The following is a 72089-nucleotide window of genomic DNA, read 5'->3' on the forward strand; positions in this document are numbered from 1 at the left end:
GGAAGTGAGAGGTTGTGAGTTTTGAATGCTTACATCTTCTAAATTTTAATTTTGTCATTGTTTTGGAGCACACTAACATATAGATAACAATAATTCATAATAAAAGCCAAGAAACTTCAATTTTGATTTCATGGGGACTTTAAAAGCAACATTTGTAGTTGTTATGTTGTTCTACATTTATATTCTAAAAAGTGTAGGCCTAGAGTTATCATAAAATCTGAGCTGATAATGATTTTACATTAATTTAGGCTATAGCATGTTTGATTTAATGGGTATTTGTTCAGACTGAAATGTAGACATAAAATGATGACACTTTGTGTTTTTAATGAGGTTAAAAAAACAGAGATAGAACAATGCCCCTTAGAATCAACACAGGGAGCAAATAATGTTAAAAGTTCATGTCTTGCACTGTTGTAGGCTACAAGTCAGGCGGGTGTATTTTGCGCCATAAGCGTGGCGTTTTAAGACAGGTTGTCAAGTAAAAAAAAAAAAAGAAAAAGATCAACTTTTGAAAACGCGTCAAATCTGAAACGCTCCGTCTGGCTGTTGAACGCAAGAACGCGTCCTGTGTGAATGCCTTAACACCTGCGGGGGGAAATACCTTGTAGAGAGCAGCAGCTTACACTCAGACTAAATATAGATTCATCGCGAGGGAACCCGGTCACCGCGCCTCGCCACGCACGCACGGCGTGTTTATCTGCATGTTGTGTTTAGCTGGAAAGTTTGATTTTATCGATGGCATCTCGGCATCTCACCCATTTTTTAAATACTCTATATGTTTGCTAAAGGGAAAAACACACGGTTTCATTAGAGGAACCTCTCAACTACACACGCGTAAAGCGCATTTTTAACTCCTTGTTCCTGGCGGTGCGCATATCCAACAAGTGCATGCTCGAAGCTCAACTGCTGTGTCTTAAGAGCTGAAGCGATTGAAGAGCAAACAGATGGAGATGCCTGCCTAACGACCTGGAGCTCGAATCGATCCACGCAACCTCGCCAACACGCACATACTTTGTCGCAGTGATAAAAATGCGCGTTTGTTTGATGCGCGTCGAGTGAGCTGGTGGATTATGTGGATCTGTTAGTTTCCCCGCCGATGGAACGCCGTAATTCGTTGTTTTGTTCATTTTTACAACAATCTAGAGACCGGGCGGTTCGCTTATATTTTGATTGTCCGAACCCCAAAATCCTTAGCCTACATCTAGTCCACACGTTGACCTGCGAAGACTTGTAAATCCCCACATCTGGTTTCATGGAGAGGGCTGCGCAATTGCGCACGCTGTAAGAGAACTATCGGCGCTTTCCATGGAATCCACTCCACCCGTGATCTCCACTGAGGTTTCGGTCCGATCTGATGTGGGGTAAAAAGTTGCCGCCTGGACAGTAAATCACATATATGAGGATCAATACACACGTGCTGGTCAACAAAAAGCGCAAACATGCCTATGCATCCGGTGACTTCCACTTTGATGTACCGGGGGATCTGCACCATTCCAGATATCCTGTCGTACCGGGCACCGGTCAACCTGCCCGAGGATGAGGTGGAAGGTGAGTGAGAGGGTCCTGATGGTTTTTAAGCCCCTATTCTGTTGTATTCTACATAAAATGACTAAACGCTTACTAATTTTTGCATTGCTTTAGTCTATTTCAGCCTGTTTCCTAGACATAAACTCGGTGTTTTGCGCACCTGTTTGTTGTTTTTTCTTTTTTCTTTCTGTATCTGAGTGACCCAGTTTCGATTTAAATATATTGTTAGAGAACAGTGAAGTGAAATGCTCTATCCTGTCATTTTTCTGTTTTGTTAGAACAAGTTTGTAAGGATTCAGGGCAGTTCATTTAAAACGCGTGAAAATCCGGTTACCTGTGCATGTGTTTCTCTATGAAGTGGATAAATCTGATTGTATGATGTATTGAAAGTAGGTCTATCACATGCCAACCTGAGTTATATGATGCGGCTGAGACATTTCTTTGGCTTTTTGAAGCAAGAGAATAAATAAGAAGTAAATCAAAATATGAAGTCTTTGACGCGCCATTCTAATCCATAAAGCAAATACTAGCTCTGTTTTTAGATTCTGAAACATTATATGCATATGCAATTCACCAGAGTATTTCCATGATCTTAGTCATCAGTGTCAGAGAGTTTACCCTGATGATTATTCAACTGAATATTAGTATAAAAACAACTAGTGGTCACATTATCCACTTGCTTTATACAACTGGCTTTTCTGATTCAGATATTTTGTGATTTATGGAGAGTAGCTGTCATAATCCAGAAAAAAACACCTGTTATTGGTATGCAGCAATTAATATCTCTCTTCAATGTGGACCTCTCATTTGGAGTAATGACTCAGAGTCTTCAATACCATGTTATTCTACTAGCATAAAACCAACACTTTCATTTTTTAGCATCTGAAACATATCGCATTGTACCATATGCAAATTAATAGGCATGTTGATTTTTTTCTTCATAAACTACATTTTACCCCATGAGTTTCCCAATAATAGTCTTGTAATATCCCTCCACTGCACAATTTGGATGTCTCTTAAATAACACACTTGATTTCAGCACATTAACAGTGGCACCAAGACATGAAATATGAGTGTCAGATAGAGAGACATCCAAAATTTGCAGTGCTGCGGACCTACAGGATCAGGATTGAAAACAATTGGTTTACCTTGATAAGTATCCAATTAAATAAAAGCATTAAAATGTCATTTGAACTAGACACATAATAAACACAAATAAATGGCTTTATTGTAAAGTCACCATGCAAATGCTTTAGGTAGGCTACGTGTGAAATACAAATCATAGACAGCTCAGTGTAATCATATTGCATCATAATCCCATGCTTTTTAAATGTATTGTGTATATACTGTACAGTTTTAAATCAAATTTAAAATCAATTTATTTCTTAATTGCAAAAATATAAAAGTTTGTAATTTGAGGGTCTGTAATTGTGAATGACAGTGCAATCAAATACATTCATTCAGATTTTCTAGTTTCGTTTTTCTATTAAAGTCTGTTTCTGCTATTAAACATTGTATATTGACGTCTGACTGTTGTGATTGTCGGCTCAGTTCAAAGTGTCTTTCCAGGTCAATCTTTTGTGACTAAGGTTTAATTAAGTATGTCAGTACCTCATTGCAATTCCATTCACCGAGGGATGTTTTCTATCATTACATCTAGTTACTAATAACCCAAAATCTCAAGGCTGATTCTCATGCTCTTAACACTTAAAAACCTGATGGTCTGAATAAAAACAAGCTAAAATGATGATTTAGCCAATGTTCAAACTGCAGGCCAATCAGAATTGTTCCCAAATCAGATCTTTTCAGGCTGACTTTCCGCACTTTTAATTGCAAGTTATCAAATAGGATGTGTGTGTCCAGACATAACCAACCTCTCTTTATGTGTTGCTTTGGTAATGACAAAGGTGTACCCACGTATGTGACGAGCTTTCAAAACAGATGCAGGAAAAATGCATCATCTCACTCTCCAAATAAGTGCCCTGCTTATTATTATGCAGAACTTCTTTGGCATCTTTGGACATGCCATTTGAACACTGTGTGAATTCTTCTGGCATTTCCGTTTTGATGTTATCATTGTGTATCATGTTAAGAGTGAGGCAAAAGACAGTTTGAAATCCGATTTGAGCAGCCAGAGCATCCAGACTCGATCTGTAAAGATCTGATTGGAATCACATTTCAAGCCACCTCCAACTGTGGTTTCTTGAGTTCACACTTACATCATATTAAACAGAGTAAAGATTATGCGTATTTGGCGTGCTGTCCGGGGAGGGCTCCGGGCTCGGAATTTTAATTATCTGAACATGCTCCTCATGAACTTTGTTAATAAAACATAATTTGAATCCAAGAAAAAAAAAGAAAAAAGAAAAAAAGAAAGTTCCTGTCCAGACTTTCAAAAACCCATCTGGATAAATTCTGGTTATGCAAAAAATAGTTTCACTGGCAGTCTGACAAAGTGGCCAAAAGTGACAAATGCAAGAAATGAGAGATCACATATGGATGCTTCTTGTAGGACATGATTGTGTGCAAACTGTTCATACACGTGTAAATGTGACAGTCAATCTATTTGCAAATGTGCCTACACGTTCACAAAGGAAAACTGTGCCACATCCCAGATCATACTGTAGTCTGCATAGCATTTCCACAGAGATGGAAAAAAGAAAGTAAAGATGAACATTGGGTTTCATCCCCAGAACAGTTTTGCTTTTCCACAGATTTGCTCATCAAATATAAACAGCTCATGGACCAAACTGCTGGTTGAAGTGCTTCACACTGACGAAGTAGGCCATGTTCTTTCTCACTCTTAGGATATGTAGTTGTTTATTTGTGAATCTTGAGTTTGAGCCAGATTTTTATATTTTTCTTTGAACTCATATGGCACGCTGGGGGCAGAAATTGAGATTGTGAGCTAGATCCGTGCATCTTTATTTAAGTTAGCAAGTTATATTTCGTCATAAAGCCGTCCTTATTCAAAATGAAGAATGAGGATAAGAGCCTCTGATAAAGCTAGAAGAATTCATTATTATTCTCAGTTGAAGAATGCTTAAAGTCTGGTTCATCTAAAAGACATTATCTCCTGACTTTATGCTCTCACACACTGGACATCTTAACCCGCTAATAACATCCCTTAAAGGATTAGTTCTCACACACACACACACACACACACACACACACACACACACACACACACACACACACACACACACACACACACACACACACACACACACACACACACACACACACACACACACAAAATGAAAATGATGACCCGCTCCAAACACGTAGAACTTTTTTTCTTCAGCGGAACAATAAAGGAAGGAGAATTGAGCTTTCAAGCTTTCCAATTCATCCAGATGACTTGTGTGCTATATTCAAAGTTTTCTGCCATACAAAAGCTTTGTATAAAGAACAAACTGATGTGTAATTCATTATTCACTGATAATCCTCCGTTTAAGTGGGCTGTTAACCATTAGGAATCAAGTCAGTGAGTTGAGACAGATTAGTGAAAAAAAATCATTCAGACTGGTTTAATGAACTGGTTCAATTGATTCATTGAAAATATCTGATTCAAAAGAAGGATCGGAACTCATTCACTGATAGTAGCGTGAATTAATCATATTATATGCACAGGAGAACTTCTCACAAAAAAATGTATGCCTAATTAAATATCACATATGGATGTTTCTTGTAGTAAATTATCCAAATCATATCCAAAATGTGAATGTGACAGCCAATCTGTTTGCAAATGTGCCTGTCACTGAAAACCAAACAGACATATTTCAGAGATAAAAACTTGGAATAACTAACTCCATAATTAATACTTAGTTGAAGCACCCTTTGAATTTATAACAGCACTCAGTTTATTTGGATAGGAGTCTATCGGCACATCTTGACTTGGGAATATTTCTCTACTCTTCTTTTTTCCTACATTTTTCCTATATTTAGAATAAAGGTTAGTAAAGTTGAAAGTTAATGGTGAATCTTGCTTTATTCATCAAGGCAGTTGTATGCAAATTTCATGCACACATTTGAGTATGTGCGGTAAGTGAATGACCCATTGTTACTTCTCTCACGAGGATGAATTTCAGTTGGTTCCTCATGCAAAGGAAGCAGAAATCTGCTTTTTATGTTTGCCTTTATTCACAGTGACCCATATGATTCACATGAACTCAATAAACATCCATTACCGGTAAGGCTTTCACTGAATGCACATTCAATAGAAACCAGCAGCCGTGAGAGCGAAATTCAGTTAATGTTCAGAGTCCTCCGTGCGCCGGGAATTACCCAGCTGTTAACCACACCGACGTTAGGCGCCACATGCTATTTCAATGGCAGTGTATGACAACCAGACATCAAGCTTGTTTGGAATTTCATTAAAAGAGGTTGGCTGCGGTGACGGAAGCAAATAAAGCTGTGATTAAATTTGGTGCTGTGGATGGATTTCAGAAAGCAATCTCAGAGCCCATTGTCCCAGCCAGGGATAGAAAGGGTGCCATTTGCTGCCTCTGAGAGCATGCCAGCCCCTCTTGATCAAGACCACACTGACAGCACATGCTGGACTGATGTTTTACACACAGAGTCATGTTCATAGGGTCTAAAAACTGTTAAAGCTCCTTCTTCTCAGTCAAAAATGTATGCAACTAAAGAGGGTGTCTCATGGAAAACAGGACTTTCATTGCACGTCTTATTTACTTTGTTGGAATGCTCTGACATGAAACTCCTTAAGTCCACTCTAAAGGAAACTTTATTTTTAACTTTAAAATGATTTCAGAAATAATCATGGTATTGACGTCACAAACATGAGCAAATTTGCATGTTTGCATATCAAAGCCTCTTTAGTATTCAGCAGCTTGACAGACCCTGTTGACAGATGGTGTGAACTACATCAGTATGGAGAGGCTAACTAATCATGGGTGTGTTCCCCTAATGCCTGCCCAAATAGAACAAGATGAATCGCGATTTGGCAATAATTTGGTTTTTATGTGCGGTGAAAAAAAAAGAGGAGGAAGCAAAAAGTGGTCAACTTGGCATGCCAAATGGAGCTTAGCTTTAAGTTTTAGCGCCATGTTGCGTTGATCAATACGCCATCTCATGTTGCATCTTATTAGCTAGCCGGTAAACGCAGGTCGTATCAGCAAACACTGTGAGATGATCATGCTAAATTTCTAACACTGTCAGAAAATGATCGCAGGCTATCTTTGAGAACTGCCGTCGTTTAACCTCTCTCACTGTAGGACGTAGGACCACAGTTTAGGAGCCACGACCACAGAAATCGCCACGATTAGTCATCTTTCATCTGGGACAGCCCAAAATCATTCAGTGTGCACTTAATTTGATCCCAGACGGATTAATTAAAAGAAGTTATTACTCCACCACCTGTGTGACACCAACATTAACCAACGTGGTTGAACGACAGATTTGCGACAATACGGTTTTGATAAACAGTCGTGACTAGCTAGTTGATTTCTTCAATGTCCCTGTCCCAAATGGCACACTTCATATGCACTTTCGGTCTTGTGGACTTACAATGGCTGCTGCGTGCGCGTGTCCGTTAAGTCCGTGAGACCGAAGGGTGTCCCATTTGCCATTTTAGGCCTCAGAAGGGTGCTCGCAAGCGCCCCCTTTGCGGTCGATATGCGCCCTCGATGCGCACTTTTGCTGAGCCCAGCAGACTTCTTCCCGACAGTCAAAGCGACATTACGTCACGAAAGTGCGGATTCGTAGGAAGACCACGAGTGCTTAGGGTGCCATTTGGGACAGGGCCAATGATGCATCGTGCTATGGTAGTTAAGCGAGTTACGTTGTTGTACGGAAACACACCCCTAAACAGAGATCACTAACTTATAAAATTAATTTGGGAATTTGGGAATTAGATGGGAAAGATTATGAATGAATGAATGAACGAATGAATGAATGAATGAATGAATGAATGAATGAGGCATTTATTAGCAGGAAAAATTCAGGATACATTTTTTTAAATATATATTATAACCAAAATTATTATAACCAAATGGGCATTTAAATTTTTATACATTTTTTTTTACAATAAAGGCATTTATAATGTTACAACATATTTAGATTTGAAGCAAATGTTGTTCTTATGAATTTTACATTTATAGAATACTGGTAAAAATATATCAGTTTCCACAAAAATATTAAGCAGCAAAAAATATAAAATATTAAACTCTTTTCAGCATAATAATAATAAATCTTACCTGAGCAGCAAATCAGCATATTAGAATGATTTCTGAAGGATCATGTGACACTGAAGACTGGAGTAATAATGCTGAAAATTCAGCTTTGCATCACAGGAATACATTTAAATATATTTAGTTCTTTTAAATTGTAAAGCTATTGTAAAATATTTAATCTGACAAATTAAAAAATATTTAAACTCTATGTCTGATATCTTGGAGTCATATATTTATTTATTTTGCAATGTTACTAAATTATATTCCGTGTTTATACATTTTTTGTGTGTCTTTTTTTATGTTTCAAGGCATTGGATATGGTGTTATCTTTGAAGTTTCTACACTTTGGATGCTGAACTTGACACACATGATGTATCTTAGAGAGAATGTGATGTAGGCCAATGTTGGTGTGACATCTACTGATGGATGCAGATCTGTCTGATCCGGCTGACAGCAGTGTAACCAACTGAATAATCTGACAGATGCTATCAATACTGGGGAAAATTCAACCAATTTTCTAGTGATCTACTACCATAATAGTATAGGAGATTGGTTTCTGCTCATAAAAATGGCCCATAATAGTAACTAACACCATTCTCACTAATGAGAACTACTTATCTTTTGATTCATACTTGTACTGATTATTTTACATATAGGAAAACCATGTAAACGTTACAGATGACTGTGCGTTGAAATAGAGCTATTAAATCACAATAGCTTTATAATTTCTTGAATGATTTAGACCATTTTGTGCATATAGAACCTCACTCAAAAAATAAAATGTTCAATAACCCTAACTTAATTAAACTGAGGAAAACTTTTCGACGTAATTAAATAAAGCATTTTATTAGAACAGATTTGTTCTAGTCTTGTTGTATGATCTTACATTTATTTATTTATGCCGACTAGATGCAATCAAAATGACAAGGACGTCTGAATACATTTTAAAATGTTTGGCTTTTTACCAAACAATTGATTTTTTCTTTCTGGCAGTACAAGAAAAAAAGAAATAAGCTTATTTTAATTTAGAAGAGTACTAAATTAAATTATTTTCTTGAAAGAATGATGTTAGGTTACATTAAAAATTAACTCTCAAATCAGTTTCCAACATGTTTGAGTCAGTCTGGATTTACCTGCATCCGGGTATGGTATCTGGTCTCAACGAAAACTTGAATTGATTTTGGTGTAAAAGGGCCTTCCCATTTGCCAAAAATTGAATGCATTGTAATGCATTACAGATAGATAGACTAATTTGCCTTATGTAGGCCTGTGTTTGGGCCTGTGTGTTTGTCTCATAGTTCTTCTGAAATTAATATTATTATTAAGAATATATCATCCTTATATTGCAAATTTTTAATACTAGTGATGCCTGTCATGTAAATTCAGGCCTGTTCTGGCTGCAGAATATCATTTTATAGATTTTTTTACCAGCTGTTTTGCAATCAAAATACACGAATATATTTTATTTTGTGCCATTTGTCTCTCTTAAAAGGGTGGTTGATTATGATTTCACTTTTATAACTTTAAGTAGTGTGTAATGCTAATATGCTAATTAATGACTAGAAGATAACTTACACATCAGCTACATAAATGAATCAACTAACCATTGAGAAACGTCCTGTTGCATTCTACATGTTGTCACTTCTTCTTGAGTCTCTCCATCATTGTCTGACTCCGGTTTGAACATAAAAGGCTAAAAGTTTTTGAAACTTAAAAGGACACAAGCTGTTGTAGCTCCGCCCCCTGTGCTGGGAGCAGCAGCTCATTTGCATTTAAAGGGACAGACACAAAAACGGTGCATTTTTGCTCACTCTCAAAAAGTGACAATTTTAACATGCTATATAAAAATATCTGTGGGGTATTTTGAGCTAAAACGTCACATACACACTCTGGGGACATCAAAGACTTATTTTACATTTTGTGAATAGGGCATTATACCACCCCTTTAAACTGTGAAACCAAGTGGAAAGATCTATTTAAATTACAGATACAAGTTGTCAATTTACAAATTCACATTTTGTTTGTATTACTCAGGTAACTCAGTAATACATCATGGAAAACATGCCACGGATATTAAATAATACTTAAGTGCTACTAATATCCTAATGATTCAGGGAAACCCAGCGTTTTGTATTGGCGTTAGACCACAATGATGAATGTTCTGACTCTGTTAATGAATATATATGAATGTTCTGACTCTGTATAAATGTAATGGCTTTTGTACGAGTAAAACCCCAGTTTGTGTAAATTCAGCACGCAGTGCAGAAGGTACAAATCCGTTTCCTGTCACAGTACAAGTAAAGAAAGATCAAATGGCTGTTTGGCAGGTAGACTCAGGGGCGTCGTAAAGGGGGGGTAAAGGGTACCGAGTACCCAGGGCCCGAGGCAGGGGGGGGGGCCCTTAGAAGTCAGTTTTCTATACATACATATATATGCACTAACATTTGTATAGCATTTATGTACAAATAAAAAAGTTCCTGTGCAAAACTAAACTTGTAGTTAGGCACTGGTTTGGTATAAAAAAAGTCATTTTCATGCTGTGCAGGGCCCCACCACCCCTCTCGAATCAATGTAAATGGTACGACCCGCAGTTCAGGTGCTTCTGCTGCGGACCTGCGGTCGGTGAATCAGTTGATGAGACAGGAGCTGGAGTGAGCCGTGATAGGAACTAGGAAGACAGGGGAAGAGTCATGTCTTTCCTTAAGAAAGGAAAATCAGGGGCTCAAAAACGAAAAGAAAAGAAGATTAAAGAGAGAAAGGCAAATGAGGGCAAGCAGTTGCTCACTCAGTTTTTTGAAAAGAAAGGTGAGCTCCAAATGCATCATCGAGCATTGACATTGTTTTAACATAAATATCTACTCCAGGTAGAATAGCATACATTTATGTTCGTACTCTGTTTGAATTATATATCAATACTTTATAGTATCACAACCTACATAGCGAGCAAACAATGTTTCAAAATCTAACACCCGCGAAAACACAGATCGTTAGCGCCTATTTTACCGCAATGTTATGCAAATTAGCTCGCGCACGCTCTTACATTAAGTACAGGATTGTTCTCAGTTTAATGCACATCTTAATGATTGAAAATGACTTATTTTAAAAACGTAATTCAAAGACTGAATGTCTAGTTTGGCGGTTAGTGTACCCTGTGATTCTATAGTCTGCATTTATTTTAAACAGACAAATAATCATCAATTATCTTGTACTTTTGACAATAAAACAAAAATATATTAATCAGAGTGTGGCTTATTTTGTTTACATTTTAAGTGTTTTTATGAAAAAAATGCAATACCCCACCCATTGGTATCACTATGGTATTTGGTACGGGGGCCCAGCAAGATGGTTTGTACCCAGGGCCCAAAATTTGGTGCTACGCCCCTGAGTAGACTGGTTTAGAAACAGACACACAGAAAGAGGAGTGATTCACTTGAGCGTATCTCACTGACAGACGAACATGAGAGCAAACAAACCTTCCACCAGCAAGGTCTGTTTTTTATTTCTCCATCACATTTCTCTTTCCACACACTGCCTGTTTTGCAGGATCGTAAATGAGAGGAAACAGAGGGACATTGGCATATTTTCTGCTTGAATCTTTCATTTGATGCAAATTCGGAATAACTTCATTATCATATCTCACTTTTTTGATCTGATTTGTTTGCAGTGCAAGAAATATTTTTCCATTTTTGAGAAATTCAATAGCTGTAGGTCACAAAAAAATGAGGACGCAGAAAATATTTGGAGTGTTAGAAATGGAAAAATACTTGTTTTCCCCATAAATGTGCATTAGGGATGCAAAGAGATAAAGTCAAATGGACTCCTCTGGCTAAATTTACATAATGTTTGATTGGTTTGTTGTGATTTTTTTTTTTTTTTTTTTGTACAGTGCATGTAGTAATAATAAACATGCATGTAATATATATGAGTCAAAATCTGCTAAGGTGTAATAATGGAACGACAGTTTAATAAAAAGTGATTTTTCACAATTTATACAACAGGATTTTCATTTTCATGGGTTTGAATAAAAGATTTTTGATATGAGGGACAATAAAAACAGCTTTGTGCAACCAAAACCCCTCCTTTGTAAAAAAATTAATAAATAAAATAACTTGATTTTCAAAAGTCAACAAATTTGTGACAGCTGAATGTAACATTTTTGACAATCCAAATATGTCATGTAATTTATTAAGTCACGAAATAAACTTTTATTGTAAATTTTTTTTTGAAAATTTCAAGCCTTTTTTATAACTACTGTATCCAAAAATCTAATATAGTTCACCCCTCGCGCACATTATCACGTCCGTCAAAAACTTATATTTTCAATCACTTCATTGAATATTTGCCGGCTAAGAAATAAATAATTTCTACCTTACGACCCATCTGTTTTCAAATCCACATGATTTGAATATCACGACCAGGAGGCATCCGGAAAAGATGCCCGAGCCACCTCAGCTGGCCCCACTCGATGTGGAGGAGCAGCGGCTCTACTCTGAACTCCTCCCGAGTGACAGAGCTTCTCACCCTATCTCTAAGGGATCGCCCAGCCACCCTGCGGAGAAAGCTCATTTTGGCCGCCTGTATCCGGGATCTTGTCCTTTCGGTCATGACCCACAGCTCATGACCATAGGTGAGAGTAGCAACGTAGATTGACCGGTAAATCGAGAGCTTCGCCTTGCGGCTCAGCTCTTTCTTCACCACGACAGACCGGTACATCGACCGCATTACTGCAGAAGCTGCACCGATCCGTCTGTCAATCTCCCGTTCCATCCTTCCCTCACTCGTGAACAAGACCCCAAGATACTTTAACTCCTCCACTTGAGGCAGGAACTCTCCACCAACCTGAAGTGGGGCAAGCCACCCTTTTCCGACTGAGGACCATGGCCTCGGATTTGGAGGCGCTGATTCTCATCCCAGCCGCTTCACACTCGGCTGCAAACCGTCCCAGTGCATACTGAAGGTCCTGGTCTGATGGGGCCAGCATGACAACATCATCCGCAAAGAGCAGAGAGGAAATCGTGTGGTCCCCAAACCTGACCCCCTCCGGCCCCTGGCTGCGCCTAGAAATTCTGTCCATAAAAATTATGAACCGAACCGGCGACAAAGGGCAGCCCTGCCGTAGTCCAACATGCACCGGGAACAAGTCTGACTTACTGCCGGCAATGCGAACCAAGCTCCTGCTCCGGTCGTACAGGGACCGGATAGCCCTTAGCAAAGGGCCCCGGACCCCATACTCCCAGAGCACCCTCCACAGGATGCCACGAGGGACACAGTCGAATGCCTTCTCCAAATCCACAAAGCACATGTGGATTGGTTGGGCAAACTCCCATGAACCCTCCAGCACCCCGTAGAGGGTATAGAGCTGGTCCAGTGTTCCACGGCCTGGACGAAAACCGCACTGTTCCTCCTGAATCCGAGGTTCTACTATCGGCCGTGTTCTCCGCTCCAGTACCCTGGCATAAACTTTCCCGGGGAGGCTGAGAAGTGTGATCCCCCTATAGTTGGAGCACACCCTCCGGTCCCCCTTCTTAAAAAGAGGGACCACCACCCCGGTCTGCCAGTCCAAAGGCACTGTCCCCGACCGTAAACAATAAAAAAAACTTGATTTGTGAAAACGGTGACGGCATGCACATGTGTATTAGGTGTTTAGTCTATAGGCATGCGCGTTTAAATGCTTATGTGCGCGTAGTCTTTCTTTACAAAGTGACATTGCCAATTACTTGTCTGGCATGGGTAATACAGCGTTTTTCCGTGGATTCGTGTGATCGGGAATCATTTTGATAACGCTTTCATCTGTATATAGGAAAAACCTTTTGTTGCGAAAAAAAAGCTTTTGTCCTGTTGATGAGGCCTTCGCAGGGAATAGTCTAGTTGACACGGTCTCTGCTGACACTTCAGGGCTGTGTTGTGGTCATGTTTAGGCACAGGTCCTTCATCTGATCTGGATACGGCCCGGATCCGGATGACTACGGTAAACCTTGGGATAAACAGAGAGACTAATATTAGCGTAGATGATAACGAGTACATATCTAGGTATTATCAACTGGCCAGTTATCTAGTCATAAAGTATATGCACTTTTAGGTAAATATGGAACAAATACTGCACAGTTAGTTATTAACAGACTCCAAGAAGGGTGATCAAGTGCTCTTGCATTAGTGTAAAAGGGTTTATTTTGCAATAATGGCTGAATCATTTTACTTCATCCCACTTATTACATTAGCCTACCACACAAATAAATTAAAGGTGCTCTAAGTGATGTCACGCGTTTTTTAGGCCAAAACATTTTTTGTCACATACAGCAAACATCTCCTCACTATCCGCTAGCTGCCTGTCCCCTGAACACACTGTAAAAAAACGCGGTCTCTGTAGACACCACAGGCTCCACAAACGGCAACAAAAACAAACTGGGCTCACCCGCACCACGAAACACAACAAACAGTGCTCCAGCCAATCACCGACAAGAAGTATTTGAGGGGTGTGGTTTGGGGGGTTAGTGCGCGTGGACATGAAGGGGGTGTGTGGAGGAGAGACGAGAGAGAAGCATGAAGAGGGAAGTTTGAATTATGGCCGACACACGACTAAAGAGACGACGTTCCGATGAACAAATTGTAAAGAAGAGGGACAAGGATAAGGAACGCGCGAAGTCCCGAATTTACATCGGAAAAACCCTCGAAATGTGGCGAGAACTCCGCCGGCAGAAGGGCTTCCAATCAGACATTCAGTTGCTCTGTTTTTGCAGAACAGGTAAATCCATCTTTCTTTCTAAATTGACGTTCATGTTCGCCAAACCAACACAAGGATGGAATTAGATAGAACTATGCAGTCAGCGTTAGCTTTGGTGAATACAACATATATGTTTCAGCTAGCGATCAATCTCTATTGTAAATGGTCAAGCAAATTCACAGTAGGGCGACAATTTGTGTGAATGATTGTTTTCACCCACTGTTTGTTATGGATTTGAATGTTCATTTATAGGCTATTGACAACTTTGACTAAATTTGTTTACGACGCCGCCGTTGTTTATGCTCACTGGGAAACGCGAAGCTAACGTTATCTTGCTATTATTGCGTCCTTGTATGGGAGCTATAGTTATAGTTATAACCTCAGGTGGCGAAACGATTTTAAGACAATGTTTCTCTTTTTCTGCATTCTGTTCTGCAATATATAAAAGCATTTATCTAACTTGGTGACATTACACATTGAATGAAGTATCAGTAAAACTTAACTTTGTTTTTAGTGACTACTTTGACTTTCCTTTAAGGGAGGGGAGGAGGGAGGAGACGGGATGAGGAGGAGGGAGGGTCTAGCTAGCCTCCATTTTGTTTGACAACAATTCGAATGTCAACACTCCCGGCATCACCTTTAATAAACTGAAATATTCAGTTAAACTGTTTTATTGTGCAAAAAAACCTGACAGCATAATGTCACGACTGACCAATCAGAATAAAGCTTCCAGTAACATTAATAGATCATTCGTTCAAAGTTATCTGATCTTTAATAACATTATCAAAACATCAATAGCACAATAATGTTGTTTATGCATCATTCATGGAATGTTTTTCTGAAACATTTTTGTTGGACATTAGTCTAATGTTTTTAATCATTACTTACTACTTTTTTTCAGATGGTTCAGAGACCATTGAAAATTAACATTCACATAATATTGAGAAAATAGAGAATGTTAATGTCTTCCGTAATGTTCACATAATCATTTAAAAATTGAAGTTTTCAATGTTCTGAGAGCATTACAAAATAACATTTTCATAACTTTATGGGATCATTAGCAAAACGTTCTTAGAACATATTTAGGTGACATTTATGTGACATTTCTAATTTAAACGTGGTGTGTGAGTGTGTTCTCATTTAAATACTGATATTTCACATTATGGAACAAAAATATAATAGCATAATAAAAGTAACTAAACAAGTGCCTAACAATGATGTACTTGATAAAAATCTCTCTGTATAAATCTGCTGTGCATTTCTCTCTGAGGGCAGCTTGTTCCGTGGAGCATGGACAGGAGGGTCAATTTACACACACTCTGACTTTCAATTACCAACATATCCACTGGTGAGAACTAGACGAGGGTTCTGCTCCCGCAGATTTCCAAAATGGTGTTCCAAACCCCTATTTTTTTAAATAGGATGCCATTTTGTTTTATGGGGAAATAAAATAAATTGTATTTTCAGACTACAATATACAAGATCTTCTGACTGTCACTGCTCGTGTGTGTATGTGTGTGTGTGATGCACCATTTTAAACTGAATGTACGTTCAATCAAATATGAAAACCTGACACTGACCTATACCATTAATCACTATTATACCCAACCACAAAACAACACGCTTGACATTTAAGTGAAGGCATTGCACTTTCAACAGATGGCCCTCTGGGATGGGCACAAAGTTGTGCTGTGGACACTTTAAGGTAAAGCGGCTCAAGAGACAATAGGTTACCATTGATAGATGGAGGGCTTTGTTTATTTGTGTTATGTTTCAACTCTTTTGGGAGGGGTGAAATATGGATCCTGGTACTGCCTACATGTCCAGGCAGTTGAGTTGGCTGTAGTCAAGCTCAAACTTGCTGTTTTAATTTTAGATTTAGATAGAAGCTGTTTGCTCGCAAGTCACAACAATGAAATTGCTTATGAGCTGTTAACAAAATCAGTAATAGAACTATACCATTGCAGTATTATATCTAATACTATGTTTAAAACTGCAATGGACTGGTTAATTGGTTTATTTGTGATGATGGTAACTAACTAGATGTACCGCATGGCGGTACAAAATATGACCGCCGCTCAGGCCTGCACTGGCTTTCCACAAAAATAAATGACGTGGAGCAATTTGGCTGTATTGCGTGTTTATGTATCTACCTAAAAAAAGTAGTAGTATGTGCATGTCTGTCTGTGTGTGTGTGTATGTGTGTGTGTCTGTGTGTGTGTGTGTGTCTGTGCGTGTATGTATGCGTGCGTACATGTGTGTGTGCGCGTGTGTGTTTGTGTGTGTGTGTCTGTGCATGTGGATTTGTATGTGTGTGTATGGGTGTGTGTCTGTGCGTATGGATGTCAGTGTGTGTGCATGCTTGCGTTTGTTTGTATTCCTGCATGTGTGTGTGTGACAGTATCATCCTAAACCAGCAACCAAATCCAAATCCCGGGGACCAAAGGAAATTTTCAGTTAGGTTAAGTGGAAAGTTAAGTGGTCTAAATGTATTTATATGTGTATATATCGTCTGTGGAAGGAGTATATGACCATAAAATCATTGAATTCGGTCATTCCTACCTGCCTGTCAAAGTATGTATTTTCATACCTGTGCGCACCCTTCTCGCGCAGACATCACACGTCATCAGTGCATTTTACGCTATGCAGAGTTAGACAGACGTCAGTCGCCGAGCACCGCAAACGAAAAAGCAGCCGCCTTTTACAGTTCCTCCTGAACCAAAACAATGAGCTTATGCTGCGTTCATGCCAACTACTGTAATTTGGAAGAGATGGAAATCCGTGACGTTATTATCGGAGCGGTTCGAGACTCGAATTTATGCGTTTCAATGACAACACTACCAACGCTGAAATGAATCTGCAGAAGTCATGTGGTACAGGTCAGTGCTCTTTAAGTTGTTTATGTTCATTGTTATTGTAATGTCATGTGAGACGTGTTAATTTAAGGCCATCTCTTGACGCTTTGTAAACTCTGCTGTGTGCGTTCATGTGTTTTGGAGGAGGCGTGGCTTTGGAGACTCTCTGAAGGGAGGGTGGGATCTCATGCTTTCAAAGCTAGCTTGTTATTACCAGCCTCTGAAAATTGCCTATACCCTAACTTTAAATTACAGACATTACAGACACATTTTCTAATTGTTATTTTCATTCCTTTTATTTAGTTCAGTTTAGTTTAATATATTTTTTATTATTATGTGTAATTGTAATAATAATTGTTATGTCTTTCTGAGTTTATTCATTTACATCGACTTGTTCAAAAACACAGATTCATTCAGGAATGAATCACTGTCTTAATGAGTCAATGAATCTTTCACTCAGCTGGTTCGTTCAGAAGCACTGATTCATTCTGGAATGAAACAAGTGACTTGCTGAACCGCATACTAGTATATTACTCATAATACTTTTACCATTTCTGCCAGAAAGACTCGGGAGAATTAATGCTGTAGCATAGACATTTATTAATGAGCTCAGCAAGCAATCAAATTCTTTGGCGGAGGCCCCGTTCATGACTCGAATTCCAGGGGTATTGAATCAGCGACTGCTGACTGAAGATGAAGGCAGGGGCGCCGCTCACCCCCCGAGGCGATGAAGGGGGCCCTCTGGTGGTGGTGGGGTGGATGGAAAGGAGGGCGTCTTGAAGACTTCAGGTTGGAGAGAAGAGCCCATCTAGTGATATTAGGGATGGTGAAAGTGGACACCTGGGTGGTCGTGATGGGGGAGGATGGAGGAGAAGATCCGTCTTAGTGGTGGTGGGGAGGAAGGTGGTGGCTGGAACAACAGCATCTGCGGACTCAGATATGAGTAAGGGCTGCCCTTTTATACTACAGCAAGGAAATGATAGGGTAGTTGATAAGGCAATTAGTGACGTAAATGATTGAGTCTCCCTGGCAGAACTTGCGCTAGCTTTATATCTTTCTATGGCAGAAATAGTAAGAGTATGCTAGTATGTGGTTCCGGGTTCAGCAACTGTCTTATGAGCGAGTCATTGAATTCACTGAACGATTCGTTCTAAACCACTGGTTCATGCCGCGGCGCCAGTAGACTACTGCCTGTTGCTCGGAGATGCAACAGCTCGTTCTGCTTTACTGTCCATTCTGTTACATACTGTCAACATTGTTACTCTACCTTGGTAACAGAGTTTAATGGTAACAGAATTGACAATTTTAAACTTTTTAGCCTAAAAAATACCTCCACTTGCTAGCATAAATGCTAAGAGCACATGGCACTAATGAAATCATGATTAAAAGACTTAACACACTGTGTGATCAGTGATTCATTCTGTTTTCCTTTGACATTGAGGTAACAATTTTGACGTTTTACTAAATAACTCTTTGTGTAAGAACTTTTAAGATTAAAATACTTTTTCAAAGAGATCACATACCTTTCAGTGCTTCAGATCTTATCAGTGAGGGAAAGTGACATCATTTCCTGTATCTTTCATAGTTGTAGGAGATAATTCCACCAATTTAAATGCAAAGTTTGGTGCAGTAACAGTTTGGACGCAAGATTTATGGACACATTTCTATGAAATAAAAGTTATTTTTAAACAATTTAATGTTGTAGAATAAGGAAAAATGACCATTTAGGGCTTTTATAAGTTACCAAAAGAAAAGTAAAATAAAATATTTTGATTACACAACGAGACATGATGGAAAGAATATACTGACTAATTCGGACAACAAGAAATCATGATTTTCAGCTAAGACACTTTTTACAGAAAATATTATATTGTAATGGCCTGTAACATCTTGTGATCCATGACAATGAGTAACCAATTATTAATATAATTAAAAATATAACCATTAGAAAAAATGACTTTGGACACCAAATGTACCAGCAATTATACAGTGCGTGCAGAATTATTAGGCACGTTGATTTTCTGATCATATTTTTTTTTTCAGGCACATTTTACCAATTCCAAACCACATTAATTGTAATAACTACAATTAATTTTGTATTTAATAATTTATAAGTGATATATAATTGTTCATGAAGGTTGGAAATTAAAAACGCCTTATATTCAGGTGTGCATAATTATTAGGCGCTTTTTCCTTTACAGATAAAATAAGCCAAAAAAGAGATTTAACTCAGACTGAAAAGTCAAAAATTATTAAATGCCCATGAGAAGAATGCAATACTAATGCAATATTAGAAATTGCAGTTAAGGCATGACCATTGGATAGTGAAATACTCATTGGGTCAGCAGGGTCAGACAAAAACAGGTGGAGAAGAAAAGACACGTTAACTGCAAAAGAATGAAGAATTAAGGTGAAGAATTAAGTGTGAAACCATCAGGAACCCTTTAGTCTTCAGCGCCACCGTTTTCCAGAACTGCAACCTACCTGGAGTCTCCAGAAGTGCAAGGTGTCAGGATCTCAGAGACTAAGGTTAGGTAAAGAATCCTAAAATGTACCCCCTCTTAATAAGAATCACAAGCTGAAGTGTAGTAAAATACATGAAGACTGGTTTTTTATAGGCTTTATAGAAGGACAGATTGAGAGTGACTCTTGAAGGACCAGCACCACATCCTCTTGTACCACTGTTTGAAGAATTCATCTTCTAGAATAAGTTTTAATAAGTTTTGGGAGTTTATTTTTAGTCCATCTCCTACCCTGAAGTCCGTTTTGCAGAGATGGACTAAAAATGAACTCCCAAAATTTACTGTCAGATTCTGGAAGATGAATTCTTCAAACAGTGGTACAAGAGGATGTGGTGCTGGTCCTTCAAGAGTCACTCTCAATCTGTCTGTCTATAAAGCCTATACGAAAAACAGTCTTCATGTATTTTACTTTCAGCTTGTGATTCTTATTAAGAGGGGGTATATTTTAGGATTCTTTACCTAACCCAAGTCTCTGAGATCCTGACACCTTGCTCTTCTGGAGACTCCAGGTAGGTTGCAGTTCTGGAAACTGGTGGCGCTGAAGACTAAAGGGTTCCTGATGGTTTCACACTTTTAAAGGTAACAGTTGTCTTTTCTTCTCCACCTGTTTTTGTCTGACCCTGCTGACCCAATGAGCATTTTACTGTCCAATGGTCATGCCTTAACTACAATTTCTAGTATTGGATTAGTATTGCATTCTTCTCATGGGCATTTAATAATTTTTGACTTTTCAGTCGGAGTTAAATCTCTTTTTTGGCTTATTTTATCTGTAAAAGAAAACTTGCCTAAAAATGATGCGTTTTTCATTTCCAGCCTTCATGAACAATTATATATCACTTATAAATGATTAAATACAAACTTAATTGTAGTTATTACGATTAATGTGGTTTGGAATTGGTCAAATGTGCCTGGAAAAAAAATATGATCAGAAAATCAACGTGCCTAATAATTCTGAACGCACTGTAGAATCACCCTAATGTAATTGCAGTGGAATTGAATGCGCTATAAAACAGTGCTCTTTCAGAGATGTGCATTTATTGCATGGACGAAGAACACAATGTTTAAAATGCATATACACAGTTCAGTTGAATGATAACATTTGCTCTCTTCAATGCTGTTAAACTGCATGTACGAAGCAAACTGTTTGCTGAGAATATCCACAACTTAACACTGAAATAGTTATACTATAATGTGTATGTGAGTAGTGCACACACCCCCCCTCCCCATCCCCCCACCACCAAACTCTCTGGCCATTGTGTAATTCGCACCCTGCTTGTATTGAATAAAATCCTACAAAAATCTTCGAGAAACACCAACAATCTGAATAATATGTAAAGTGTTTATCGTTATGTTTGTGAGTATTTCAACACAATGTTACTGTGTCAGCCGAAATCCTGATTGGCAGCATGATTGGCGCTTTAAGAGCTTATCCAGAAGAACGGTTTGTCTGCATGAGCTTTGTGATTCACATTCACGCTTGTAATGTAGGTCTCAACTTGGAGGGTAGGCGTTATGGGGGCGTAAGTTCATATAGGTCAAATACGACTCTCTCAAATCACAGTAACACAATACCACAAAGCGGTAGGAGCGGAGATGAAGTTGTGATACATTTTGGCTCAGGATTTACAGAGCAAGGTCTAAAAATGTAAGCAGGCTGGTGGCTCAGATACACAAAATCAGAAGATGTCAAAGAGGGGAAAGTAACACATGAGATGTCTATGGAATCATGAAGCTTTTTATCACTCTCTCCAGGGCTATGCACCCACCAACATCTTGGGTGCAAGCCCTCTCATTATTAAAATAAAAAATACATGAAATTAGTTACATACTGTAGAACACTTTTAAATTACCTTTATATTTATTTATTAAGATAAATATGTCTTTTGCTGGCATAATGCTGGAATTGGAAAATGAGCTAAATTAATGTTGTGCATTACTGACATAAATTAAACTATTTATTATTACTATTGGTAACACTTTATTTTAAGGTGACGTAGTTGCACGTTACTGCATGTGCTTACTACAGTAATAACAGTAAATCATGCATAATTACAAGTAACTAACCCTAAACCAAACCCCAACCCTAACCGAAACTCTATAGTAAGTACATGTAGTTAATTAATATTACTCAGTACTTACTTGAGTAAGTCCAATTTAACTACGTCACCTTAAAATAAAGTGTAACCTTACTAGTATTATACTATTATTGTTTAGATGCATTTACACTGCAATTACAGTTGCAGGAATAATGTTATGAAAATAGTGTTTTAAATGTAAAATTTGAAAATATAGAAATATGGAAATATGAAATGACAGAATTAAATGACACTTTTCTGAATATGATACTTTTTATATGAAACTGAAACCTCCAGTAGGTGGCGGCAAGTCTAAGTGAGTCAAAGAATAATTTATTCACTGATTCGTTCAAACCAGCTGATTCATGCATGAACGAAACACCGCTCAGGGAGACTAAACTTTATTCAGAACTATTTTTGTTCGTGAAATAGAGCAAAAAACAGTCAATTTTGACATTACTGTGTTAATTTATTTAAATGAATACCAACTTAAAATGAACAGTTGTATGAAAATGAAAATGTGAAAATAATATTTGCGATCGTGCTGATATTCGGGAAAACATCACTTTTTCTTGTGTAATATTGCTTAACTAGATCACATGATATAAACATAAAAGACAAAATGTTATACAGGGAAAATATCTTGAATTTTGCAGCCATTTTTATTAATTTTGGTGGCATTTTCGACCACTCACTCATGCCAACACCAGACTCGCTTTTTTGTTGTTAAGCTTAATGTAGGGCTATTACCTGGCTGGCTCTAGATATTGTAATAGTGCTTTAATTTGACACTATCATTACCTGTCACTTGGGGTTTATTTGTTCACATGCCTGATTCTCTCCCTCTCTTCTCTTTCAAATCTCGAGACATATTTTAGGAGCAGTTTTTCAGACAGCAGATCAGTGTTCCTTTGTGAATGTTTGACAATGACTGCAGACAGATATCTGCCTTCCGCCCTGAGTCAAACAATTCTCAATCTCAGAATCTCATTTTATTGAATTCTTCCACAGATCTTGTGATCAGGTCTAAGACACTTTTTAAAACAAATTAGAGTAGATATTTTATAATTCACTACATTTAATTTTATCTCTAATGTACACACCTTTTACAAGTGGGTTAAAAAGATAGTTCACCCAAATATGAAAATTATTTACTCATGTTGTTCCACAACGGATTTTATTTTTATTTATGTATTTTTTGCTTATTTAACTAAATGTGATACATCCATTCAAATATGTGTGATGGATTTTTTAATTAATCATAACTAACATTTGTTTTTCTTGCAGGAACAACATTCATATGCTTTTGAATTTTAAGGGCTCTATCTTGCACCCAGCGCAATTGAGTTTGTACACCGACGCATGTATCATTCCTATTTTGCATCCCCGCACAGCAGACTTTTCCCTCCACAGACGCATGTCGGTAAACTAGGAAATACACTTGCGCTCTCCGGGGCGGTTCAGCGCAAAGAGGAGGCGTGTTCCGGCGCAAACGTTCCCTGGTGCTATTTTGCAGGTTTAGAAAACAATTCCCCCACTAACCAGGAAAAACCTAGTCTAAAGTCAGTGGCGCGTTGCGCATGTTATTCATATGCTATTTTAAGGGCGCATGCTTGGCCATAATTAATGTAGCGTGTGCACAACGTGCATACACTTTGCTTATCTCATCTACACAGAAGCAGCAGTTTTCATTTTTGCAAATCATACATTATTACAATAGATAGATAGATAGTTAGACAGTTTATTATAAAAGCCTAAATCTAGCTTACACATTTACCCAAATTATCATGCGCCTGTTTAACCGAAGTTAATTTGGGTGGGTTTCTCCATCCCCAATGTCACTTCTCTGTGTTTTACGGCCCTGACGAGAACGTCTGTCTCCTCGGCTGTGAACCGCTCCTGGCGTGCGCCTGGCAAATCCGCCGTTATAATAGCAATTCGCCATAGAACAAGCGCGCCTGCTCTTAAAGGGAATGTGAGATGTCACTCTGATTGGTTTATTTCACATTACGCCCAAACCACACCTATGAATAATGAAGCTACTTCAGACCAACCCATTTTAGATTTGCATCGGGCGCAAGAGTCATTTATCCCGCCGGTATAATAGCAACTGCACCCAAGACCCGCCCACAAAGTTACTTGATACTTGCGTTTCAGATCGTTAAAATAGGGCCCTAAATGTATGTGTCCCCTTTGACGAAAACTCGTGAATTTGGTTGTGTGAGTGTAAAAATAACAAATATGGGAAATGAAACTAGAGAGATATCTAAACTTGAAACCTTGTGATTATGAAGTAACAAGAGGGCTTGTCTATGAAGAAACAATCAAATTGTGGGGAAATTATGTAATGTTTCATGTAATTTTTGCCATTCCCCTATTTTATAAAAACGGTTGTATTTGTGTTTGCTGGTGGGATTCTCAATTAAATTTGTCTGAGATCCTCCGGCCGTGCTTCTTCTTGGGGGAGATTCTCTGAAAACTGTTCGGGATCTCTCCCGGCCGTGATTAAAGTATTTAGAGGACATTTGCTAAAGTCTGTCTGTCGATTATTGTTGCGCAGCTAGCTAGATAGGGAAGCAAGTAAGTTAGGGTAAGAAACTCGAAGCCAGTTGTCGACTGTAGTCAAGTCAAGTCAAGTCATCTTAATTTATATAGCGCTTTTAACAATGTAGATTGTTCCAAAGTGGCTTTACAGAGATACAAGGATAGTTTAAAGTAACAGAGATTGTTTTGGCTTTATAGCAGTTCTTGAATAAAGTTATTTTCCAGCTAAAGTTAATTTGATTGATTCACTTCAGTCGCAACGATCATTAGTTATTAACTTAGGGGCCGCTAACACCGACACAGTTTTAACAGGGAACTCTACACAGACTTTAAACGCAAAACCTGTGAGAACGCTGATGGCGTGCACATGCGTATTACGAGTTCAATCTATTGGTATGCACGTTTGAATATATGTGTGCAGGTTTGTAATTCCCTAAAAAACTCGAGATAAACAAAACACTAAAATTAGCGTAGATGCCATTCTTCTTATGATGTAACGAGTACATCAGGATTTATGGGAAGTGTTCCCGGTTTCGGCTGACCTGGGCTGCGTTTCCCAAAAGCATCGTAGCTTAAGTAGCACTTGAAAATCTTTGTAGAACTACGAGTGCTCTGGAGTAATCGTACATCCCCAAGTGCATCGTAAGAAGACAGATTTATGAGAACACCTGCAGGACAACCGGCAGATTACACCTTTAACTTTATTCAAATGCAATGTGATTATAATTTAAGGTTTTGATTGTACTTTATTGTACACTTTATTACTCTTTTTTTTGTTGTTGGTTAAATTTATGTATAAATTAAATAATTAAAAAGGTCAGAAAACAAAACAAAAAAATTGAATTTTTTTTATCTAATAATTTTTAATCAAAATTAAATGAACGAACAAAAAATAAATAAAATAAATCCTTTAAATCTGTTAAAAATGACATATTTGTTTCGCTCTATCTCCTCTAAAAGGACATTAATTTCATCTTTTTGAAAGGTATCTTTTCTTGTTCGGCCATTTTGTCAGTGCCTCCGCCTGTAGGTGCTTTATATAGACTTGTTTTGATTGCTAATCCACAACAGATGACAATTATTAGGTTAAACGTTCAGAATACGATTCCATATAAGGTTATATTTCAGCACTTCGCGAATGGACAGCGACTCTTAAGTAGCACATAGAGCGCGTTCTCGCGCGTTCATGTTAAGTGCATTTTTGGGAAACACTCGTGGAATTGCTGCGAGCGTTCGTAACCTTGCACGTAGAAAGCGCTCTTAAGAGCTAAGATACATCGTTATCGGGAAACCCGGCCCTGATCAATGCAGCCTAACATTGAATTATAAAAGTCTATAATGTGTTATGTGTATGCTAGGTCAAAGAGACGTGTTTTTAGTCTAGCTTTGAACTGACAGAGTGTGTCTGCTTCCCGGACAATGGTAGGAAGACTGTTCCAAAGTTTTGGTGCTAAATAGGAGAAGGATCTACCGCCAACAGTTGATTTTGATATTCTAGGTATTATCAACTGGCCGGAATTCTGAGATCGCAATAGACGTGAAGGACTATAATGCGTTAAGAGCTCGCTCAAGTACTGCGGAGCTAAACCATTTAGTGCTTTGTAAGTAATCAGCAATATTTTAAAATGTATACGATGTTTAATAGGGAGCCAATGCAGTGTTGACAGAACTGGGCTAATATGGTCATACTTCCTGGTTCTGGTAATAACTCGAGCTGCTGCGTTTTGGACCAGCTGTAGTTTGTTTATTAAGCGTGCAGGGCAACCACCCAGTAGAGCATTACAATAATCTAGCCTTGAGGTCATGAACGCATGAACTAATTGTTCCGCATTTGTCAATAAGAGTATATGGCGTAATTTAGATATATTTTTAAGATGGAAAAATGCAGTTTTACAGATACTAGACACGTGACTTTCAAATGAAAGATTGGTATCAAAGAGCACACCCAGGTTGCTAACCAGCGACGAAGACTTAACAAAGCAGCCATCAAGTGTTAGACAGTATTCTAGGTTATTACGTGAGGACGTTTTTTGTCCAACAATTAGAATCTCTGTTTTTTCAGAATTTAGTAGAAGGAAATTACTAGTCATCCAATTTTTTATATCAGCTATGCATTCCGTTAATTTTGTGAATTGGTAGTTTTCGTTAGGTTGTGAAGAAATATAGAGCTGAGTATCATCGGCATAACAGTGAAAGCTAAATCACTGCTTCCTAATGATATCTCCTAATGGTAGCATGTACAGAGTGAACAGCAGTGGTCCTATTACTGAGCCTTGTGGTACGCCATACTGAACTTGTGATCGATAAGACATCTCTTCATTTACTGCTACAAACTGATAACGGTCAGATAAGTATGATTTAAACCATGATAATGCAATTCCACTAATGCCAAAATCATTTTCAAGTCTATTTAAAAGAATGTTGTGGTCAATAGTGTCAAATGCAGCACTAAGATCGAGTAACACTAATAGAGAGATACAACCACGATCGGATGATAAGAGCAAATCATTTGTGACTCTAATGAGAGCTGTCTCGGTACTATGGTACGGTCTAAATCCTGACTGAAAATCCTCGCAGATATCATTTCTTTCTAAAAAGGAACATAGTTGTGAAGATACTGCCTTTTCTAGTATCTTTGACAGAAAGGGTAGATTCGAGATCGGCCTGTAATTGACTAATTCTGTAGGATCAAGTTGCGTTTTTTTAACAAGCGGTTTAATCATAGCCAGCTTAAAGGTTTTTGGTACGTATCCTACAGACAAAGATGAATTGATGATAGTAAGAAGAGGATCTATGACCTCTGGAAGCATCTTTTTCAGTAGCTTAATCAGTATAGGGTCTAACATACATGTTGTCGGTTTAGATGATTTAATGAGTTTGCGAATTCTTCCTCTCCTATAGCAATAAAATAATCGAATTTTTCCTTTGGGAGACTACAATGCACCCCCTTATGCGATACTGTAGTAGACGGTTGCATAGTTATAATTTTGTCCCTGATATTATCAATCTTATAAGTGAAGAAGTTCATAAAGTCATTACTGCTGTATTGCTTGGAAATTTCTGGGCTTGAAGCTTTCTTTTTCGTTAGTTTAGCCACTGTTTCAAATAAATACCTAGGGTTTTGTTTATTTTCTTCTAATAGGGTTGAAAAATAAGCAGATCTAGCAGCTTTTAAGGCCTCTCTGTATGCAATCGAACTCTTTCCATGAAATGCGAAATACCTCTAGTTTTGTTTTCTTCCAGTTGCGCTTAAGGGCCTGAGTGTGCTCGTTGTACCATGGCATTGGACTATTTTCTTTAATCTTCTTTAAGTGCAACGGAGCAACTGTGTCTAAAGTGCAGAAAAAGAGAGAGTTAAAAGTTTCTGTTGCAATATCGAGTTCTTCTAAGCTATCCGGGATGCTGAGATGATGAAACTGATTAGGAAGATTATTAATAAAGCAATCTTTAGTGGCAGAAGTGATAGGTCTCACATATTTGTAACACGGAGTCTGCTTTGCAGCCTTGGCTAAATGTAATTTACACGAGACTAGATAATGATCTGAAATGTCATCGCTCTGCTGCAGAATTTCAACAGCATCAACATTTATTCCATGTGATAATATTAGATTTAGAGTATGATTACGACAATGAGTAGGTCCTGACACGTGTTGTCTTACTCCAATAGAGTTCAGAATGTCTTTAAATGCCAATCCCAATACATCTTTTTCATTATCTATATGTATATTAAAATCACCAACAATTAGTACTTTATCTGCAGCCAATACTAACTCTGATAGAAAGTCAGCAAATTCTTTGATAAAATCTTTATGGTGCCCTGATGGCCTGTATACAGTAGCCAGCACAAATCTCAAACGTGATTTGTCATTTACACTATATAGTGTATACTGTAGACGCAAGAGCTAGAGTATAAAGATTATTGGGTGTCGATTGTAGACGCCCCAGATATATTTATGAAGTGTCGACTGGAGACGCTTGGGAGTCGATGGGAGACACCCCAGGTCCCAGGTGAATGTATTTATTAAGTGTCGACTGTAGATGCTTGGGTGTCGATTGGAGACGCCCCAGGTAATTAGGTTCCAGGTACGTAGTTAGGTTTAGGGAAAAATCTACCTCATATGTGACCCTGGATCACAAAACCAGTCACAAGTAGCACGGGTATATTTGTGGCAATAGCCAACAATACATTGTATGGGTAAAAATTATCGATTTTTCTTTTATGCCAAAAATCATTTGGACATTAAGAAAAGATCATGCTCCATGAAAATATTTAGTAAATTTCCTACCGTTAATATGTAATACATTTATTTTTTTAAGTGAATGCAGCACAATTGCGAACATAAATGGACAATTTTAAAGGCGATTTTTCTCAATGTTTAGATTTTCTTTAGATTTAAAATTCCAGATTTTCAAATAGTTGTATCCCAGACAAATATTGTCCTATCCTAACAAACCATACATCAATGGAAAGCTTATTTATTCAGCTTTCATGTCAAAACATTTACCCATGTGACTGGTTTTATGGTCCAGGGTCACATATGTGGATTTTAGAGGGTGTAAGAGTTTTAGAGGATTTTGTTTTGTTCCATGTAGCTATTGGCCTTAGAGCTATTGGCTTTTTTTCTTTTCTTTTCTTTATTTTGGCCATTTTGGGAGCTTGACTGCTTAGTCACTAAGAACTGTCATTGCTACTCAATTTGTGCCTCTTTTTGTTAATTAAATTTTTTTCTGTAATTAAATTTTTTTTTTAATTCTTCAGCATTTCATCACCATTTTACCATGATTTATGTCTTATAGACTATAATAACTTATTATTATTATCACTTATTCTGCATTGTGAAGTAAGGAGCCCTGCAAATGAATGCAAATGCGAATTAACAATTCGTTCCCAAGTCTTACTAATACGTCAGCACGTTTCACTCATTTGTTCCCTCATTTTAACTAAATCGTGTGCACAATATAATGATTTGTTCAATTTGTTTTACTAAATCGTGGCCGCGTTGTGATAATTAATACTCTTTCAAACATTGGAGCGCCTCGGGAGTGACCGATCCTGGAAGCACCAATTTCACCACTTCTGTCAGCTGACAGACCAATCACAACAGTTATCGGGGAGTCCTGCCTCCCTCATATATATCACTGTGAGCTGTCCCCACTTCATTCTCGTTCTCTTCCCCATGAAGATCCTTATTGGGAAGCTATCCTCAGCAGAGCAGCAGGGAGTGGCCACTAAACAGTTCACTTGACAAGCCTGTGTATATAGGTACGTCTCCGAACACGGCTATTTTTTCCTTAGTCTTCCGAGGGAATATTCACTGTCAAAGTGAATATTTTTCTTCTTCTGTCTTTTCTGGTGGGAACTAGCGCTTCAAGGCAAGTTCTCATTTTTCATATCTCGAGCCGTTACAGCTAATTTTTCCTTTTTCCCACATTGAGTGGTGTGATGAAGTTAACATCTCGGTGTTCGCATATCTGTTATGCTACTGAGAACCCACCCAGCAGTGCAGGTAAGGGTGAAGATCCCTCTCGCCTGTGCACTTGCGGGTCTATGATTTCGTTCAAGGACTCTCATCCTCTATGTATTGCGTATCTGGGAGTTAGACACACAGGCCGTTTTCCCATCAAGGGTATTAGAGAGCAGAATGCGAGTCGTGGCCGCGAATAAGGAAGATTATTCTTAAGGAAGAAATAAGGAAGAATAAGCAAGTTTTTCTGCGTCCCTCAGAGAGAAAGATGGGCCTGCTCAGCAAACCCAGTATAGCTGGGGAGAGTTAATAGATGAAATCTTTCCAGAACTTCCCCCTCTCTTTGAATCAGGCCCCTTGGCTGGGGATAAAGAGGAGGAGGAAGATGATATGATTGCTCGTCTCTTGGAAGAAGATTTCGAGGAAGATGAAGAGGATGCAATTCTCCTTCCTAATCTCTCTTCCAGGCCTAGCAGTGCGACAGGTGAGTCACCCTAACCCATACAGGGAGACTTGGAACTTATTGAAATGTGTAGGAGAGCAGCTACTTAACTCTCTATCGACTGGTCATCGCAACAGGAAGGCCAGGGCACAGAGAGGGATTTATATGATGGGAAGAGGCTGCTGTCACGCACTTCCCCAGCCAAGCATCCTTCGTCTCACCATGCATCGCAGAGATGCACTGTTTTTGGGACAAGCCTTTCTCTCATAGAGTGCCTGTTAAAGGTTTCTCTAGGCTGGATGTACTCAATATGGAGGAACTGGGGATGTCAACCCCAATATGGAGGAACTAGGAATGTCAAAAAAAGTAGAATTGTCTGTGGCAAGTCACCTCCACCCCAATCGCCGGGCAGCCCTATCCTCCGTCTCCCAGGATGGACAAAGAGGCTTTCCGCTTCTCTGTTTAAATAATCTACCGCTCATCTGCCTTGGCTGTCAGAGCTTTAAACGCCACCTCACTGCTCACAGCATATCAGGCTGATTCTGGTCTCCTGATTCAGCATTGTGGGAATAGATCTGCATCATTGCAGATCTCAACCTCTGGTCATCCAGAGGAGCAGTCCAGATCTGTGGCCGCAGCATGGGCTTGGCAGTGGTGGGTGAAAGAGCGCTGTGGTTGGGATTATCAGGCCTGTCAGAAAGAGAGAAGGCGGAGTTCCTTGATGCTCCAGTGGAGCCGAAAGCCCTTTTCGGGGCTGCTGTGAGAAATATGTGACAGCAGTGTGACCTTTGGAAGAAAGATGGAGAGGCTTTTGATACTTGCCTCCCCAGGAAGCCCACTTCTCGACCCACCCAGCCCACATGCCATGGGTTTTCCTCTGCTTTCAGGGTGGGACAGTCAGGGTACCGAAACCCTAGACTCCCCCCAGCCCAGCAGTTAATGCAGGCGTGGTGAACCCTTGTTTGCGGCTGCAGCAGATAAACATCTAAAGTACACCCTAAGGTTTTATCCATAATAACACAGGGTTATAGTCTGCAGTTTGCTGTAAAGATAAATAAGCTGCATAGGAGATAATTTTCCTTGGTCTCAGATTGACCTGTATCAAGCGTTTCTGTCGGAGGAGCGCATCAGGTAAATTTGTGCCTGTCTATCCCTTTTTCAGAAAGGAAGAGTTCCATTCAGACTGTGCTTACTTCTTCTAGAGCTGATGGCCTCGACAGTTTGACATAATGAGTTGTTCTGCAGTAAACTGTACTAACCGATTCTGCAGGAGTGTGGGCGAGGGAGTGTTCATGCATTCCGAGTTCAGTCCTGCGCAACCTCGGTTTCCGAGTTCACTACTGCGTAGACTCGGGTTCCGAGTTCACTACTGCGCAGACTCGTGTTTCGAGTTCTCTACTGTGCAGACTCGGGTTCTGAATTCACTACTGCACAGACTCGTGTTTCGAGTTCTCTACTGTGCAGACTCGGGTTCCAAATTCACTACTGTGCAGACTCGGGTTCCGAATTCACTACTGTGCAGACTCGGGTTCCGAGTTCACTACTGCGCAGACTCGTGTTTCGAGTTCACTACTGCGCAGACTCGGGTTCCGAGTTCACTACTGTGCAGACTCGGATTTCGAGTTCTCTACTGTGCAGACTCGGGTTCCGAATTCACTACTGTGCAGACTCGGGTTCCGAGTTCACTACTGTGCAGACTTAGGTTCCGAGTTCACTACTGCGCAGACTCGTGTTTCGAGTTCTCTACTGTGCAGACTCGGGTTCCGAATTCACTACTGCGCAGACTTGTGTTCCGAGTTCTCTACTGTGAAGAGTCGGGTTCCGAGTTCTCTACTGTGAAGAGTCGAGTTCCGAGTTCACTACTGTGCAGACTCGGGTCCCGAGTTCTCTACTGTGAAGACTTGTGTTCCGAGTTCTTTACTGTGCAGACTCGTGTTCCGAGTTAACCCCCTGAGGTCTACGGTATCGCCGGCGATACCAGCTCGCTTTTTTTTTATTAGTGTAAAAGAAACTCATAAATACTCTGTTGACTTTGATTTTCCATAGGAGTTTCATACATCAATCGATTCTGTTAAATGTGTATTATTTTTGTGTATACTCACAATAAAAACAAAGTGTTGTGCTTTTTGCCAAATAAAGAAAAATAAACACGAAGCGAGTTCTGCCTTCTCTCTGCCAGTGAAGTCCATTCTGAAACGCGTCCGAAAATTAACAATAACTCAGCGAATACTCAGTCAAACAGACATACAGGCACACAGGCATGAAGCTTGAATTATCTTCTTTTAAATGAAGTAATTTATATAAAAAGCTAATATTCTCATCTTGTGAAATCTGTATTAAAAGAGAGCGATTCCAGTCGAGCTCATCTCATCTCATTACGTTATAATCGGCCCCGCCCACGGAGAGCGCGCGCTATTCAAACGCAAATGGCTGAGGCAATCCTGTGAACGCCCCCATCAGCTCGAGAAAACACACAAGTTTATTTAGATCATTGTTTACACCGTCTTGCAGCGCTGTGAGGAATAATACTAATGGAAAATGTCCCTCAGAAGTGCGGGTATATCGAGGAGCGAGCTGAGGAATACTAGTAAGTTTTTTCCTTCTCACGTGAATTTCTTCACGTGGGTTTCTGTTTATGAATGAATGAACGGCACAGATGCGCGCTGTTTACCACAGCTGGCAAAGACAGTTTAAATTTAAATCGCGTGTGTGAATGAATGATGATGTTTTAGCAAACTGCATTGCTATACTGAGATAAGTAAACATCGACTGAATGTTGAAATAAAATGTAGGCTATTTGTATAAGCAACGTATTAAACTGCAAATTAACAATATGCCCTAATATTTCATGAAAACAACGTTACAGTCAGACGAAATATGAAAGACAACATTTTGTTGACTAGATTTGGGTACAGTTTTTACTGTAGAATATACTGCCACATCAAATAAGCTTTTGTTTAGCAATTTCTATATATAAAATACTATTTTTGTCAAAAATAAAGTCATCAACTAAGATGTTAGCTGTGCCAATGTTGGTTATATTCAAACTAATGAATACATAGATAAAATGTAGGCCTAATCATTTTTTTTACAAAGAAAGAGTACACTTGAAATATTGTTGAAATTGTAATTATTGTTGTAATTGTAACCGTTTTAATAAAATAGCAAAACATATTTACAAGATAGATGTAAGCAAAATCTTAAATGGTCAATATAAGTCTTCTTCTAAATATATCTTTTGTCATTGCATTGTGGCTCAGTCAGTGTCACACCTGAGTGAATGGCTAATTATGCAGAGTGGGTGTATTCTAAGGTGTAAACCACTCCTCGTTCACGCCCCCCTCGCATATTGGCTTTCCAAGCAAAACCTGTTTTACATCAATTTAAATCAATGTATGGTTTTATGTGAACGATAAAGCAAGACTATTTTCACATAATTTTGAAGAAAAAACTATAGGCGAGGACATCCATTAGTCAAAAGTCTTATTGCCACATATTTAGTATGTGTTTTGTGGCCTTATTTCAAAAACTTTAATTTTTAGTTTTTTCGATAACCACGCATAAACATTATTCTCTCAAAAATGAAAACATGTACATACATGTGGCTCACATATTATTGTAGTCCTGTTTGTGCTATATAGAGTGAATTTACACCTTTGCCATTAATATGTTTATAAGCAACTGAAAAAAGCACAAATGTCAGAGCATGTCAGAACACCCCCAGGGCCCCAAAAAACGCTCAGACTCCAGAGGGTTAACTACTGCACAGACTCGGGTTCCGAGTTCACTACTGCACAGACTTGGGTTCCGAGTTCACTACTGCGCAGATTCGGGTTCCAAGTTCACTATTGCGCAGACTCTGGTTCCGAGTTCACTACTGCACAGACTCGTCTTTCGAGTTCTCTACTGTACAGACTCGGGTTCCGAGTTCACTACTGTGAATAATCGGGTTCCGAGTTCACTACTGTGCAGACTTGGGTCCCGAGTTCTCTACTGTGAAGACTTGTGTTCCGAGTTCTTTACTGTGCAGACTCGGGTTCCGAGTTAACTACTGCACAGACTCGGGTTCCGAGTTCACTACTGCACAGACTTGGGTTCCGAGTTCACTACTGCGCAGATTCGGGTTCCAAGTTCACTATTGCGCAGACTCTGGTTCCGAGTTCACTACTGCACAGACTCGTCTTTCGAGTTCTCTACTGTGTAGACTCGGGTTCCGAGTTCACTACTGTGAATAATCGGGTTCCGAATTCACTACTGTGCAGACTCGGGTCCTGAGTTCTCTATTGTGAAGATTCATGTTCCGAGTTCTTTACTGTGCAGACTCGGGTTCCGAGTTCATTACTGCGCAGACTTGTGTTTCGAGTTCTCTACTGTGCAGACTTGGGTCCCGAGTTCACTACTGCGCAGTTCCGAGTTCCCTTACTGCTCAGACTTGGTCCCCGAGTTCACTACTGCGCGGTTACGAGTTCACTACTGCGCAGACTCGCGTCCTGAGTTAACCCTCTGAGGTCGGAAAACGCGCCCCCGCGTTTTGCTGGATTTTCTTCACATTGTAGTACAATAAACTTAAATTACTCCGTCATTTATGGTTATACAGAAAAAAGAAATATAAAAAAAGAATCTGTGATATTTCTACTTTTGTATGTGTCCACTTACAATCAAATCAAAACATTGTGCTTTTGTAAAATAAAGAAAATAAACAGGGTGTGCGTTCTGCCTCTCCGTCGCGGTGAACTTTTTTTTCTTGAGCACGTCTATAAACTGAAACAAAACTCAGCGAATACTATTCACACATTTATGAGCCATATACCTTTATACACATTTAAGTGTGTACTTTTAAATGATCGGATTCAAACTGAAAACAAATATTCTCTGTTTAAGTAATTTGTATAAAACCAACAGGATGTCCAGTATCTCAAACGCTTGCTAATTACTTTTAATTCGGCCACGCCCACTCGCGCAAAAGAGATTCACATGCAAATCTCCACATGGAACGCGAACGCCCTCGTTACCTCAAACACAAAACACCAAAACACTTCACAAGTCTCTGCTTTTCGTCGAGTTTGGAAGACGCGCTGTGAGCTTACATTGGATTTACATCAGAAGAAGAAGAATGCGATTTGAAGACAAGAAAGATGTAAGGTAAGAAATTCTTACTTATTAGTTTATGGTATTGTTGCATAAACTTCACATTGCAGTTGAACTGTTGCTAGATATATGGTGAATATTATACTATTTAGACCCGTGTTTACTGTTAAATACTGTTTGTGGATATCTGCTCAAACATAGATATGTATAACCATAATGTTTAATATTTTGGAGCGCGATGGCGTTTGAATGTATCATATTTTGGAGCGCGCTGTGGGTTTGAATGTATCATATTTTGGAGCGCGATTGCGTTTGAAAGGAAAAATGCACCAAACATTAGGCTTTATGTTTTTACTATTATCTCATTTCATATCATCATAACGAATGGAAACATTTGAAGTAACATAAGATAATCAATATATTTTTCTCTAGCATTGTTACTGAAATCTTTTGGAAGATTTATAGGCTGCTTTGTAAAATAAAATTATTTTATGCAGTACTGGACATAGCTTATGCCTACAAGGCACAACAAATATGGTGTTCTTTATATTATATATTGTTGGAAACATGTGTGTGTGTGTGTGTGTGTATTCTGTGAATTTTAAAAAGCAATTTTAACCAGAAAAATCTAAAATGTATTCCCAAAATCGTGCAGGCCTAGTTTCTCTTGATACCAGTATGTTCACTTTTTTCTTTTCTTTCAGGGACCAGATGCAACTGAGTCCTGCTGACTTCAACATTCACATGAGTCTCTGTACATGAACATGGTAAAGTGAAAATCAAACACCTTGGAAATGGTATGTACAATGTTTTTAGGAATGGCACAAAGGTCTCTGTCTTTGGATCATTGTTTTCAATGTGCTCTTTTGTCATTTGTTGTGTATTTTTGGATTATGTTGTGTTGTAAATAAATCCAAACAATCTAAAAGCCATTCTTTTTTAAATCTCCTCATTCTTTGTGCAAGGTTGCTCTGAATGACAGGGCCTGATCGCTCCTAATAGGGCAGTTAGGGGAGTGTCTTTGTCTTTCTCAGGTGTTAAAAGCTTACATATTCATGAGATGATCACGCCTCTTCGAATATGGCTTTGTCACACAAAACACGTCTTAGAAATTTTAAATCAATATATTGTCTTATCTGAATGAGCAGTCAGGGTGATTTTCACATAGTTTTGGAGCAAATATTCTAGGCTACGTCATACAATTTTCAAAAGTCTTGTGAAGAAATAATCAGTATGGGTTTCATGGCCTTATTTCAGTGACAATTTTTTTTTGTATTTTCACAAACCACGCATAAATGTCATTATCTCAAAACTACAAACTTTTACATACATGCTGCTGATATATTATTGTAGCAGAGTTTGTGCTGAATACAGTGTAATTAGACTTTAGCCATGAAAATGTCACTAGTAACAGAAAAAAACACAAATGTCAGAGCATGTCAGAACACCTCCAGGCCCAGAAAACAGCTCAGACCTCAGAGGGTTAACTACTGCGCAGGCTCATTGACAGGACATTGGCATCTTTACTTTTCTACAATGGAAGAGAGTGAAGGCGCATTTTCCATCTTTTTTACAGTCTATGGTTTTTGTAAGATGTTTTGGTGCTGCTAGTGGCTGAAGAACATGTGCGTTTTGATTGCCAAGCAACAGTCACTGTTGTGATGCTAGAGTGATGTGGATAGTTGCCAGGATATTGTTATGCAGTTGCTAGGGCCTTCAGGGTGGTTGTTATTGCAGGACCAAATAAAAAATCCCACACTTAAGTCTCAATGTTATTTTCATCTCTAGATATGACTAGGGTCTCTCCTTTATTGTAAGTTTGAGATTGTTGTTTTTTTGTTTTGTTTTTTTTTTGCTTATAAAACTTTTGCAACTTTTTCTTTAATTTTTGGGGAGACTTTTGCCTCCTTTTTTATTCAAAAGTCATAGTGGATAGAGACAGAAAAAAATGGAGAGAAAGATTGATCACAGTCTAGACACTGGTGTTCATGAGCATGGACAGTTTTTAGTAAAAATTGTGCCGTGAAAAATTGCGTTCAGTGCAGATTTTGTGCCACGTTTTGCTGTTACTTGATTTACATCATTCTTTTAGTGAAACGGACAATAAAACAATGCAGAGAGTGCATGCAAATAAACGGAGCCATCAGCAGACACAATTTATCCTTAGTGAATTCACCTAATCTTTTTATCATACTTTATTTTATGGTGGAATTTGGAAAATTGCTTTGATAGTGTTGTATCCTCACTGACCCTACATTTTAAAAAACATCTTTTATGCATAATAGTGAAGCACGATAAGAATAAGGATGAGTTTCACTGCCAATGTCTCCCAGCTTAACTGCCATTTTTAGTGGCCTTTATTCAGGTGACCGGGAGGCAAATGCAACCGCTTTTCCGCAACCCGAAACCGTGTGTGATTAAGGCTCCTCTGGAGGTTTACAGGATCAGACTGCCAAACGAGAGAACCCCCCTCCGACACCGCGGCCCTGCGATGTATTTAATGCTTATGTGAATACTCCAGAGTCTTGTTAAAATATGGTTACTGTAATATTCAGATCGGCTGGGCCGCCTCACCACACAAGATGGATTAAGCCTGCCACAGATGTTTAAAAATAGTCCGGAGGACACGCACACACAGGCGTTAGATGCACATAGACATGCTAGTATAAAGACACACTCTCATTGTCAAACCACAAAGTTGGAGACTGCCTCTGAAGAAAATGATTTTTAAGAGTTTTACATAAAGAGATAATTTGAGGGAAGCCTGTTGTGGAAGGGGGACGAACACAGCTGATAGATCTACACAGGGGAAATGAGAGATTATGGAATATAGCTGACCGGAATTGCCAAGTGTGGGATTGGAGTCAAGTATTGCTGGGAATTAATATATTTATATGCTTTTCTTATGAAGTTAGTGACGGCCCTGTTTTTCCATCCATCCATCCATCCATCCATCCATCCATCCATCCATCCATCCATCCATCCATCCATCCATCCATCCATCCATCCATCCATCCATCCATCCATCCATCCATCCATCCATCCATCCATCCATCCATCCATCCATCCATCCATCCATCCATCCATCCATCCATCCATCCATCCATCCATCCATCCATCCATCCATCCATCATCATGAATTACTTTAAATGAAAATCTAATGAGTGAGCCATTGCATACATAATGGATTATATTCAAGTTTTCCTTGCATAATTTGTTTGCAAGTGTGTTTGAGAGAAAGAAAAAGGCTTGTGTTGAAGACTTGAACATTATTTAACCCCACACATGCACTTTCATGTCTTTCTCTTTCAATAACATCTCTATATGAGAACTGTGGGAACACATTACAGCTTTGAAGTGCAACCTCACCTTCATACATCAAACAGGGCTTCAGCATGTATTAGAAGCACCCTGCCTTGAGATGATAGAGATCCTGCGAGCCCTTTCAAGCTCCCGGGACTTTTAAAAGGAAGGTGAAAGCGGATTAAACACAGAGGTTCAATATAAGAAAAAAATCCCAGGACAACAAACGGACAGAAAAGTGTATTGATGGCAGAATTTGATCTGAACACTTTGTGATTTGTTGGTAGTGTGATGTCATGATTTGATTATACAATCATTGAATCGGAACATCATTTACTCATCCTCATGTCGTTTCTAACCTGTTCGACCTTTTCTTCTCGGGAACGCAAAAAGAGATGTTAGGCAGAATGTTTAAACAGCTCTTTTTCATTCAGTCAAAATGAATGCGGACGGAGCTGTCAAACTCATGATAAAATTATAAAAATATAGACATTTTGGTCCATATAACATCCCCATTTATTTTCACTAAATGGAAATGAGCAGAGTGAATATTTGGCTTATCCTCTGCTTAAATCACATGGTTGACAGTGTTGACAGAACTTTTTTGGACTATTTTCAAACAAAACAGCAATGATGTCAATTGCAAAACCATTAATGAACAGATCTTTAGAAAATTAAGTAGCAGACTTAATGGAAGAAAATTTGGTTACTAAAATTAAAAGCTGTAAAATGAAACGCTATAATTACATTGAAACCAATTCTTATAGTCTTAATGCAATGACAAACCCCTGAGCATATGGTCATCAGATATGAATGCCACGTGAGAGGGAGTTTAAACGGGTTTCTACTCTTCTCTGTACATCCGTTATCTCACTGTAGGACAGGAAAAAAAGTATGGATATGTTATCTCTCTCTTTCTGAGCAGTGATTTGGACTGGCTGTCATGACAGTTTAATCCGTCTATAAGGGGCTCACAAAGAGAAAGTTAACACAGGAAAGTGATTAGTTAGCTTTCTTTGAAGAAAACTTCATTACTCTCTATTCCATAGCTACTCTTTGTTCAGGACTGTATATCCATATGTTTCCCCTAGTGAAAATCAGTGTTTTGACTGGTTCTGTGTAAAGGGACTGGATGACAGTTAATGTCAGACAAGCATTAACTGTGTAAATTATTAAATATTTTTGCAATAAAGTTAGTGCACATATTCAGAAGTAAACAACATCAGAGAATGACACATTTAGAGAAGAGCTAGCAAAGTCTTTTTTTGAGATCTGTTAGGCTTCAATGAATTTTGTGGTTTGAGATAAAAAATCATAATAAAGTGGTGGAAATAATAGAGAAATACATATGGTAGGTAAAAGTTAATTTGGCAAAGAACTGAAATTTCCCAACAAATCTAATCATTGCCAGTAGCACAGCATCTGGCAGCATGTTGTGCTCTGGCAAGGACTTCCCCAATCGAAATGTTTTTCACTCCAAGGAAACCCGTGGCAATCCCTTAATCGGATTGCTATCTGTTCCTCACAAGACTTGGAAAATCTCTGTGCTGTTGTTGTTGCCTCATGCCACAAAATTTACAGAAAACATTTTCTGTTTCACTTCAAAGACAAAAGAAAGTGCAGGCTTATTGTATTTATGAACATTGCAAGTGCAATGAGCTGAAAGTTGTAATTTATGTAAATTATACTGCAGGTGTGGTTCGAGGCACATTGGTTATTGGTTTGTTTTGAAAAAAAAAAACAGTAAAAAATAAGCTGTTCAGATCTACAGTACCTGGTTGATGGAGTTGAATGATGAACGCTTTAAAATCAAGTCACACATGAATGGCAAAGTGCACAATTTTTCATTCATTCACCAACGTATCGTTCCAAAACTGCATGAATAGCTTTCTCCTGCAAAACACAAAAAAAGATACATTTAAAAAAAGAAATAGTACTCGTGTTGTCAGACATATCAATATTATTATGTATCAATACTGAAATATCTGAAACGTTTCCAATAGGCCTACTCTTTTTCTGCAGTATTGATACACAGATACCAGCTGAAATGACACACACCAACCTCCTCTCACTCTTTGCTCTGGATGAAAAGTGCTTGTATTGCGCATAATTTTTGTCATTCCGCAGGTTTCACACTCTCACAAAAAGCACATGCACCACTGATCTATAAGTAACGCTCTCATAAAGCTGCCTCTCAAACAGATCGCGAGTACTAAATTGACTTCTTTTTTGTTGCTTGTTGCGGTTAAACGGTAAAATACATAAACAATTATGTCAAAATGCTCATCTTGCTGAGTATTCAGGTAAATCCAGCTCGTTTTGGAAAATAGTTGAGAGAAAAAGCATGTTGTGTAACAGTGTATTGAATCCATAAACACTCTCTTAAAGTGACAGCAGCCTAATAAACCTGTTGCTCTTTCATGTTAATAAAAAAAAGACAAAGAGAAATCACTTGCTGCTCTTGACTGAATAACTTTTGTAACTTTTTAATTGTAAGCATGCTATGTTAAGGTGCTATATGGCACCTCTTATGGTTCTACATAGCACCATTTGACAAAGGTAGGTGCTATATGGCACTTAAAGTGGTTCCCCTATGATTACAAGCCAATGAACCACTTTTAGTGCTATTTAGCACCATTTTTGTTTAGAGTGTATTGTATCAAAAGGTGAAAATTCCAGTATCATGACAGCACTAGTACTCGTTCATTTTCACGTTCATTTGTTCACTTTATCCTTTTCCAAAAATGATACAAAGCAGCATAAAAATAGCATAAAAGTTGTCCATTTTACTTGTGCGTCTTTTGAAGTCATATATGATACCTTAAAGTATATATATATTTTTGCTTGTAATCTTTCCCAATAATGAGCTTCAAAATTCTTTGAAATCTGTTTATTAAAAAGTAACCCTAACCCTTCATTTTTAGGTGCATGCTTGGCTTTCAAAGATATCATTATTATTTTTATAGAGAGTGCTATTTTTATGAGCAGGTACAACTTTTGATATATACTGTGACAAGCGAGCGTTATCATGCTGGAAGGGCTGTGGTCTAATCACAACCCTTACAATAGTGGGTTTGAACAGTTGAACAGTTGTGCAGTTGCCTAGCAACAGGCAGTGGTGGGTTTCCCAAAAGCTTTGTTGCACAATGAAGATATTTGAGTCCACTATTGAGCCTCGGTAGTTTCCCAAAATTCCCCACATTTCACACATCATTATGGGGTTTTTTGGTTGTGACAGAGGCCTGGTTCTTTGTTCCAAACAACACCTACATAGCGCGTTAGCCCCTTTCACAGTAATCCTAGTAAATTACTGTAAAATTACCAGAATGACTTTACCGTAGATACACAAACATGCTGTTCACATAAGCAACGACGTTCAGGCTTTTTACCGTTAAGAGACCATTCACACATCAGCACCAAAATACCAGTAAATTTTGGGATGTCAGTCATCAGAAATCTTTCAACTTTAAAAACTTTAAACTTTAATTATTTAAAATCTTTAAATGTTGCGCTGTTGTCTTCATTCGCACACACGAGAACCGCTTAAGTTTAATTTTCTGCTAAATTTGACAAAAAAAATTGTCACAGAAGTTCTGAGTGACAGGGGTAAGGGGATGATCACACAGAATGCGTTTTTGATCTTAAAAACACGAGATGCGCTTTATAGGCCTAGTATTCAACTGCAAAGCCGCAGTGCTGATAAATAGAAAAGAAAATGGTAAAAATGGTAAATGGACTGCATTTCTATAGCGATTTCAGAGACCTATGGCCGCCAAAGCGCTTTACATAGCCTCACATTCACCCATTCATACACCGACGGTATGAATGGGTGAAAAGAAGGCAGGGTCTCGAGCACAACAGGCTGAAAATTCTTCACTTTATCCTTTTCCAAAAATGATACAAAGCAGCATAAAAATAGCATAAAAGTTGTCCATTTTACTTGTGCGTCTTTTGAAGTCATATATGATACCTTAAAGTATATATATATTTTTGCTTGTAATCTTTCCCAATAATGAGCTTCAAAATTCTTTGAAATCTGTTTATTAAAAAGTAACCCTAACCCTTCATTTTTAGGTGCATGCTTGGCTTTCAAAGATATCATTATTATTTTTATAGAGAGTGCTATTTTTATGAGCAGGTACAACTTTTGATATATACTGTGACAAGCGAGCGTTATCATGCTGGAAGGGCTGTGGTCTAATCACAACCCTTACAATAGTGGGTTTGAACAGTTGAACAGTTGAACAGTTGTGCAGTTGCCTAGCAACAGGCGAACATTTAAAAAAAAATCTTTAAATGTTGCGCTGTTGTCTTCATTCGCACACACGAGAACTGCTTAAGTTTAATTTTCTGCTAAATTTGACAAAAAAAATTGTCACAGAAGTTCTGAGTGACAGGGGTAAGGGGATGATCACACAGAATGCGTTTTTGATCTTAAAAACACGAGATGCGCTTTATAGGCCTAGTATTCAACTGCAAAGCCGCAGTGCTGATAAATAGAAAAGAAAATGGTAAAAATGGTAAATGGACTGCATTTATATAGCGATTTCAGAGACCTATGGCCACCAAAGCGCTTTACATAGCCTCACATTCACCCATTCATACACCGACGGTATGAATGGGTGAAAAGAAGGCAGGGTCTCGAGCACAACAGGCTGAAAATACTCCAAGTAGGTATAGCTGCAGACTGGAGATCTCCAAAACCTGGCGTGAACTCCAAACATGGGCAGAACCTCCAAAAGGGGGCAGGGTGTCCACACGCAAAGACTTTCGACATTGGCTCTGGCCTCAGCCAATTGTCATTGACTTACATTTAAAGGACAAGTTTGGTATTTTACACTTAAAGCCCTGTTTACAGATCGTATCTGATGAAATAGAACGGTTAAGATAACAATTTGGACACATGCTCCTGTCCCGAGAAATTTAGGTTTATTTCGCTTTTTTGGACCTTTTTTGCCAAACGCGTCACACCCGTGATTCTTCCGTTGAGAGCTTGAATAATAGACACTCCAGCCCAGTTGGTGGCGATAATGCACCTTTGCCAATTGCAAGCAAACCACGGGCATTTCATTGAATACACAGAAGAAGCAGAAGAAGAAGCGGCGGAGTAATACCGTAAAGGTGCTGCGGTCTCACAGCGCGTCCTATACAAGTCAATGGAGTTGGACAAAAACTACGATAAAACCTGTTGGAATGCATCTTTTTCAGCGATTTTTGATGGAACATATCAGTGAACACCCCTGACCACTCGGTGAGTTTCACGTCTTTGTAAACGAAAGTTTAATGTGTTTTTAGGATGGAATCTTCCAGTGCATATAGACAACCATTGTGGGGGTGGGGGGGGGAAGCGAAAATAAACCTAAAATTCTCGGGACAGCAGCATGTGTCCAAATTTTAATCTTAACCGTTCTATTTCATCAGATACGATCTGTAAACAGGGCTTTAAGTGTAAAATACCGAACTTGTCCTTTAAAGGTGCATTAAGCAACTTTTTCATGTTAAAAATACCCGTTTTCTAACCCATACATGCTTAAACAATTGCCTGATGGGCTGAATGAGCCCTTCTCTGATCACTGAGATTGTCTCTATAATCCTGTAAAGTAAAATAAATAAGAGGGATTCGGGCCGGAATTTTAGACTGGGCGTGACGTCATGCGCGTTCACGGCACGCTCACCTGGCTGTCTGGCAGGTTTGTGTATTCGCCGCCATTCTCCGTAGAAGATGGATTCTAAGAGACCGGCTTGTAGTTCATTTCAAACACCAACGCAAACTCCACGTAAGATAAAAAAAAAAGAAAACTTTTGTCCGTGAGCGTGCACACTTCTGGCTGCAGTTTCGCTTGCCGCCAGAGGGGGCATAGTTCTGCAAAAACTCAGAGACTTGCGCAATGCACCTTTAAAAAGAAAAGTTTGAAAATTAAACATAATTTCTCTGATCTTCTCTGCTATAAAAATAAATATGCCTATATAAATGAATGGTGGGTTGGCAGCGAGCTGTCATGTGCCTGTCTGTCAATGGGAGGAAGCCACACCCTATTTTGGAGCTCCCACCCCGTTTTGGAGTTTCCACACCCATCTGGAGATCTCCAGACTGCAGCTATACCCTTCTCACGAGACGCAATGCTACATCATAGATGTCCATCTAACGCATATTTACCTTAAAAAAACTATTAAAAAGCAATGGAGCTTACTGTAAACAGTGCGCCGTCCATTAGAACTTTATGATTGGCCCAAAGCATACTTCTTAAGTCAGCGTATTCGAATCTTGTACGTGCTCCATTTAAGGCTAAAGGTTAAAAGTGAATCAGTCAGTCAAAACAAATGCTGAAACACTTGTATCATGTACTTTACCTTTGTGGTCACATGGGTTGAGTCACTGTATGGAGTATGTAGTGCATAGCAGTAATTATCTCAGTCAAGGATATATTTAGACAAGAGGCCTGTTGTCTATTTCTGTACTATTAGACTTAGACATTATTATTTATTAGATTGAAGCTTTATTTAATTATATTGTTCTTCATAATAATCAAAATCACACAGTGTTCGTTCGCTGGTCAGAGGGGATTTGGTCACCTGACTGAGCCTGGTTTCTCCCAGGTTTTTTTTTTTTTTCTTTTTTTCTTTCTCCGTTCTGTCATCTGATGGAGTTTGGGTTCTTTGCCACTATCGCCTCTGGCTTGCTTAGTTGGGAACACTTAATATTCAGTAATATTAATGATTTGGCACTGACACTGTTGGATGAGAACTGAACTGAGCTGGACAATGACATCACTGTTTTCTCCAGAGCTAATTTATAGCTTAATTGAACTTATTTCATAATTTATGTATTTTACAGTTATTGAATCGAACTGAATCAAGTGATTCCAACTGACTAATTACTGTTTAGTATTGTCTTTTTAGAGATGCTTTACAGCAAAATTGAATTCTGTTTGCATCACTGAATCACCATTTTCCTGTTTGTCACTGTAAAGTTGCTTTGAAACAATCTGTATTGTATTAAGTGCTATAGAAATAAAGGTGACTTGACTTGAATAATGATTGATGCAGTTGAGCTGCATTATTTTAAGATTATAATTTCTATTATTTGTACTTTACAATGTTTTGATGCACTTAAACATACTGCACAATATTCAATAACGTTGAAATGAGTTTTTTAGCACTTTTAATTTTTATTAGTTACTGTTCAAGTATTCAACTGTAGTCGTATTATATTATTTAATAAAGTTTATTTAGAATTGTAATTTCATTTATATAGTTAAGGATTATTATTATTGGATTGCATTCATGGCACTTCTAAAAAGTCTGTGAAAAGTTGAAAAAAAGTTGCATACACAAATGATCTACTTGCTGAGCTTCTTAAAAGATGGGTGATAACATGAGCATGTTAATGATCATTAAAATCTGCAAATGAGGCTGAATATCCTGTTTGATTTTCTCCCGTCTGGTTGATATGGCATCTTAGAACCATCCTGTTTTTCTTTAAAACTTCATTTCTTTTTTTGGGCATCCAAATGTGTTGCTTGCAGCTAAACAGTTTGGCTTTGAAATGAGCAAAATAGAGCCCACACTTCACTTCCATTTAAAATCTGCTTACTTCCACTGTAATGTGGAGTAAAGTTGCTTTCTCCATCTGTTGCTGTTGTTATGGACCGCAGTGCCATAATTTCTTGTATTTTTCCTCATATTTCCTCCCTAATATCCTTCACTCAGGGGAGCGATAGAGTTAATGTGCTTTTTTGTTTGGATCCCATGTCCAAATAGCCATTTATCAAACCTACAGCACAGTGAGCAAGCCGTGCACGTACCGAATACTCCTGTTCACACTCCGTATTGAATATATTATCTGGATTTATAGTAATATCTTGCAGCCTGTGGTGCATATTTCATAATTATGAATATGGCATCATGGCGTGACAAGTGGAAAATTGCAAATGACTTAATGATGATGTATAATGCATATACGGTGAAACAAGTCGGCTCAACCGACTGTATGCATTGCGGCATTTTCCCGTCTTTTAACAAGCCTATACGAATGTAACGGAAATCATCCTGTTCCTTTGTTTTAAATCCATCAAGTAAAGAGGCTGTGCTCTGCTGAATGTTTTTAAGGAGCAGAAAGTGAATTATTGTGGGAAAAATCAATATACTGTAATCATCCTTTTTCTTTGAGTCACTTCGGTGTGATGATTTTAATATATGTCTTTTATAACAATGTTGCAGAGTAATACTTTTAAAATTGGAAGAATAAAGCACCGTCTTACAGATCTGTGTGTGACTCTCTTCCTCAGAAATCCGGGAGGCGTTTAAGGTGTTTGATCGAGATGGGAATGGCTTCATCTCAAAGCAGGAGCTCGGCATGGCCATGCGTTCTCTAGGGTACATGCCCAATGAGGTCGAGCTAGAGGTCATCATTCAGAGACTCGACATGGATGGTGAGGAGACACTTACACAAACTGTGAATGGACTGCAAAGAGAAAAGACCAGAATAGCTTGGGAAGCTGGTGTGCTGATGTTCCCACCAGGCTGCTTAAAGTGCCCATATTATGCTATTTTAAAGGTCTCCTACAACAGGTTTACATGCATCCAAGGTCACAAACACTTCAATTTTCTCATAATATATATTGCAGCATCACCTCTTTTATTACAGTGTCTAAAAAAGCTTGATAAAGGATTCAGTCTCTCTAAACCCCTCCTTTCCAAGAGCCTACTCTGCTCTGATTGGTCAGATGGCCCAATCTGTTGTGATTGGTCTACCACTTACATTGCGCATCGGAAAAGAAACACTCATTATATCTGAATTTTGGCTCTGGAGGCCTCCTCAGCACTTGATACACAGTGATGTGAACAATAACCTTGGCGTCGGTTTTACTGTATCAATTCGGGCGCGAGTCCTCATCCTTTTGAAGTGCATGCAACGTGGATTCACAGTGCAGAACATAACATCTTCTCGACATGTCAACAACACAACATGTTGCTACAACATGTTTCTTCTCAGCTACAACTACAGTGTTTGAGGGCGGGTCAAAGTACTAAGTCGGCATTGTTTGCGGACAGCCAATGAATAATACCATAGGCTGGCATTATGCAAATTTGTCAGATTCAGATGATCAAAACATTGATGGAGTAGATCGAGTCCATCAACACCCCCAAAGCTTGCACAGTCATTTACCTCTCAATTTTGCTTGGTAACGTTAGGCAGTTTTAATTTATATGGTGTTGAATGTTTAATGATCACATTAGCTTATAGCGTGTAAGCAATCTTCTATCTGCTCCTTCCAGTTTATGCAGATCATCTTCTTCACTTGTGTTTGGATCTGGAGATGTAGTACTATTTCAAAAGATCCATAACAGCCCCATACCAACTGTATAACAGTGAGAACATGGATTGCCTGAAAACCTCGTAATGGCGGGGAAGCATTGTGTCATACATTATGAAATATCTTGTCCATGGTGGGGAAAGAGTTAACGAGACAGTTCATCCAAAAAATGTCAATAAGATTGAATCAACATGTGCTCATTTGCTCAAATAAGACATTTCGAGACATATTCAAATTTTCAAATAGTAAATAATGAGTCACCAATCAGATGCACTTCTCTGCACTGTAGGGATGCTAAACACAATTGACAGATATTCAACAAATAAAAAAGCTGAACAACTGTGACTTTTTATTGCCCCAAACTATCATATTCCTCATAACGCATGGAGACAAGTGGATTATGCATGGGCTGATAATGAGAACACTGTTTGACAGTAGGCGTTTTGAAGTTTGAAGTTAGTTGTCTTGAAATTAATTGAATGCGAAAGCGGTGCTTTGATGGCTGTAGTGGCGGTGCTTTAAAGAACGTCTCAGAGAGGGCCTTTCATTTTTATTTCACTTATTTCACTTATTTTATTTTTAGGATTGAATTAATTATAATCTTTTCATCAACTCATGAACCACCAGCAGTTCGCAAACGCCAAGTTGGGAAACTCCGCTCTATTTGATTGTTTTTGATAACGTGTTTATAGGTACGTAAGAAATTACTTTTCCCATTTTACTATTCTACATTACATACAGTGCATTCTCTCAATGCAAATTTGATTCAAATGCAGGAATTTTCTATGCAGGCATTCTCAATTAAATTCAAAATAACTCACAACCCTGACAGAAAATATATTTCTATCCATTTCTATACTTGTTTCATAGAGCCAACAATTGGAACTTGATATCATGCTAGAATCCATCTAATACTTCACGGTCTGTTTTTTAGGAGACGGCCAGGTGGATTTTGAGGAATTTGTTACTCTCCTGGGGCCCAAACTCACGGCTGCCGGGATGCCTGACAAGTTCAACGGAACCGATTTTGACTCTGTGTTCTGGAAGGTGATTATTAGCCACTTCCCTCTTATTTAAAGTGACAACAGGCACAAAGTCTGCTGCATCTGTCACACACCAAAACTACATCTAGATTACACACGCTTTCAATCAGGGCCTGAAACTAACTTTTTGCCACACCTGCCAATAAATTGACCAGCCATGAAACTGTTTTGACAAAAACAGGCAGTTATGACATCAAAATTTTAGATGTCAGTGAAAATTCACTTTTCAGAAACAGAAATGTAATAAAGAATCAAATGCAAAAATAACACTGCATAGTCTTCACTGTTTAAATTAAATATGGATTAATCCTTATCAAAGTTGTAAAAGTTATTCAGTCAAGAAAAGTGAGTCATTTTTCTTTCTATTTTGATTAATATAAAAACACAGACAGCAGCAGGAATATTAGGCTGCTGTCACTTTAAGAGCTAATGCACGGATCCATCATGCGTTTTCTTTCTCAACTGTTTATGTTCACTTTAGGCAAAACTGACTACGAGGATACTCCTCAATATTGGCATTTTGACATAATTTTGTTTAAATATGTCTGTTCAAGCGCAAGAAGATTTGAAAGAGATTCGCTCTCTGAGATTCGGATTTGTGTGCGCAAGCTTCGGATGTTTGCGCACAGAAAACTTCCCAAACAGCGCGCGAGTAACGAACTGAGTTCCCTTTTGCGTCTTCTTGTGCTTGAATATTTAAATTGCCAAGGCTTAAACTTTCATGATCATGCAGCGCTGGCTGTCAACTATCCCAGGCATCATTCACGTTTGTTCACATTCATGTTCTCACAACATTGCATTGTTAGAATTCATAAAAATGTAACCGGCTAACTGCCGATTGACACCCTTTCATATACTCACCAACACCGCATTTGGATTTGGCGCTTGGCAGGTGTTCATTTTAGGCCCTGCTTTCAATTCTCTCTATGAAATCACACAAACAGACATGAATCACCTTATGAGAATTGGCCTCCTATCCTTTAAACATGACCAAAATCTACTGTTACACTTTATTTCGAAGGTCCACTTTAGACATTTAACTTTGCAACAACATGTCAAGTAACTCTAGTTAGAGAATTAGAAGACTGTTGAAAGACTAGTTTATGGGTTCGGGTTTGGGTTAGTTGAATAAGTTGACGTAGTTGCAATGTTATAGTTAGTTAAATGTCTTTTGGGGGACCATCAAAATAAAGTTTTAGCAGATATTAAGCAGGCAGTCTAATACTAATACTTAAATGAGAGTTACTTGAAATGTAGTTGCTTATAGTATAGTTGCTTAGTATAATGTCCATCAAAATAAAGTGTTACAAAACCTACAAATCTGAATACACTTCAATGCCGATATATTGCGATGTGACATGATGACTTTAAGTAAGATTTATTAATAGATTTTATAACTGAGTCTCCAAGTGAGAAGAGCAGAATATCATTTGTAAGGGCCATATGGTGATTCACCCAAAGGGCGAGTTTCTCTAATCTCAGCTCACTGCTGGTGCATTTTTTAGCAGTGTGTTTGACCCCAAATAGCTACAGGGTTCTTCCTCTTAAACGTCTCTCTGAGTAATTATGAGTTCAGTGCTATTAATATGTGTGCATGAAATCAAAATCAACCCTATCTTTTCTTAAAATTCTTAGTCAGCAGTTCATCAGTACATGTTATTTGAAAGAAAAGAAACTTGTTTTTGTAATCGAAATACATGCAAAACTTGCTCCACCCCTTAATGGCGACTCTCCTTCAACTACCTCTCATTTGGAGACCGCTTTTAAAGGGATAGTTCACTTTGAAATTAAATTTTGGTATGTTTTAGCTTACCTCAAGGGCATCCAAGATGTAGGTGTCTTTTTTTCCGCAGTAGTTTCAATTTTAATATTTTTAGGTCAAACCGTTCTTGTCTGTCAGTCATATAATGCAGGTCTATGGTCACTATCTCAAAGAGCATGCACATTTATATCGTTTTTACCTCTTGAACACAGTCACGTCCAAGTGATCTGAGCGCAGACTGGTGCATAGATATATACACTAGATGTCACCTTGGCTACGGTTTCGTTCCAATGAACTGCAGTAGCCAAGGCGACATCTAGTGTATATATCTATGCACCAGTCTGCGCACACATCACACGACCAGGAAGCGCGCGCGCCCTCAGATCACTTGGACGTGGCTGTGTTCAAGAGGTAAAAACGATATAAATACTGTGCATTTTCTCACACAAACCGCTCGTTTCGTGTCTTAGGCCATCAATGTGTACTTACGATGGGGAATTGTTTAATTTGGACGATGGGGAATTGTTTTAATTTGGACTGTGCATGCTCTTTGAGATAGTGACCACAGACCTGCATTATATGACTGACAGACAAGAACGGTTTGACCTAAATATATCAAAATTGAAACTACTGCGGAAAAAAAAGACACCTACATCTTTGATGCCCTTGAGGTAAGCTAAAACATACCAACATTTAATTTCAAAGTGAACTATCCCTTTAAACTCTGAAAGACAAAATCATATATATTTTTTTTCATATTGAATATCCTTTTGTACTCTAAAATATGTCACATTATGGAAATGAAATTGGTTGCATGTCAAATTTAATATCAAGTTTTGACCAAATGTCTACTGTGAGGTTCAAACAGTAGAGCATGGTGTTAGCAACACATGATGTTTTATTAACGAAGCTCGGGAGGAACACATTCAAATGATCTATCGAATCAGCATGAGAGAAGGCCTATATATACATGCCCAATTATGTTCCTCGACAGTTTTCTGCATCCCTCCACCACACCAACTCCTTACTATCGGCTGGTTCCTATCCTAGCCAGGGATACAAGGGGAGTACTCTGGGTTTGGGCCAAATTCTGAGCTCAGAGCCCTCTCCTCGGACAGCATACCAAATTTGCATACTCTTTTACTCTATCTGATTATTTGTAAGTGTGAACTCGTGAACAAGGCCATGGGTTTGACTCCCAGGGAATGCATGAACTGATAAAAATGTATTCCAGACAGCAACATAGTATCGGGCCAGATCCGGCCCATGTCTGGGTCGTATGGAATCCACGTGTACCAGATACGGGCTCGCCGGGCTGGATCTGGGCCGAGACTATGTTGCTGTCTGGGATACCTTTAATGTCAGGTAAGTCTCTATAGATAAAAGTGTCAACCGAATGCAATAATGTACAGTAAAGTAATGTATTTAGACCTATTGAAGATCGCATAAAGAATTTCAGAATGAAATTCTACAGTTTTGTTTCTATTTTTAGTGTGATATGCAGAAGCTGACTGTGGAAGAGCTGAAGAGACTCTTATACGACACTTTCTGTGACCACCTGTCTATGAAGGACATTGAGAATATCATCATGACAGAGGAGAATCACATCGAAAACCCTGGGGACTGCCAGGTTGACATTGACAGTGAGAATTTTTTTCTTTCATAATGCACACCTCTGGCTGAGATACAAGTTCAATTATTATTAGTTTCCTGTCAAAATAAACATTTCATCATCTTGATTAAAATCATAATTTCATCATCTTGATTAATTATGTCAGGTGTATAACGGGTTAAATTGGAATCTTGTAGGAGGAACCCCCCAACAATCCTAATATCTTGAACTAGGCATACTCTATTGTTGAAAAGTTTGGGGTCAGTGCACAATTTTATTATGTGAATTAATACTTTTATTCAGCAAGGATGCAATAAATTGATCAAAAGATAATAATAATTGATAACAATAAGAAATGTTTATCGAGCATCAAATCAGAATATTAGAATAATTTCTGAAGGATCATGTGACTGAAGACTGGAGTAATAAATGACATTATAAAATCTATTCAAATTGAAATAATTTATTTTAAACTGTAATAATATTTCACAATATTTCTGTTTTAGCAGCATTTTTGATCAAATAAATGCAGTCTCAGTGAGCATAAGAGACATCTTTCAAAAACCAAAGACCCTAAACTATTTAACGAATAGTGTGTGGGACATCATAGTGCTTCTTACTGAACATGAATGAGACTTGACTAACTCACACTTGATTGAGCACAACAAATACATAAATATTACTTTTACTTTTCAGTACTTGGCAAAATAAATGAACATTTCTAATTGACCTTTCCAACAATTTCTTTCATGGATTTTCATGAAATTATGCTGCCTAAAAAGATTGTCTATAGGTCCTACAGCTTGCTAGGTTTTGGAACAGAGCTATGGTTTCTGGGAGTCTTCAAACACTTTTGAAACCTTCACACATTTTTCATTTATTTCAAGTCATCATCTCCAAACCTTGCCTTACCACCTTATTTCTCTTGATCTTCTTATTTGTTTTCTCTCTGTTTCTTCAGCGGAGAGTCCAACCCAGCAGGTGAAGCAAACATGCGTACGGAAGAGTCTGATCTGCGCCTTTGCGATTGCTTTCATCATCAGTGTCATGCTCATTGCAGCCAATCAGGTGCTTCGCAGTGGCATGAAGTAACGTATGGACGGCTCACAACATAGATTCAATTCAACATATGACAGTGAAAAAATGGCAAAATGACAAAATGGCAAAAAAATTAATAAAAAAACACGCACACATGCACACACAAACTGGAGCAACTGAAAAGTTAATTTCATTTACGTGAAATCCAAATGTGGTGACTGAAATATTTTTGAGACGAGCTACAGCTTCCACTGGACATAGTTTTTTATTATTTGACAGCAGTTTCAAAACAGAATGCACACAAATATGTAAACGCACACATACTGTGTCTTACCCGCAATGAAAAGTACAGGAAAAAAGCGAAAGAAGAAGTTTATACTGTAACGGACTCTGAAAAGTTTCCCCTTCAACCGCTCTCTCCCTCTTCAGTATGTTCTGGGTGAGTTTGGCTGCATGGACATCTCCAGCCGAGGATCCTACTCTTCAATGCATGACGATGCATGGATTTACAATAGCCTGGACGCACCAGTAGAGCTCCGCTGTGCATCCATTCACCTACATATTAGATCCCAAAACAAATTTTTCCGGAGAAGGACCCGTCTCACACATGTGAAGAGTTGGATATGGAGCGGAGGCCGTTTCTGACATTTTACATCCAGTATACTGATCCCTTTGCATGAGAATAAGGGCTGTTTAGGGCATGCTCATGTCATGCAATGTTAGTCTTGTGTTTGTCGAGTAACTATCGTGGATTTTTACCTGTTGCACACGCCTGAGATGATTGTAGTAGTACTGCATATGGTCAAAGGGGGCGTGAAACAACCCAAAAGTGATGCTATACCACTAGTGACATACAGCATTAAGAGGTTTGTAGTATGTGGATACAATGATTTTCTTTTCACCTGAAATACACTATGCATTTTCAGGCTTTCTGTTCTGAATGATCAACAACGCTCTCCGGTGCAATTGTAACTGTTACATTTTGCAAACATTTGCACTGTAGTTGTCACGTAGAGATGATAATTAGGAGCTTTTGAATTGAAATGACACGACTGGCAGGCAATTATACCAAATGATTACGTAAGACACATGATAAAAGGAGTATTTGATTTCTGACATATCAGGAAATGATTTAATGGTTGTTTCTGAACCAAATCGATGTCCATTTAAGCTTGTCGCCTAACCTACATGGATGATCATGATGTTTCTATTAGTTTGCAGTGTAAGGAATATGTGTATTAATATAATCTGACAGCAAACACTGTGGTATATCAGTGTTTCACTTCTATTTCAAAATATATTGTTCATATGTCCATATGAATGTGCCATTTGTGACGTCATTCAGTGTTTTCCTGGGAAGCATAAGTTTGTGAGCAGGTTGACTTGATGATCACGAAACAGAGTATCTAAGGTGTGAATAATGTTTAAAATGTGAATGTCAGGGTTTGAATATGTATCAGCTAGTGTGTCATTCTGTTAAAGGGCATTTTCCAGGACATAACATTAGTTTTCAACTCAGCCCAGGGCATGAATTGATTTAGCTGTTAGTTACAGCACCATGAAACTCTTACATTTGGATGTCCAGGTATAAATGAAATATGCAATGGATGGAAACACGTCCCAACGCTCACTCAAGCACGACGATCGAGTGACAGTCAAAGAGGAGTCACAGGACAACATTGTACAGGTTTCCTCCATTATACAGGCACGATTACTTATTAATTAATAGAAATGAGAAAGCTAATAATGTTCCCGAGCCGCACTCGCTTTAACCAGAGAATAGCCTATTATTTAAAACTCGTCTAGAATAGCACTTGGCTGATAAGGAAATTCTCATTATATCATTACCGGATTGGCTGGTAACCCCATCTGCCCCAGAGTTTTATTTGTGCTTAGTAAATCAGATCCAACAGAATGAATTATTCACAATAGCTGCTCATAAAAAAAGAAAAAAAAGAGAAAAGAATTAAAGACCGACAACAAAAGCAGAGCCTTGCTGAATTCTTAGTTTTAGATGTATCACACCATAAATAGTGTTAACTTAGCTTAAAGGTGCTCTAAGTGATGCCGGGAGTGTTGACATTCGAATTGTTGTCAAACAAAACGGAGGCTAGCTAGACCCTCCCTCCTCCTCATCCCGTCTCCTCCCTCCTCCCCTCCCTTCCGGCATAAAGGAAAGTCAAAGTAGTCACTAAAAACAAAGTTAAGTTTTACTGATACTTCATTCAATGTGTAATGTCACCAAGTTAGATAAATGCTTTTATATATTGCAGAACAGAATGCAGAAAAAGAGAAACATTGTCTTAAAATCGTTTCACCACCTGAGGTTATAACTATAGCTCCCATACAAGGACGCAATAATAGCAAGATAACGTTAGCTTCGCGTTTCCCAGTGAGCATAAACAACGGCGGCGGCGTAAACAAATTTAGTCAAAGTTGTCAATAGCCTATAAATGAACATTCAAATCCATAACAAACAGTGGGTGAAAACAATAATTCACACAAATTGTCGCCCTACTGTGAATTTGCTTGACCATTTACAATAGAGATTGATCGCTAGCTGCTAGAAACATACATGTTGTATTCACCAAAGCTAACGCTGACTGCATAGTTCTAGCTAATTCCATCCTTGTGTTGGTTTGGCGAACATGAACGTCAATTTAGAAAGAAAAATGGATTTACCTGTTCTGCAAAAACAGAGCAACTGAATGTCGGATTGGAAGCCCTTCTGCCGGCGGAGTTCTCGCCACCTTTCGAGGGTTTTTCCGATGTAAATTCGGGACTTCGCGCGTTCCTTATCCTTGTCCCTCTTCTTTGCAATTTGTTCATCGGAACGTCGTCTCTTTAGTCGTGTGTCGGCCATAATTCAAACTTCCCGCTTCATGCTTCTCTCTCCTCCACACTCCCCCTTCATGTGCACGCGCACTAACCCCCCAAACCACACCCCTCAAATACTTCTTGTCGGTGATTGGCTGGAGCACTGTTTGTTGTGTTTCGTGGTGTGGGTGAGCCTAGTTTGTTTTTGTTGCCGTTTGTGGAGCCTGTGGTGTCTAGAGAGACCGCGTTTTTTTACAGTGTGTTCAGGGGACAGGCAGCTAGCGGATAGTGAGGAGATGTTTGCTGTGTGTGACAAAAAATGTTTTGGCCTAAAAAACGCGTGACATCACTTAGAGCACCTTTAAGGATCTATTTCTACTTGCTCTAGCCTTTAGATATACTTTTGTTGGTATAACTAAACAGTGAAATGCAAACTCAGAATGTTACGCAAACCTGTAATAATTAAATATGTTAAATTACACAAATATACTTTGTGTATTTAATCTCACTTTATTAACCAATGACTTTGCTGCTGACCTTCGATTATCCAGTTCAACATATTCATTTTGAGGAATACTGAATTTGTTTTTCTCAGCTGTCAGTCAGTCAATAAATGGGAAAACAAAGTAACTTGCGTTATTTATTTGAAAAAGTAACTCAGATATTTAGTTATGTATGTATTAAAAGTAATGCGTTACTTTACTTGTTACCTGGAAAAAAGTAATTTGATTACGTAACTCAAAGACTTGTTTACTTTCCTCTTGAGACCCATGACAAATTAAATTCAAACAGATTCCTTCTTGATTTGCCTTGCTTGATGTCAACAGGACACATATTTTGTTTAAAAGCTTCTTTGTGAGACATTTCTCATAAAAGACACACATTATGCTTGTTTCTGGGGGACACCTGTACATGAAACTTATGTTCCCTATTTAATTTCGACTCAAATGAAACATTCAAAATATATTGTTCATTATAATGTACATTATATCCTAAAGCATATATTATATGTAAGTATTTCATGTCTACTTGGCATCATGAAAAAGGGTATCTAAAACGCATACACTTTTATGAGATTTGTTGTTTCCTGGGGAGGAAAATATCGAGTGTATATTAAAGCAATACATGAAAGCGACTAGGAAATGTGGGTTGACAAATGCTAACTACATATAACTGTGGATTTTAATGAGAATGTTGGTTTGTACATGATTGTGCAAAAAAAGGATGGTTCTCTTTTCTCATTAGTCATAGAGACCAGTAGTTTATTATCTGTAGAGCACTTTAGTATCCAAGATTTGTAGTAATTTTGCATTGAAGTCATTTTTATTATAGCCAGATTTTTTGTATTACATGAATTATCAAGAAGTTTATGTTTGTACATGTAGAGCATCATTATTTTTGTTAAAGAGATGGCAATATATATGATATAGGCTTTATTCAAAATGTGAGCCACATTTCTGTGTATTTCTAAAGAGACATGCACACAAATTCTGCACACATTTAATTTATGTAAACAAGTATTTGGCCGTCCTTCGGCCTGTTTCGATACTTGAGACATCAAGCGTGTTGAATGTTGTCCTGTGACGTTTCTTACTTTGCCTTATGCTGTTTTTCATATCAGATCATAAAGAATATTGTTTACAGTGATGCCATGGTGTTCCTATCAGGTCTGAAAATACTTCTGTTTGGGATGAACTATTTTTGAATGTGGATAATCAATGTGCCATACTTATGTTTATTAGTGCAACTTGCGCTCTCTGAGGAGGGTCAATGTAACGTTATACATTCATTTCACCTTGTGAAGTGTGTTTACCGAGTGCACAAAATCTGTGTATCCACCTGTGACATTGTACTGTATTCCAAATGAATAAAGATAATACCAAAATACACTGGACGAAGAAACTTAAAAACAAATTTTCCTTTACAGACTGAAAAAAATAGCATCATGATACTGAACAACAAAACTTGAACCTTATACACTGGTTTTGTTGTGTTAATGTTGTTGTGCTAATGTGCAATTTCTTTCAAATCTCTTTTTTTTCTTTTGCATTTTTAAACAAATGATCAGTAAAAGGAGAATCAGTTTTATTTTATATAGAATTTTATAGAATGTTTGCAGTTTTGGAACCTTGTTACCAATATTTACAACATATTTGCTCACAAAAGTTTGAAACTTTAATTTTTTTCCATTTTCCTAACATTAAAAGTAGATAACAATAGTTATTTACTAATAACAAGTAAACATTAAAAGTAAATACACAAAGTGTATAAAATGAATAATAATAATAATAATAATAATTAAATATATTTTTTAAATCGGTAAAAGAAAAGGGGGAAAAATCATTAAAATGTCTTAATTCCAAATAATTTTTGAAAATTAGCTCAACAGATGATGTCAAAATCTAGGCTAATAGTTAATACTGCAAAGAAAAAAAAAAAGAAAAAAAAGTGGGGTCTTTTCAGAATTGCGAGATATAAACTTTTTCAATCCTGACTTTTTTTCTTGCAATTACGAGGTTTTATCTTGTAATTCCGACCTTTTTCTCAGAACTTCAAGTTTATGGGCCCTATTTTAACGATCTGAAAGTGTCAAGCGCAAAGTGCAAGATAGGGCCCTATATCTTAAAAAAATTAAATAAATTAACCTTGTATGAAAAAGTCACAATTACCTATTTTTTTTTATTTTTTTTTATTCCGTGGTGGAAACAAGCTTTCATAGTAGCCCTATATTCACAGGAAAGTGCCTACAATGTATTCATAATTTCATTAGTAACTCATAACTGACAGTTCATTATCAGAATTAGATGTTTGTTGAAGCCTAATCCTTTGACATAATCACAATCACATGTTGCCACATCTTACTGCAGTGACAATAACTAATCCTGATCTCAATACAAATCTGACATATTCGATTTCTTTCTTGAGAAAATCCCTTTATCTCTGTGAAGAACCTGCCTGTTTACTGATCACAGGATCTAGATATACGATGCTATCAGTTTCCTATAGTACACTGTCATACTTCCAATCCAAAGCAAGAGATCTGTTCCCTTTATGCTGTTCGATTTTTCTCTCTTTTCCTAGCACAGAAATTAATCAGTTTTAGCCACTGGTGGGCAGGCCTATAATTAAAAGAGAAGTTTTGATATTCGGAGAGTTAAGGCCCTGTTAAAGTCCTACATAACTGAACTCCGTTGTGGTGTTGATTTATCAGAAGAGACAGCAAGTAATGTGCAACATAGTGTTTGTCTGAACTATGCTGTCATGGTGGAGTTGCTATTTAATTATGTAGGCCTATAATGTTGAAGTCATTGCTAAACATTTGAATCACAATTTAAAAAAGTAGAAATGTAGATAATTAACTAAATTAAATCATATTAACATAAATAATTAACATAATTTAATCAATAAAATAATAAAAATCAATTAGGCCTGTACATTTATACAGTTATACAGGATAATTTGCATTATATATTTACAAATAATTATATTAAATACTGCCTGTCATACAGCTGTCATTATAGCCTATATGTTTGATGGCCCAAATACGCACAAGAGAAATGCAAAAAGATTTTTCCAAATTCTTATTTTGAGTTCTACGGGAAAATAGCAGCATACTGGTTTGAAACGACTTAAGGGCAAATAATATACAAGACGGTTCACTCCATTACTTAAAACTACAACGCGCTATAGGCTATGGCGGAATATGTCCCGCCTTCTAAATAAAAGAACCAATCGCTGATGCAGCTGCCGTTGGAAAGTTTCAGTTCCCATAAAAATCTGAGGCTGTGTCTGAAATCACCCCCTATAGGGAACTGTTTGAGGGACAGCCATTTGTATTGGTGTCCGAAACCATAGTGGACGTTATCAAGTGCACTCATTCAATCCCATAATGCACCGCAATAACGAATGAATTCCCGCGTCTGACCAGGAGATGGCGCCACAGCTGAATCATCCATCCATTCATTTTCCAAACCGCTGGACCAATGTGGCTACAGCGTAATATCATAAAGGTATACATTCCTTTTAATTGACTAGTAAATGGTTTAATTAAGGTTTGCACATGCTAGTTTTCATGACAGAGTTAAAGGCAAATCTTTTCATCTTAACCCTTTCATGCATAGAGGTCAGTGGACAGCTGTTCAAAAAGCATTTTCTTGCATTTGCATGGGTTTTGATGGCATAGTTGCACATCAACCTCTACAGTCACACACACTCTGCATAACATCATAAGCAAATTAAATGGTCACTAAACCTGCATATAAGTATCTTAAAGTGTCCACATTAAGTATTCAGCGAGAAACTTGAATCAACCAAACCATAAACAAATAAAGAGTTCTTTGGCAACATTTGGCTCAGGTTTAGTGAGAGTCCTGGTCTGGCTATCACCAGACCAAGCTCAATCTTTAAAAGGTGAACTAAGTAACTTTTTACCGAACAGCTTCAGAGGCATTGGAATGGTTATATGACGGGTTGAATGGTGGTCTTCTCGCACCCCTCGAGCGCCTGTGAGACGAAAAACCATTCTTGCATCTTTGGGCCGGCGGGCCGCTGGGCCGCCGGGCCGCCAGCCGCAGCATCATAGCCTGGGAAAACCCAGACTACTTCCGGCGAATTTTAATTCTCTCTCCAGGATAGTCTGGAGAAGAGCCCATTCAAACTCATTTCTGTGCCGCCGATATCGCGGCACCAATCAGAAACGTTTGGGGAGGGATTTACATGATGACGACAGCGCAGCGACGCTGAAGGAGATTTCATTACAAAGATGGATGCCGCCGTGGAACATCACTCATTCGAATCATAGACAGTATATAAACGAATCAGTTATCGCATCTGTTTTGAGCGATTTAAACTTACCGTTTTCGTTAAAACCGGAGCAAAGAAGAACACTCGAAGCATACGTCATCTCCTTCATCGATCTGATTGGTTTTATGACTATCCAATTGCGCCCAGAGGAATTTGAGCTACGTCGGTTGGTGACGCCCCTTTGGAAATGATTTGTCTACATAGCTTCGCCAGACCCTACACTCAGTTTCAACTGAGAAGGGTCTGGTTTTAACCAGGCTAGCAGCATCAGGAAGTATCGCGTGATATCAGGTCTCGCGATGTAACGAACTGCTTTACGGCACTGCACACATACACTATCTAAACATTTATATGCTAGCCTTCTGTGTATTATACATACCTCAGTGGACATGGCTCCGTGCGTTCGCCGGCTTCTTTGAAAACAAATGCACATGACCAGCGGGAGAAGATGGGAGGGGGGAGAAACGCCAACGAGTTTTGACGACAGTGTTGTCAAATATCTATTCCGAAGCTGTAGGGGGAGCTCTATAGAGAAACCCGCGAGCAAAAAGCGAGAAAACAGCGAAGAAATCGGCAAAGCTGCATAATGCTGCTTTAAGACTGAACATTGGTCTGGGGAGTCTGCTCGTGATCAACGGGCATAGTTCAAATGACTGTACGCAATTCGATAGTCCTTCAACCAATCAGACCAACGATCAGGGTAACGTACTTTGCAGAGCGACGCAAAAACTCCAGGCAGGAAATGTGTAACTAAATGTGTTGATCAGCGGTTTGCAGAAGCAGCAATGGAATCAAGCGTTTTTTGTACGTTGTAAAAAAAAAAAAAAAAAAGTTAGTGGTATTTACACCCACTCGAGCGATTTGTTTGCTAAAAAGAAGCCATTGAGCGTCGTTGAGAGGTTAAAAGGAATTGGACAGAGCCGCAACGGCTCTGGAATTGGATTGGATTAAACCCGCCAGTAGCGCGCCAGGTGGATAAGCCAGTTTGTGATTGGTTCCCGCAAATTTGTAAAGGAAACAGGGTAGATAAATGTACAGGTTTCCAGCCTAAGCTGCAGGGCGAAATCAAATCAATGGCAGATCAGGCTGGGTTTACCCAGTCTATAAGAGTCCCCTTTTGTGAAAACCTTTTTCAGGTATTCCATGACAACACCGGCCTCTATGGCTGGAGGTAAAGGTATTGGCCCACTTTAGTGATTGGGGGATTTAATGGTCCTTTAAAATCATACTTTACTTGTTAGATCAAAAAGTAATCTGTTTATTTACGTAATGGATTTTGCTTGTAATGCATTACTTTACTCGTTAGATCAAAAAGTAATCTGATTACGTAATGCACATTACATGTAATGTGTTACTTTTACTCATAACATCCAAAAGTAATCTGATTATGTAATGCACATTACTTGTAATGTGTTACTTTACTTATAACATCAACAAGTAATCTGATTACGTAATGCACATTACTTGTAATGAATTACTTTCATGTAATAAAAACTATAAAATTTCTAAAAAATAAATAAATAAAAACGAAATATAAAAATAAAAACTATGATTATATTATAATTATAAAAAATATATAGCCTATACCTAAAATAAAAAAATATTTTTGAAGTATTTTTGAAATATTATTGAAGCTTACTATCACACATTTATTTATTTATTTGAACGTCAATCTGTTATTACCCTAAACATTACAATGAAACAAAATAAACCGTGGTTGGATGTTTAAGTTTACACGTTGGTCAAATAATCTCTAAAGGAGCAGTTCATGGCCAGAATAAGCAACAAAGTGGATCCGACTTAATGGGAATCTGCTTGTAAACTGCAGAGAACAAAGAGACGACGGAAAAGGAAGAGTTGAGAGGCAATGGCTTTAATCTCAAAGAATACACAAGGTTGTCGAACAAACAAGTTGTTTACGTAGCTGTGAAGCTTCTTCAATTAGTAAACACAGAAAGGAACTCGACTCTCTTTAAATAGTGCTTTAGTGCTTCATTGCAGCCGGTGGATCAACCTCATAATAGAGTCCATTGTGATAAACAAGAGACGAATCGAAGCAGAACACTGATTCAATGTCATACTAGGTTCAAGGAGAAAAAATGTATTCCATCCAAAATCCCTCCCCCAATTTCTCTCAGTCTCAATCTTTCTCTTGCTCTCTTTCTTTATTTGGTATTTTCAAATTTTCAAGGGCAAGAACTTTACAAACAAGTCCATGTTATGTTAACTCCATTCACAAATTAATTAGAACTGAGAGGTACAAAATTCACAGCCACGATGCTAGAATGTGGGTGGTTGCCAGGGTGTTTCCATGTGGTTACTAAGTTGTTCTGGGTGGTTACTAGGGCTTTGCTAGATGGTTGCTAGGATCTGATTATCACTTCTTTTCTTTATAGATGGACATGTGGTTATTGTAGAAAATGCTTAAGTTTAAAAAAAGAGATGCATCTGTAAAAAAAAAAATTATTATCTCTGCAAATGTACATTTTTGCACATATCAATACTGTCTATTGTATTTCGTCCTGTCAGTCTGTGGAGAAGAATTCAAGTAAGATTTTAATAGCACGGTATGACAATAAACAACTTTAAATAATTAGAAAAATAGATCAGATATGTATAAAGTCTCTTATGCTCACCAAGGCATTTATTTGATCAAAAAGTTTCTACTTAAATACATTTTGAAATTTATTCCCATGATCAAAACTAAATTTTCAGCATCATTACTCCAGTCTTCAGTGTCACATGATCCTTCAGAAATCATTCCAAGCTGAATAAAACAAAACAAAACAAAACAAAACAAAACAAAACAAAACAAAACAAAACAAAACAAAACAAAACAAAACAAAAAACAGTTGAAAACAGTTAATATTACTTAAAATATGTAATATTTTTTGGGAAACAGTGATACTTTTTTTAAGGATTCATAAAAAAAAAAAATGACTTCAAGACAAATCAAATTTATTGACTATTTGACTAGACTGTATGTCACCAAGAGCTTCTCCACTAAAAAAAAAAAAAAAAAGGGGGTTTGAATTGGCGCTGACACCGAGAACTGGGTCGCAACCTTCAGTATGGCCAGAATTTTAATATGTCTCTCATTTCAGCATCTGAAGGGAGAGCGTGAGGTCAGAAATAAGAAATTCTTTAAAATCAATAGCAATGAAATGACACTGTCCAAGATAGCCATTGACACAAGCTCTATGATGAAATAATCACAATATAGTGATATTTCTTTGTGAGACCATGGAAGATACTGGTATTGGAAATATCACATGAAATATTCTCTGCAAACCAAAATAGATCCTGTTGCATCCCGGGTAAAAATGTCTTTCAGGTGTGTGTTCATGTATACTGCGAGTAAACCTTCAGGACATCAACCACTAGCTTTTGAACCTGTAAATAAATAACATTGATGGGGTTTGATATCATGGGTGTCTGCTATTATAACTGTGGGCTGTTAAGTGGCAGTGAGGATCCGTCTATTTCTGGTGCTTTTTCCACATGCAATTAGATTCCAGATTGGAGACTGGGGCGAACTTGTCTACAAATGATAGCACTACCTATTAATCCTCGACGGGGTCCCCTTTCTCTTCTCATTTCTCTCCCACAGGCTATAGAAAACATATTTTCTACTTGGTCACATAAATCAATGTTATCTTGAATAGTTTGGGGGCTAAATAGTAATCAAAAGCCCCCATGATGCTCATAATCCGTCTTTGTCATACACAATGCCCAAGTGCTCCAATTTGATCTGTGAAACAACAAAGATTATAGACAAAGAAATATTAAAAAATATATACAATATATTTGAATGTCTGTAAATTCTGGGGTAAGTAAACACGTTTTCTTTTTAATGTTTTTGAAAGAAGTCTCTTATGCTCACCAAGGCTGCATTTATTTGATCAAAAATACAATAAAACAGTAATATTGTGAAATATTGCAATTTAAAACCAACACAGAATGAAACCTAGAATGAGAATATGGGGAAAAAGAGAGCAGGTGAAAGCAACTCATAGTGTTTGTGTCTTTTTTGCTGTCTGATTGGAACATTTCCGTTTTTATTGTGTCTGTTTGTTTTCTCTCAGTGCCAGGTGTTTCTCCAACAAAACGCCTGAGCTGCCACTTTATTTCTAGAGAATGTCAGAAACAAGCATCCCGAGAAATCAAATCAGAGAGCTCAGGAGGAATCAGGGAGACAAAGTGCTCTCTCATATGGGTTTTGTTTCCACAAGTGCATTAATTCAAAGATTTTCTTGGTATCAAATAGAAGTCAAGGGAGTTTTAGTCCCTGAGAAAAAGTTTTTGTCAGAAAATGCCCTGAGTTGGAGGTTTTATAAAAGTTAAGGTCCTCTAATTATTTCTCAGTCACATAGTGGAGGTCATTTCATGAAAAATGCATTTTCCTTGATCTTTTGAGATAAAATAGTTCAGGTTCAACCGGGTTATAGGCTAGTAGGGTCTCACAGCACAGTATACCGATACTGGGGTAGTATATCGCAATACTAAGGGCCAATCTCATTTCTCTGTCTTACCCCTTCCCCTTCCCCTACCCCTTTGTCTGCGTCTTCCCCTTGCCCTTCGATACCGAGTGAAGGGGGGTAGGGGGAAGAACGTTTCTCTAAGAAATGAGACACCACTCGATTACCGTTTGCGTCATCTTCCCTTTCCGCTAGCTGGCTGCTACGTCAACAGAGGCGATACGCGTTGACATAAACAAACGAAGATGCCGTCATCTCGGGTTGTGATATCGATTGCCTGGTCTCTCTTTATCTTTGCACGCTTGTGTGCCATCAGTCAAAGACATTGTTTCATTGTATTTAACGGCGGCGCCGGCGACACCATAAGCAAAACATTAGCAAACGGCAAATAGCGCATAGCTGCTAGCTAGCGGTTAACTAGTGATTCAAAACAAAAACATTACAATTAAAACCGCTTGAACGTTTTATTAAAGGTATCATAAAACACGAGTGTCATTAAACTGCTGAAAATACATACATTTGTGCGACTCACTTCTGAGAAATTCCTACCCCTCTCTTTCAAGTGTGGTCCTCCGCAGACTTCGTTTCAAGGGCTATGTAGCCCTACGCCTTGGCCCTAGCCCTTAATCAAAATGAGAATTGGGACACCACTTCCCCTCACATGAACGCGCAAAACCGAGGGGAAGGGGTAAGAGTAAAGGCCAATTTACTCTTCTGCTTCTGCACTCTGCACCGTCCGCCCGCCATTTTTAAATTCCGAAGATCAGTGAAGAGCCATGGAAATAGACCAAGTGACCGAGAGATTGCTTGAAGAAGTGCGGAAATACAGCCATCTGTATGACTCCTTCAGTCGCCATTGCTCGTAGAAACCTAAACTCAAAACAGCCGCGAGGAATGTAAACACAGTGGAACTGGAACATTAAAACCCACCCGCGCCAACTAGCGTTTCGGCGGTGTAACTGCAGAGCAACACAGACATTCGCAGAAGTATAAATGCTCACGACGGCGTCGCCTACGTGCGTAGCCTACGACGTACACTACGGCGTACACTCGACGCAGAAGTATAAATTGGCCTTAAGGGGTAAGACAGAGAAATGAGACGCAGCCTTATGCTTCAAAATACTGGCGATGCTACACTTCTCCGAGCAACACACAGTGGGTGTTTCGTTTCTGAATGAATCTGTGTTTTTTAACGATTCCAGCGAGCCAACGATTAAATGAGCCATTTATAAAAACAGTCACTTGCTTCATTTCTGAATGAATTAGACGTTTTGAACGAACTTTTGAACGAATGATTCAGTGACTCAATCATTAAGACTTGTCGCCACCTACTGGCGGTTTTAATTTCCCATTTAAAAGTAGGCCTATTATTTCATTTTTTCCCCCAACATTTCATATTTCTAAATGTAAAATATTAATATCATAACATAATTTATGCAATTTCTGTTTACACTAACTTCATTTGTTACAATAACCAGTCATTAATTATAATGAATCTACTAGTTTTTATTTACATAAATGTATTTATGAAAATTCTGTCTATTTTGTAAATTGTAATTATGAATTAACACAATACTGCAAGGTATCATGATTGGCATCGTGATACTTCAGCTGGTATAGTTTTGTAAGATATGTTTATGGTATCACAACAACACTAATATTTAGAACTCTTTAAGGTAAAAAGGAGAAATGTCTTAAATAATGATTGCATAATACTTTCAGGTTTAACAGGTTATTCAAATTTTTTCTAGTGATAAAGTATGTTTATGAGCTGTTTAATTCATAAAATATAATACAAATAAAAAATAAAAATGTAATTAAACAAAATTAATTAATTATAATTAAATCCATAAAATGATCCAATGATGGGAATCCATAAAAGGTTGAATTGCCTGACAGAACTCTTTAAGGTTCTAGAACCTTTTCTTCTGTGTATATTCTCTGTTATAGATCAGTGATTGTAACATTCATTTTAAAAGTAACATTCCCCAACACTTTCAGTCAGAAAATGTATGAAGAGTTGAGGGTTTTGAAAACATTGAGACAATCCAATATCCAGGTTGTTTATGTATTTGCTACTCACTTAGTTTATTCATTCAAAACTCCTATAGGCAAGGGTTTGCAAAAAAAAAAAAAAAAAAAAAAAAAAAAAGCAATAGCAATCAAAAAATAATAACAATTTGAAATGAAATCATTCAAAAGGAAATAAAATAAAAAGCGAGCTGACTAAGTGTGAAGAATAGAAATGAGCTTCACACAGGTCTCCGCCGTGTTGATATCTTGTGGCACAGAGGAACAAATCTGACAAAAGCTTATCGTTTATATTAAGAATTTATTCCATCAATCAATATGAGATGAGGCCACACATACACTGTAGGACAGAAAAGCAAGAAAGACAGAAAAAAACTATTTATATATGACATGTCTCTGTAAATCATCTGTGAAATAAAGGTAGCAGGAAGCTTTTGCCTACAAAGGAAGCGGCATGCATTGGAAATGAGCTGAAAGTATAGACAAAAAAATATAGGAATTCTCAGCTCAGCGTCACTCACATCCACTGCAAGATGAAATAGAGGTCATGTCATAGCGACATACACAGAAGCACTAGAAAATCTGAAGAACTAGATAATTTTCCATTCTTCCAGGGTTATAGAAATCTTCCAAGAGGGAGAACTGTTCCCTCCACTTCGAAAACAGTGGCAGTAAACAACAAGGCCAGGTACTGAGAAGTGGGAATTCTTCAAATCCATTTGGTAAGACCACTGTGCAGAAGCTTGTGGGAAGGAAAAACCAAGCAGCAAATCCAAGCTCTCGAGAGGAGCACTTGGCAAAGGAAGAAACAGAGACAAAATGCGACCTGTATAATGGATGGATTACAGAACGAGGCATAAACAGGCAAGGAGAAAAGACAAAAGCTCGAAGGTGTAGGGAAAGGTGAGGCAATACATCAAAGTACATGATTATAATGAGTTTCATCAATACAACACAAACACATATCAGTGACCAATGGGAGATACAAGATCACAATTTAAATGCATGAGATGTAGGCTAGACTACTATATAGCTTGCGTTACCAGAGCACAAATTCCACTTCCTGAAACATGTCAAGACAATGTCAAGGTCCCCAAAATGAACATGCAAATATAAAATAATATTTAACATAAGGAAAATGAATGCTGTTTAAAGGTTATTGCAATTGTGACATAATTTTCATGACATTAAGAGCATTTCCCTCAAATTCTAATCTTCAAATTCTTCAAATACTCCAACTAGGTACTCTAAAAATACTCTAATATAAAAATACATAGGCCTATCTTTTAAAGTGTAAAATATGTATACATAATTAGGCTATTTGCTGTATAAAAACTGTTAAGAGGACTCGGGCAGTCAGAGACTTTCTTATTGGTGACAGCGGTCAAAATCGCATACTTCCCTTATAGTAGGCGAAAAATAGCATGTGATAAGATTAGTAGACAATGTTCGAATTCACAGTATTCATAAAAGAGTCGGCAAAAAGTACCCGGATGACTTACTACTTCTGGCGAGATTCTGAATTGTGCATACGATGGGCACTTTACTGTCCTATGAGGCCACAGGAGAGGATTTATGAATGGCAGTGAAGCGATGTAACTGATGCTGGTGGTAGGTCACATGATAATGACAACATGGCAAATACGTCCAGGTTATATTCATAGAACATAGGCCTACTCTTCTTTAGCAGTCACGAAGTAGGCTAATTACTTATTCAAAATAAGTACCTACACAAAAGAGTATGCGATTTCAGACAGCAATGGAGTTTGTTCTGAATCCGACTGCATAGGCTACTATTAGTGTATAGGCCTAGGCTACTCTTACTATTTTGCCCACATCTACATTTAATTTACACTGATTTAGATAGATAAAAAATGTTGTGTTGAAGTATTGCTTTTTTTCTGCCAGAGACCAACTGCAGGGCCAGTAAAGACATTTGTGAATGAATTAATGTATGAATTAATTAATTTTAATTTATCTTTATGTAGACCCGTCTGTATTTTGTTATCGATCACTTTTTCTACTGATAATGTGCGTTTTCCGACATCGTCACTGTTTATCAAATCAGAATTTCTTCCTTGTTTAGAAGCAGAGTGCTAATATTGATACCCATCTGACGTCCTCAACAAATCAAATAAATAGGAATACACGTTCTGCCAATCAAATTAGTGTATTTGTACGTGGCGGGTGTGGTCTTTTAAATAATTATGTCATTGACTTTCGCTATACATGACGTACGCAAAGAGCTGTTTAGCTGTTGTTTACAGTGGGTTTATTGAAGTGAAACAGGGCTGACAACTCACGCATTCAGCGAGTCACGCAATTGAAATGGTATCACGCCATATTCTCACGCAGTGAAAAAACATCGATGAACAAAGAGGACACGGACAATTCGCTGACAGACAGGGCCGAGCAGGTTAGTGTGCACAACATTTTGCACATCTTCTACTTGCATTTTTATCTATTTAGTATTTAGGTCATTTTCCTAATGCTCTCAGCCTCCAAAAGTGTGTACTCGCAGCTCTGTTTAACACATTTTACTATATTTAAATTCTGCAGATTTTCCCACATTAATGCAGAGAGAGGGAAAAAAGAAGAAGAAGGTCTGCTGATTCCGTCTGGACCTGGAGGCCTACTTGGTATGCAGTCCCCAAAAATTTTGATTAAATATACTTGCATTGAATAAAAATGTATATTTATTGGCGTAATCAGCAATCTGACAAAAGTGAACCTTCTGGATACTGCTAACTATTATGTTGTGTTTTGACGGTGCATGGTTGGCTCTACTAACTAGAATAGCTCATAATATCTTTAAAAATGTGATAACAGAGCTGACTTTATAATATAACGTTAATTTCACCATTGAATCTTATACTTCTCAGTCAAACTCTATAGAATATTCTGAATATAGAAATCTAAAAAGTTGTAGGACCAACTGGGATGGAATTATTCAATGGCATATGTTCATCAAATAACTAAAAGGCCTCAGAGGGAATAATTAGAGGTCCTGGACATACACATACATGCTGTTCCTATGCATAAGAGCAAAGTTCAAAGAAAATAGTCAACTGTAGAATACAAGAGTACTACATGTAATTTTTCATCAGGATTCTTGACATGGTGCTGTAAAGACATTTCAACATCTTGAGCATGGTTCTGTATTCCCCTTCATATTGAGGCTCCTGTTGCCTTTGAATTGTGAGGGATAAACCTAAACGTAAAGCCCTTCATGGATCATTTTACCATCTCTTGGATACTCAGTGTGTGCGGACACCAATGCTTGACTTTAGGTTTGTTCTGCCATGGTACTCCTGTGTCGACAAGAACCTGAGCTGTCTGGTCTTGGTCTGTAAATGGTTATTTGCTCTACTCTGCCGTTGAGCTAACACGTGTGGAGAAGACCGTCTGGGGGTTAACATCTGATCCCACTTGAACTTTGCAGTAGGATATGGCTCTTTTATTCCAGTGTACTGCTGAGTGAGGAGCATGTTGACATCTGAGACTTGCAGTTCCTCAGTCCTGTGTCTGTGGAAAACAAATCGTATTGTATCCTCGTGAACTGCTTGTAGGATAAATCGTGTTTGGTTTTAGTTTTTCACATTGTAACTCTGTAAAACTGTAACATTGTAACTGGTTTGCTTTGTCAAAGGTGATATTTTTTCTCATAAGTCCCAATGGACGCAATGGAAGAGAATGCTTTTGAGGCCCATTCTTTCCGCACAACAAGCAGAGGGAGAGATCATGCTGCGGCAATAGAGAACTATAATTGCAATGGAAAACACATATTCCCCCGATCAATATTGAGTATCCAGATGGCATAAACTGTGCTCGTGATTGAGTGGTAGTGGGGCGGTCGGAGTATGCATGGGGGCTTGGGGCTGGGCCTCATTGTCCATTTCTCTATGGCAGGGATGGTTGAATTGGCCAGAGTAGATGCGGAATGAGATGGTGGATGTCTCGTGGCGGGAGCGAGGGTAGGTCTTGGCGTCTTGGCGTGCGAGGACCCGTTTGGATGGGCTGACGCCCCCGAGATACCGCCAGGGGATCGGCGGCAGTGTTAGGCGGAGGGGAATCGCTCAGGCTGGAGGATTGCGGCAAAGATTACTCGAGGATGAAAGATTCTTCATCGGATGGGAAGAGCACTATTTCGGACATGTTGGGAACTTGGGGCAGGGCAGAAAACTGTCGAGGAACATAGGTGAGTCTGCTATGTATGTGTATATATATATATATATATATATATATATATTTAGGCCTCCTCTCGTGCTGGTTGGATAGATCATTTGAATGTGTTCCTCCCAAACTTTGTTAATAAAACATCATGGGCCCTATCATACACCTGGTGCAATGCAGCGCCAAGCGCGACACAAATGTTTTTTGCTAGTGTCCGATGCAGTTATAATTTCCATGTCCTGCGCCACGTTGTTTAAATAGCAAATGTATTTGCGCCAA

The 72089-nt window shown here is 38.3% G+C and overlaps 1 protein-coding gene and 1 long non-coding RNA gene across 2 annotated transcripts; one reads left to right on the forward strand and one right to left on the reverse strand.

Moving 5' to 3' along the window:
• Window positions 1-542: 542 nt before the first annotated feature.
• Window positions 543-55554, forward strand: cabp7a (calcium binding protein 7a). The gene is made up of 5 exons (XM_082170871.1): window positions 543-1548; window positions 47025-47168; window positions 48988-49100; window positions 52351-52501; window positions 53432-55554. Exons 1-5 carry the CDS (start codon window positions 1440-1442, stop codon window positions 53560-53562), a joined length of 648 nt encoding a protein of 215 aa, XP_082026997.1. The 5' UTR covers window positions 543-1439; the 3' UTR covers window positions 53563-55554.
• A 5237-nt stretch (window positions 55555-60791) lies between these two features.
• LOC309499286 lies at window positions 60792-61723 on the reverse strand. The gene is made up of 2 exons (XR_014206201.1): window positions 61457-61723; window positions 60792-60873 (listed from the first exon to the last, which is right to left on the reverse strand). It is a non-coding gene; the product is annotated as an uncharacterized lncRNA (long non-coding RNA).
• Between the last annotated feature and the right edge of the window lie 10366 nt (window positions 61724-72089).

The sequence above is a fragment of the Leuciscus leuciscus genome (genome assembly GCF_965113295.1).
Source record: "Leuciscus leuciscus genome assembly, chromosome: 5".
NCBI classification, from domain to species: domain Eukaryota; kingdom Metazoa; phylum Chordata; class Actinopteri; order Cypriniformes; family Leuciscidae; genus Leuciscus; species Leuciscus leuciscus.

Bases quoted from the DNA above. Each gene is read 5' to 3' on its own strand.
- cabp7a (XM_082170871.1), top strand. From the start codon at position 1,440: ATGCCTATGCATCCGGTGACTTCCACTTTGATGTACCGGGGGATCTGC. The intron at 1,549-47,024 runs GTGAGTGAGAGG...TCTCTTCCTCAG, and splicing joins GCCCGAGGATGAGGTGGAAG to AAATCCGGGAGGCGTTTAAG. The intron at 52,502-53,431 runs GTGAGAATTTTT...CTGTTTCTTCAG, and splicing joins CTGCCAGGTTGACATTGACA to CGGAGAGTCCAACCCAGCAG.